Raw genomic sequence first — 72,089 nt, 5'->3', positions numbered from 1 at the left:
TGCCTTGATCCTTGTTAAATCAATGCAACCAAATTCCAAACAACATAATGCATTAATCATACATTCAAAACAGCCCTAATACCATGAAAATTTCGAAATATATATATAGGGCATACTTCTGAAAATTTCAAAAATCATATATGAAATCAAAACACCCCATTCTTTCCATCACAATACATAATGCAACTCCTTAAAACTTATAGCACTTCCAAATTTCGAGAATCCCCCAAGAACCCTACTGAAAAGTGTCAAAATTTCGAACCCTATATGCATACATTAACAAGCATTTCAAAAATATTAAAGGGAATAAGAACAAGAGTATAACTAGCTTGAATGAGAGCCCAAGAAAAAGTCTACATTTGCCTTAGCTAGCTTCACCCACAAAACCGAAATGAAAGAGGGGAGAAGGGACTGGAAAATCTTGGACTAACACCTAGAAGAACCTCTCTAGGTGACCTTCCGGCGAAGGCGGCGGCGGCGGCTGGAGCTTGGATGAGGGGGTAGCCGATGGAAAATGAGCAAATGGAGGGAATGAGAGAATGGAGGGGGCGGCTACAAGGAAATATTAGGGCTAGGGTTTCCAAATAAATGATTTATTGTGTTTAAAAATAATTGAAGTGTGTAGTGTGTAAGTGTATTTTAAAAGTGGGTGTAAGTGTTGCTTTTAAAAGTACAACTTATAGTACAACTTTATAGTACAACTTTTCCTACTACTTACACTAATAAAATTCCTAAGTTTAAAAACCCCTAATCAAAAATATTAAATTGGGTTTTACTAATCCGGGTTTATGAAAATTTTAATTTTCGACAAAGTCAAAGAATAAGCCCAATATTGCAATACTAAAGAAAATGATTTTCTGACACCCGAAAACTTCTAACTTTTGAATTCTCATCTAATTTTCCTCTTACCTCCCTACTAAACTTTCAAAAATAGAAATTCTTGGAATCTACCGCCAAAAATCCACCATCGCCATACGCCGGAACCGAAAGCCACTGTCTCAAAAATTTCAATAATAAAGAACTTAAAATATTTGAGCACTTAAACTTTAAAGGAAAATTAAGCAATTAATTCCAAGCAATTAAAATCATAATTATTAAAAGAATTTTAGGCATGGAATTTAAATTATGAAATTCTAGGTGCTACAATTCCTCCCTCCCTAATATGGAATTTCGTCCTCGAAATTAGAACTTACCAAAGAGTTCAGGATAGCGAGTCCTAATATCTGCCTCTGTATCCTAAATGGCCTCTTCGTCCGAATGATTCAACCACTTAACCTTGACCATCGGGATAGTCTTGTTACGAAGTCTCCTCTCCTGTCTCCCCATAATCCGGTCAGGTTTCTCTTCATAAGTCATGTGAAGAGATAACTCAGGAGGTTCAAAGTTAAGCATATGAGAAGGATTCGAGATATACTTCCTCAGCATGGATACGTGAAAGACGTTGTGTACTCCAGCAAGATTAGGCGGTAAGGCCAACCTATAGGCTAACGTCTCCACTCTGTCAAGAATCTTGAAAGACCCAACGAATCTCGGAGCCAATTTCCCTTCTTCCTGAATCTCAACACGCATTTCAAAGGGGCTACTCGGATAAAAACATGATCACCCACTGAGAACTCCAAGTCTTTCCTCCCATGATCTGCGTAACTCTTCTGCCTACTCTGGAAGTCTTCATCCTAACTCGGATCTCGACTACAACCTCATCTTTTTAACTGGCCAACCTCAGGTCCTAACTCTGATTTCTCACCAACAATCATCCTAGAAAACTGATGATCTGCACTTTCTCCCATAAAGGGCCTCGTAAGGAGCGATGACGACAACAAAATCCACGGTAATATTCTCCCATTTTCACTCGGTAATTGGGGGGTGGCTTAAGCAATCCCGCAGGTCTCTGATGCTCTTCTTTGACTTGCTGGCATGCCAGGCATCCTGACACCAATCGGGCGTATGGAGCAAACTCTCTGCCTCCACTATCAATCTCCTCAACTCTCTGCCTCAACTTACTTAACTTCTCAACAATTGCCCGAGCAAACTCTAATACGGCCAAATAATGTAGCCTGCACTGTCAAAGCTGACAACTTAGGAGCTCTAACCTCGGCATAGAACTCTAGTCCAAAACTCCGAATCTTATCCTGCAATGGTCTAGACACCGTCAAAGAGGCATAAGCAATGACTCTATCTCGTTGCATAAGAACTGCTCCCAGTTCTTAACTTGGAAGCATCAGTGTAAACCACAAAATCACCTTGCTCTGCTGGCATGGCTAAAACTGGTGCCGACGTACGGGCCTCCTTCGACACATCAAAGTTCTCTTGGCACTACGGGCTCCTTGTAACTTGATCAAAGAGATCCTCAATTCTAGGAAGTGGGTACTTGTTCTTCACTGTTACACCATTCAACCCTCGATAGTCTATGCACAATCTTAGACTTCCGTCCTTCTTTTCACAAAGAGGACTGGTGCGCCCCATGGAGAGAAGCTAGGGCGTATGAACCCTTTATCAAGTAGCTCTTAAATCTGCTCCTTAAGTTCTCTTATTTCTGTGGGAGCTAGTCTGTAGGGTGCCTTAGAAATTGGCACGGTACCGGGAACCAGATCTATAGAGACCTCAATATCTCTATCAGGCGGAATGCCCGTAACAAGATCAGGGAGCACATCCCCAAAATTTCTGACAACGTCCCCATCTAAAATGGCTGGACGCGCTGGCGACTCTGTCAAAGGTAAGCTGGCTAGAAATGGCTCGCATCCATTAAGCACGAGTTGCTTAGCTTGCAAAGAGGATAAGATTAAAGTTTCCTCAAACTTCTAGCAGTCTTGAACCAAAAGGGCTACTCTCCTTCAGGTCTGACTAGTACTGTCCTGCACTGAAAATCAATCACTACAACATTCTTTGTCATCCAATCCATCCCAAGATTTAAGTCAAACTCTGGCATAGGCAGAAGTATGAAGCCTGCAACCACTGACTGTCCTTGCAATAGCAGTTCAAGATTCTTCACAAATCTCCGGGTGGATAGCTCTTCCCCCGAAGGGATAGTCACTGAAAACCCAATCATCGATTCTTCATGCTGAATGCCCCTCTTATGGGCAAAAGCCTCCAAAATAAAAGAATGGGTAGCCCTGAGTCTAACAAGGCTCTAGTGGCTACACCGACTACTATAATCCTACTTGCATTAACGGTGATAAAACCACAGAAAAGATTGAAGTTAAATAACACAAGTTCTACTTAGATTCTTCCTAAGTCAACAAATTCCCAAATTAAATACTATACATGCTATCACAGTCAAATTCCTCAAAATAAGCAACGTACTACAAAATCATACTCCCAATCAAGGAAACCTATAATCAACATGCATCAATGAATTGCTTAATTATTGTAAACCAAAGACTTATAATGTTACCTGCAGGAAGGGTAGCATCTGGGTAGGCCTCCTCAGCCTGCATCATGAACACACGACCCTACCCGGGCCTCCTCAACTCTAGACAGTTGCTAGCCATGTGTTCGGGCTTCTTACACTTGAAGCATACTCCTGCGCCTGCTAAACATCTCCCGAAATGAGGCCGATGGCACTCCTTGCAAAGCGGTTTCTCCCCAGTCTTGGGAGGAGCGGGTAACTGGGCCTGATGCCCCTGGTGCCTAAAGGGTTCCTACTAACGCTGCGGTCCAACGTACGACTTCTTTCCATGCTGCTACTGCTGGCCATGCGCTGGGAATGGCCTCTTACCCTGCGCCTCAGCGCTGATGTCTCTCAATGTCTTCTCGGACCTCAAAGCTCGTTTGAGCGCAGAAGCATAGTCAGCTGGCTCCGCCTAAGCACATCCCGACGGATAGAGGGTCGCAATCCAACAATAAAGTACTGGAGCTTCTCAGCCTCGTCGTCTCCAATCAAAGGCACAAAATGGCAACCCCGCTCAAATTTCACCACGAACTGAGCCACTGATAGATCTCCTTGTCGCAGGCTCATGAACTCCGTCTTCAAACGGGCCCTCACATCCGCGGTGAAATACTTTTCAAAGAAAAGTCTCTTGAAATCAGTCCAAGGTAGGGTATTCGGATCCACTGTCTTATCCACTCCCTCCCACCAGAGGGCAGCATCATCCTGGAGAAGGAAGACAGCACAACGCACTCGATCAGGATCTCCCAACTGCATATAGCGAAAGATCACCTCCAGCGAACGAGTCCATCCTTCCGCTACTAGCGGATCAGTAGTGCCAGCAAAGTCTTTCGGATTCATCTTCCTAAACTTCTCGTAAACAGTCCCAAGTACAGCCCTCGGAGCATCCACATGTCGCTCTAAGATACGGGGTAAGCCAGCTAGCACCTGAGTCCCCACATCCGCAGCTGGTGGAGGTGGCGGAGGCAGAGGTGGCGGCGGAGGATGCGCATTGAGATCACGATGACGTGCAATCTACACGCAAGTTCGAATTCTCACATTCAAATTTCATGCCTTAAAATATTTTTCTTTAAACTTAAACATGCTCAAAATATTAAAGGAACTAGCACTATCAAACTTAAACAGATAGAAGTAATGAAAACTTAAATCTTACAGACTTTGAGGCGAGATCCTTTGAGTTTCGGAAACCGGTAGTAGGCTTAGCCCAAACCAAGACCGTGCTCTGATACCAACTGAAACGACCCTAACCTCTAAACTAATTAAATAATAAAGAAAATACGGATTTATAAAAAAAAATTTCCATGACCCGTTTGAAAATACAACAACCAACCTGTCACATGCAGCAGTTCGACCAAAAGAAATAGACACCAGATAAAAGTCCAACATGATAATCATAAACTTCAAAAAGAAAAGGCAACCCCACACGGTTGCAGTAAAGTGTTGACAATATTTAAGGCAAACATTTGAGCACAGGGAAACTCATCCTGGCTACAACATAAAAATACTCCTCATAACAATTCATTATTACATGCATAAACTAAGCGGAAGCAAATAAAGTAGCAACGGTCAAGGGCCTTGCACCACCGGCGACCTCAACCCCGAGGATCCTGCCCCTCGATCCCTAGGTACTCCTCCTCACCTGACAATCAAACAATCATAGTGAGTCTAATGACTCAGCAAGTATAAACAGTGTAATAAAAAGGGTTTGAAAATACCTACAGTAATACTCAAAGTACTGTACATAATATACTTTGCAACTTAAACTGAAAATATGCATGATACAAGAGAATGAAACAACCTGTAAATAATGAACTCACGCCAACTCACGCTATGAGAATTTTGATCTTTCCAAACTTAACATGAAATTGAACTTGAAACTGAAACACGATACTTTCATAAACTTTCCTTAAACTTTACTTTCTTTTCTGAGAACTTAGTTCATTAATTGTGACACTTTCTTTAATATTTTGATCGATCATGACTGCAGTGCACTATGCCGGCAAGGAAGTCAAGATTTCTCTCAACCCCTCATTTCCCATCTATGGTAAGAAAACCAAGATTTCTCCCAGCCCCTCCTTACACGTCTGATTGGTAAGGAAACCAAGATTTCTCCCGACCCCTCCTTACACGTCTGATTGGTAAGGAAACCAAGATTTCTCCCGGCCCCTCCTTACACGTTTGGGTGGTAGGGAAACCAAGATTTCTCCCGACCCCTCCCTACACGTCTAAGTCACAAATCAATTCACTTTCTTTTAATACTTTTCTTTCTTGACTTGGAACTTTAACTTTTCTTGAGATGCAAAAGAAATACTTTACTTGCTTTAACTTTACTCAACTCGAAGACGAGAACTCACGCACACGAATATGCAACTTTAGGGAATGAAACCCAACTCAAAAATATGGATGTTAGGTGGGTGAGTGGTTGCCCTTAGGTGAACTACCCAAACTTTAAGTCATATTCTTACAAACAAGGCATAACCCGAGCAATCAAACCGAAAAGCCCATAACTCAATCTTACCTTACCCGAATTCGACCCCGCTCGAACCGACACTCTCCATACACTACAAAAAACACTTAGAACCATATTGTATCCTCATTTGACATCCTATGCAACCTGAACACAAACCCAATCCGGACAGCCCACTTTTGCTCACAAAATTCTGTACCGACACCTAAACTTCAAAAATCCATAACTTGTTGAAAACTTTACCCGAAACGAGCCCATTTTATACCGACGCGACCACAACATCAAGTACTTGACCTAGGACCAGTCCAAGGCACGACCAGACCAGGGTTACTACCTCCCCAGCCCCGGAACAGTAACCCCCTGCTCAATGAATACAACACCCAACTTACTTCTAACTAAATGTTTCAACCCCATAATCCTTTTTCCTTAACTCTACTCAATAACAATCCACAAAACACCTTTATTAACATCACTTAGGACTTATCCCAAGCACTAGGGCAACACCCAACCACACTCCCATTCCACAATTTCGAAATCATCAAAATCAAGCAACAAACGTGCCTTGATCCTTGTTAAATCAATGCAACCAATTGCCAAACAACATAATGCATTAATCATACATTCAAAACAGCCATAAAACCATGCAAATTTCGAAATATATATATAGGGCATACTTCTGAAAATTTCAAAAATCATATATGAAATCAAAACACCCCATTCTTTCCATCACAATACATAATGCAACTCCTTAAAACTTATAGCACTTCCAAATTTCGAAAATCCCCCAAGAACCCTACTGAAAAGTGTCAAAATTTCGAACCCTATATGCATACATTAACAAGCATTTCGAAAATATTAAAGGGAATAAGAACAAGAGTATAACTAGCTTGAATGAGAACCCAAGAAAAGTCTACACTTGCCTTAGCTAGCTTCACCCACAAAACCGAAATGAAAGAGGGGAGAAGGGGCTGGAAAATCTTGGACTAACACTTAGAAGAACCTCTCTAGGTGACCTTCCGGCGACGGCAAGAGGCGGCGGCGGCGGCTGGAGCTTGGAGGAGGGGGTAGCCGATGGAAAATGAGCAAATGGAGGGAATGAGAGAATGGAGGGGGCGGCTACAAGGAAATATTAGGGCTAGGGTTTCCAAATAAATGATTTATTGTGTTTAAAAATAATTGAAGTGTGTAGTGTGTAAGTGTATTTTAAAAGTAGGTGTAAGTGTTGATTTTAAAAGTACAACTTATAGCACAACTTTATAGTACAACTTTTCCTACTACTTACACTAATAAAATTTCTAAGTTTAAAAACCCCTAATCAAAAATATTAAATTGGGTTTTACTAATTCGGGTTTATGAAAATTCTAATTTTTGAAAAAGTCAAAGAATAAGCCCAATATTGCAATACTAAAGAAAATGATTTTCTGACACCCGGAAACTTCTAACTTTTGAATTCTCATCTAATTTTCCTCTTACCTCCCTACTAAACTTTCAAAAATAGAAATTCTTGGAATCTACCGCCAAAAATCCACCATCGCCATACGCCGGAACCGGAAGCCACTGTCTCAAAAATTTCAATAATAAAGAACTTAAAATATTTGAGCACTTAAACTTTAAAGGAAAATTAAGCAATTAATTCCAAGCAATTAAAATCATAATTATTAAAAGAATTTTAGGCATGGAATTTAAATTATGAAATTCTAGGTGCTACAGCCATATCATCATCTTCATCTTCTTCTTTGGATTGGCTAGATAAAGCAATCCCCTTTGCCTTGATATCTTCTTTCTTTATTTCCTTTCTTGTAGACAATTCCAACTCATGGGTTTTTAGATTCCCATGGAGTTGATCAAGGTCATAGGAAGCGGTGTCGCCTTTGTTGGATTCTATGATGGCCGTCCTCTTTGCATCTCACTCCTTGGGTAAGGCGCGTAAAGCTCTCCTCCACACTTGCTTGGTTGGATATTGTTCTCCAAGTTGGGCTAGCTCATTGATGATTTGAGAGAGCCTTCGGAACATGGTATCAACATCCTCACTAGCCTTCATCTCAAAAATGTCTCGTATTTGAGTTGAAGTAGATCGATCTTTGTCTCCTTGACTTGATTGGTTCCTTCGTGGCATATCTCCAATTTGTCCAAAATCTCTTTTGCAGATAAGCACATCGAGATCCGGTTGTACTCGTTCATATTTAAGGAACAATGAAGAATATTCATAGCTTTAGCATTTTGAGATATATCAATTTCATATCCTCCTTTGAAAAAGTCGTCCATTCCCTTTGGAATTTTGACTCCCTCAACCTCTTTCGTAGGTATGTAGCGACCTTTCACAGTTACCTTCCAAAGGTCATAGTCTACGGATTGGATATATAGGGACATTTGATTTTTCCAATATCCGTAGTTTATGCCGTTGAAAAGAGGAGGACGATTGGTTGATTGCCCTTGAGCATAATCGCTAGCTAGATTTGCCATAGAGCCTTTTTGAAAATATTTTGTAAAAAGGTGGCTTTGATACCACTTGTTAGAACCTAATGGTGGGAATTTAGGTTTTATTGGCAACTTTAGCAATTTAAAGCAATTATGCTAGTACGCAATCGGAAGACTTAAAGCAATTAATAATAAGTGCGGTAAATAAATGTGTAATGTAGATAAAGCAATAAAAGGGATAAGAGATGTTTATGAAAATTCGACGATAAATCGTCTACTTCTCCCCTTCTTGGTTAAGATCGATTAACCAAGGATCCACTAGCATTTCAACGTCTTGGCCTTGATGGCTCCAAAGATAGCCGTACAACTCAACACGATCACCGCGCTGATACAACTCAACACTTGGCCTTAAGGGCTCCAAAGATAGCCACAACACTCGTATAATACACTTGGCTTCACACACAAGTGTTTACAACAACCGAGCAACCAACTCACGAATGAACTTATACAAACAACCCTCGATTTTGAATATAACACACAAATATTTCTTGAACTTTTGAAGGAGAGGATCTTTGTAGTGACCCTGCATGGAATCACCTACTAACTGGCAACTAATAGCATGCATTAAACTTAATACAGCAAAATACTTAACAGAGTAAAAACGTGCGGAAACATAATCCATAATTTACATATCAGCTTAGTAATATAATCCAAGCTTAAATCTGTAGTGATACAACCAAATCAAAATTCTTAAAAGTAAACATTATACAGCTAATAAATCGTGCTGTATAAAAACTTGCAAAGCTCCTGCTCCCTAGTCCTGCCTTGAACTACCAGCTCCGTCCATCCTGCGACCTGCCCCATGGAATAGGGTATCCAAGATAACAACTAGGACGTGAGCGCTATGCCCAGTACATAGACATGAGTAAACATATGTATATAATGCATGCAACATGATGACTGGTACAGGGTCATCTGAAAAGTCATGCTCAGAACCGGCGCCATATGAGTGCTGCCACCGCACGGATCAACCTCTGGGTGCAACCACACTCGTCTAGTACACCAGAGTAGACAGACATAAATGCCCCCGCCGTCGCGGTACTCTCAGTGACAGACTAACGAGTATAGAGCTGAGCGGCTCTATAGTCAGGTATAACAAGAAATAGGCTCAACGTGTATATGCACATGACATATGAGTATAGAAAGCGATAAATCATACATCATGCCATATAATAATTCCAAATAAATGCAACATATAAACATGTATACTCGCTGGAAATCTCAGTCATTGTGTACGTACCTCTAGGCTAGTTCAAGTATAATAGGATCCTAGGTTCCAAGCCTATATTCAAAAATTCATCGTATCACTACATAAATTCTATAAGCCTTAACTAAGCTAATAAGTACTCTCAAAACTTAAATAGATTCCCGAACCATACCTTCGTCCGTAGTTAGCCCTTTGGAGTCGCTAGTCCCGGATGACTATAACCACACCTTGGTTATTCCAGAACCTCTATTATAATCGATAGGGCCCTCAAGTGTATATCTCACACTATATAACTGAAGAAGGAAACGCGGGAATTCGTATTTCAAAACTGAAGCAAATGAGCCCTATTTATAGCCAAAATCTCGGCAACGATCGGAACCACCGATCTCGGGATCGGAGCTTCCGATTCCAGCTCATTCTGTGCATGTCCGACACGTCGGGATCGGAACCACCGTTCCGGGATCGGAACTTCCGATCGAACCCCCGATCAACACTTGTCAAAACTCACAGTTGAGTCATCGAGCATTGCTGGCTGGCTGAGATCGGAACCTCCGTTCCTGATCGGAACGTCCGATCTCCGTGCATCCGATCTGCTTCCGAAGTGGTCAGGATCGGAGCTTCCGAACTGGGATCGGAGCTTCCGATCTGGCCCAAAGTCAAAAGCCCAAATTCCTCTTCCGAAGTCCAATAACACTCCGAAATAGATCAATTACTAACCCTTAATCATGTTTAACATATTATTATCTTAAAATGGGTTCCGGGTTACTACATTCTCCCCACCTTTAGATATTTCGTCCGCGAAATAACATCTAAAGATAAATCAAGATAACAATATGAAACAACAAACCATGTCTTATTACAACAACGGTAATTACATCTTATATGGTAATCAAAAATACAAAGCAAACAACTCAGGATATTCTGCTCGCATACGACTCTCAGTTTCCCAAGTTGCTTCTTCAACGCCTCGGCGCTGCCACTGTACCATCACAAGTGGTATAGTCTTGTTCCGAAGAACTTTCTCCTTCCTGTCTAGGATACAGATTGGTCGTTCAACAAAAGACAGATCTGGCTCTAGCTGAATATCAGTAGACTGAATCACATGAGATTCATCAGCTATGTACTGTCGAAGCAACGACACATGAAAAACATTGTGTATACTGGAAAGAGATGGCGGTAAAGCCAAACGATAAGCAACATCTCCGATCTTCTCCAGTATTTGGAAAGGCCCAATGTAACGAGGAGACAACTTGCCTTTCACACCAAATCTCATCACCTTCCTGAAAGGTGATACTCGCAGAAAAACATATTCACCAGGCTCAAACTGAAGTGGCCTGCGGCGAATATTCGCATAACTGGCTTGTCTATCTTGAGCAACTTTGATCCTATGCTTGATCAAATCTACCTTGTCTACAATCTGCTGCACCAATTCAGGACCCTCGACTTGCCGTTCCCCGACTTTATCCCAGAATAACGGAGTACGACACCGTCGACCATACAATGCCTCGAAAGGTGCCATATCAATACTACGATGATAACTGTTATTGTAGGCAAATTCAATCAAAGGTAACTGATCCTGCCAAGATAAACCAAAATCCATGATAGAAGAACGTAGCATATCCTCCAACGTACGAATAGTGCGCTCTGACTGCCCGTCAGTCTCCGGATGATACGCCGTGCTCAAACTCAGAGTGGTACCCAACGCCTGCTGAAAACTACCCCAAAAATGTGAAGTAAATCGCGGATCTCTATCACTGACGATACTCACTGGAATCCCATGTAATCGCACAATCTCCTGAATATATAAGTGTGCCATGCGATCATAAGAATACTCCCGGTTATAAGGAATGAAATGTGCTGATTTTGTCAAACGGTCAACGACAACCCAGATAGCATCACACTGACGTGAAGTCATAGGCAAGTGAGTAACAAAATCCATAGTCACGTGCTCCCACTTCCATTCGGGAATCTCAAGATTCTGCAGTAATCCACCTGGTCGTCGATGTTCAGCCTTGACCTGTTGACAAACCAAACATCTCGAAACAAATTGATACACACTTCGCTTCATCCCCTTCCACCAGAATCTAGTTCGCATGTCCTTATACATTTTCATACTTCCAGGATGAACTGATAATCGACTCCTGTGAGCTTGAGATAGAATATCATTCCTGAGCTCCGCAACATTAGGTACAACCACTCTATTGGATAGGCACAATAACCCATCTGCCTGAAAATGGAAGCCAGATGTATTAACTCCATTGGCTAGACGTGCCAATCGCTGAGTCTTAACATCAGATATCTGAGCATCTCTGATCCGAGAATACAATGCTGGCTCAGATAGAATAGTATACAAACGAATCCCATTCCTCCCTTTCTTGTGCTTGAGCGTAAAACTCAATGAACAGCACTCTTGAATCATATGAGATATTTCATTAGTCTGAAGTGCAGACAGTCTCACCTGCCGACTTAAGGCATCAGCAGTAAGATTAGCAGAACCTGGATGATATTTGATTTCACAATCATAATCCTTCAGGAGATCCATCCAGCGTCTCTGTCGCATATTCAACTCTGCCTGAGTGAATAAATACTTCAAACTCTTGTGATCCGTAAATATCTCAAATTTCTCGCCATAATGATAATGTCTCCAAATCTTGAGCGCAAATACAATGGCGGCTAACTCGAGATCATGCACTGGATAATTACTCTCATGCGTCTTCAACTGTCGAGAAGCATAGGCAATAACATGTCCATGCTGTGTCAACACACATCCCAACCCCTGACAAGAGGCATCAGTATAAACAACATAACCTCCTGATCCAGAAGGTAGAGCTAGCACAGGTGCAGTAGTAAGACGTCTACGCAGCTCGTGAAATGACTCCTCACAATCCGAGGACCAAATGAAGGCAACATCTTTCCGTGTAAGCTGAGTCAAAGGCCTGGCCAACTGTGAAAAATTCTCGATGAACCGACGGTAATATCCCGCTAGACCCAAGAAACTACGAATCTCAGCAACCGTCGTCGGTCGAGACCAGTTCAGCACTGCCTCTATCTTACTAGGATCAACAGATATCCCTTCATTAGAAATCACATGACCGAGAAATACTACCCGATCAAGCCAGAATTCACACTTGCTCAATTTCGCATATAGCTGCTTATCTCGTAACGTCTGTAGAACAATCCTCAAATGCTGTGCATGCTCATCCTTGTCATGAGAATAAACAAGAATATCATCTATAAAGACGATGACAAATCTATACAGATAATCTTGAAATATCTGATTCATCAGATTCATAAAGACTGCCGGTGCATTCGTCAAACCGAATGGCATTACCAGAAACTCATAATGCCCGTATCTGGTCCTGAAAGCAGTCGTAGATATATCTGAGTCTCGTACCCGCATCTGATGGTATCCAGATCGCAGATCTATCTTCGAATAAACAGAAGTACCCTGTAGTTGATCGAACAGATCATCAATCCGCGGCAAAGGATACTTATTCTTGATGGTGACACGATTCAACTGCCTGTAATCAATACATAATCGCATCGATCCATCCTTCTTCTTGACAAACAAAACAGGTGCTCCCCACGGAGAAACACTCGGACGAATATATCCCTTATCAAGCAGATCCTGTAACTGCTGTTTCAATTCCCTCATCTCTGACGGTGCCAGACGATAAGGTGCTCGGGATATAGGCGTAGTTCCTGGTACTAGATCAATACCAAATTCAACCTCTCGAACCGGAGGAAAACCAGGAATCTCATCAGGGAATACGTCAGGAAACTTGCTGACAACCGGTAGCTGATCAATACCCGTACTACTCATGGACATATCAACTGCATAGATGAGGTAGCCCTCCCCACCTGACTCCAAGACATGACATGCCTTCAGAGCCGAAACAAGTGGCATCGGAGGTCGCGCACCCTCACCATAAAAGTACCAGCTATCACCCTCAACGGGATGAAACTGTACCAGACGCTGATAACAATCCACAGTAGCGTGATACAAAGTCAGCATATCTATTCCCAAGATACAATCAAAATCCGTCATCGCTAATATCATCAAATTAGCCGATAACACATTACCCTCAAACTCCAGAAGGCAACCCATCACTAGACGCTTAGTTACTATCTCTTGCTCCAACGGAGTAGATACAACTAAATTCATATCTAATGATACATAAGGTAATCTATGTCTCTTAACGAAGCGACTAGAAATAAAGGAATGCGATGCTCCCGTATCAATTAATACAAGTGCAGGAATACCACATAACAAGAAGTTACCTGCCAACATGCGATCGCTTCCCTCAGTAGCCTGCTCCTGAGACAGAGCAAACACCTGCCCTTGAGTCTGGGGACGATAACCAGAAGAACTCTGTGGTGCTGGCTGCTGACGTGGAAAAGTAGAAGCCTGAGATCCAACCTGGGATCCCGATCCACCAGCAGAACCCATGCGCTGAGGACAATCTCTCCGCAGATGTCCCTGCTGACCACAAATATAACACGCCCCAGTAGCTCTCCGACATGAAGCTGCAGGATGCTTCCCACCACAGTGGCTACAAAACTCCTCCTTCTTCTTCTTTTTCCCAAAGCGGAAAGTACCTCGTGAACCACGAGAACCAGACGAAGTAGTAGGAGTAGAAGAAGACGTAGGTACAGATGGCACAACAGATTGAGCTCGAGGCTCAAAAGATCCACTAGGCTGTGCTGGCATCATCAACTGTCCACGCCTGTTGCTGGTCTCCACAAGACGGCAACGGTTCACCAAAGTCTCATAAGATACCGGGTCATCACAGACGACAACCTGAGAGTAGATATCTTGGTTCAGTCCTTGCAGAAAGATATCATATTTCGACGCATCACTCTCATTGATATGAGGACTGAAAGGTAGCAGATCAAGAAATCGCTGCTGATACTGATCAATAGTCATTGATCCTTGCCTCAGAGTAAGCAACTCCATAGATCGTGCTTGGCGAACAGCCGGAGGAAAATATAATTTCTGAAACTCCCGACAGAAATCCCCCCAAGTCACCTGTCCTCTCTCAGTACGTGCCTGAGCAACCTTGGCATCCCACCAAAAACGTGCTCTATCCTCTAGAACGAATTCTAGAACTTCCAGTTTCTGCTCCTCAGTACACTCAAAAGCTCGGAACGTGCTCTCAAGTTTAGACATCCAGCTTCTAGCTTGTTCAGGATTCTCGCCTCCCACTAAGGGTTTCGGTCCTACCTGCATAAACTTATTAATAGTATAGCGACGTCGACCCTCATGAGGACGATGTTGATCATCCTGATGATGATGGCGACGATGATGATGACCACCTCCCTGGCCAACACTACCGTGACTCTCGTCAGCCATATCCTGAAAAGAATTGCACATTAAAATCCCAAATGCGCAAGAATTACTCAAGACTAAACTAAATCCCAAGTATTAATCCCAAAATCTATGCATGCTCTGATACCAAAAAATGTAGTGACCCTGCATGGAATCACCTACTAACTGGCAACTAATAGCATGCATTAAACTTAATACAGCAAAATACTTAACAGAGTAAAAACGTGCGGAAACATAATCCATAATTTACATATCAGCTTAGTAATATAATCCAGGCTTAAATCTGTAGTGATACAACCAAATCAAAATTCTTAAAAGTAAACATTATACAGCTAATAAATCGTGCTGTATAAAAACTTGCAAAGCTCCTGCTCCCTAGTCCTGCCTTGAACTACCAGCTCCGTCCATCCTGCGACCTGCCCCATGGAATAGGGTGTCCAAGATAACAACTAGGACGTGAGCGCTATGCCCAGTACATAGACATGAGTAAACATATGTATATAATGCATGCAACATGATGACTGGTACAGGGTCATCTGAAAAGTCATGCTCAGAACCGGCGCCATATGAGTGCTGCCACCGCACGGATCAACCTCTGGGTGCAACCACACTCGTCTAGTACACCAGAGTAGACAGACATAAATGCCCCCGCCGTCGCGGTACTCTCAGTGACAGACTAACGAGTATAGAGCTGAGCGGCTCTATAGTCAGGTATAACAAGAAATAGGCTCAACGTGTATATGCACATGACATATGAGTATAGAAAGCGATAAATCATACATCATGCCATATAATAATGCCAAATAAATGCAACATATAAACATGTATACTCGCTGGCAATCTCAGTCATTGTGTACGTACCTCTAGGCTAGTTCAAGTATAATAGGATCCTAGGTTCCAAGCCTATATTCAAAAATTCATCGTATCACTACATAAATTCTATAAGCCTTAACTAAGCTAATAAGTACTCTCAAAACTTAAATAGATTCCCGAACCATACCTTCGTCCGTAGTTAGCCCTTTGGAGTCGCTAGTCCCGGATGACTATAACCACACCTTGGTTATTCCAGAACCTCTATTATAATCGATAGGGCCCTCAAGTGTATATCTCACACTATATAACTGAAGAAGGAAACGCGGGAATTCGTATTTCAAAACTGAAGCAAATGAGCCCTATTTATAGCCAAAATCTCGGCAACGATCGGAACCACCGATCTCGGGATCGGAGCTTCCGATTCCAGCTCATTCTGTGCATGTCCGACACGTCGGGATCGGAACCACCGTTCCGGGATCGGAACTTCCGATCGAACCCCCGATCAACACTTGTCAAAACTCACAGTTGAGTCATCGAGCATTGCTGGCTGGCTGAGATCGGAACCTCCGTTCCTGATCGGAACGTCCGATCTCCGTGCATCCGATCTGCTTCCGAAGTGGTCAGGATCGGAGCTTCCGAACTGGGATCGGAGCTTCCGATCTGGCCCAAAGTCAAAAGCCCAAATTCCTCTTCCGAAGTCCAATAACACTCCGAAATAGATCAATTACTAACCCTTAATCATGTTTAACATATTATTATCTTAAAATGGGTTCTGGGTTACTACAATATTGCTTGCAAAGAGAGATGAGATTGAATTGGTGAGTTCAAATGACTTCAAATGGCATGTATTTATAGCTGAAAATTCGGCCAGGTTCGTTGCGTCCGTTCGGGCCATCGTTGCATCTGTTCGGCGCACATTAAATTCTTCCGGCGTTGGTGACTAACGTTGCATCCGTTCGTAGGTTCGTTGCGTCCGTTCGGAGCATTGCGGCTTTTGTCGGATGACTTTTTTCCTTAAAAATTGGATCGTGTTCTTGCCAAGGAACGTTGCATCCGTTCCTAGGTTCGTTGCGTCCGTTCGACATAATTCAGACTGCGCGACAAACTTCAAAAATTCATATCTCATAATCCGTCCGTCGGATCGACTTGAAATTTGAACAGTAGCTTTAAAACATCCTGAATTTCATTGTGAATGTAGAGATCAGATTTGGAATTCTAAAACGATTTCAGTATTTTTCTGAAGTTACTTTGTCGTATTTTTGCTTCTAATTCTGTGTGGCACTTTTAAAAAATTCATAACTCCAAATCCATCTGTTGGATCGACTTGAATTTTGGACCGTAGTATGACCGGTGGAGATCGAAATTGCATGGCTCAAACATGCTCAGTAATTTTCGCAATTTTCTTCTCCATAATAATGTTTATAATAATCTAATCTGAAAAGTCTCACTTTAAACAATTAGAAATAATAACCTAGTTTTGTAATTATCAAAACAAGATAAGTTATCTCATTAAAAACATTAATCTCATTTAAGAGATTTGTATGCGTTTAAGGCGTAACACATACGTAACACCAAATATAACAATATAAACATGTTCATGAACAAAAAAAAGTATTGAATTTTTAGTTACATATTAAAAATATGTAGAAAAAAAAATTAAATTTGATACTTACGTTGTCCTCCAAAGATGGTATATTTGTACGTCCTTGTGCATGAGATCCTTTTTTCTTATTTGCATATTCTCGATTGATTTTTGAAATATCTTGAAAAAAAATATTTTACATAAAATTGGATAGGATAAAATAGGCACATTGAGAAAAATAAGAAATATGACATATAAATATGAATACCTCGATAGATTTTTAGTAGTTACACAATCTCTCCCAATTATTTGTTGTTAGACCATGGGGAGTTGGACAAATGTTGAGAAGCTCCTCCATCAGAGTATTTGAATCAAAAGACTTGGCCTTGATTTCATTCTGTAATGTTGGCTTTCTTATCTAGCTATTATGACCAATGGGAATGAAGGATCAAGGAAGTGCACAATACCATGCAAGAATAAGATGCAGGAGATCAGTACCCTCTCAACTTCTCCAACTAACTCTAACCGATTGATTCAATGAGACTTGCATAAGAAGAAAAAAAGACAGAAGCAGTTAATATACAGATATTACGAAAGCTGCAGAATTATTCTTGTTCTGATCTGGATTAATTCTCTTTGAAGGGGTTGGAAGTCTTCGATTGCATAGTGGGTGATTGTATCAATCTTTGTGATTGTATTTCTTGATTTTCTCTTCATGTTCTTGGTCGGATAAGCATTGAAGATTAAAGCCGATGCATTGTAATCTTTGATACACTTTGTGATTGATTAAAGTGAAAGAGCTTTGGGCCAAAGTGGATGTAGGATAATTCATATCCGAACCACTATAAATCATCGTGTCAATTTTCTTTGATTGCATGTTATTCGATTGCCGATTTTGTTTTTGAATCGTGTTCATGATATATCCAAGGAGCTGGAATCTTGTTAGTTTCACTATATATTATCAAGATTACTTCAACAAATTGGTATCAAGAGCTTAGGTTCAATGACGACTACACGTTTTGATATCGAGAAATTCACGGGCAAAAATGATTTTGGGTTGTGGTGATTGAATATGAGAGCTTTGTTGGTTTAGAATGGCCTCGAGGATGCTTTTCTTGGAGAAGAAAATGTCTCAGTTAAGGTCAGGGGTATGGACAAGAAAGACATCCTTGCGAAGGCACATAGTGCCATAATTTTGAGCCTTGGAGACAGAGTCTTGCGAGAAGTATCCAAGGAGGGATCGGCTGTTGCGGTTTGGTTAAAGCTTGAGAACTTTTATATGACAAAGTCTCTAGCTAACAGACTTTTTCTCAAGCAAAAATTGTATACCTTCAAGATTTCTACTGGAAAATCGATTGAAGATCATGTTGATGATTTCAATAAGATCATCTTGGATCTTGAGAACATAGAGATTAAAGTAGAAGATGAAGATCAAGCACTGCTATTATTGAGATCCCTTCCGGATACTTATGAGAATCTAAAAGATACCATGATCTATGGTAAAGACTCTTTGTCACTTGAAGAAGTACATGCTGCTCTAATGTCTAAGGAGTTAAATAATAAATCAAGAAATGGAAATGATGATCACAGTGAAGGACTCTATGCAAGAGGAAGATCAGAAAAGAGAGAAACAAAATATAGAGGCAAATCCAGATCAAAATCCAGACAAAAGTTTGTGAGGAAGTGTTACTCATGTCATAAGGAAGGACACTTCATTAAGGATTGCCCAGAAAGAAAAAGAAAACAAGCAGAAAAGGAATCTAGTTCAGGAGATGCAGCTATAGCACAAGATGGCTATGAAAGTGTAGATGTTTTTATGGTCACAGTTGATAAATGTGAACTGGATTGGATCTTAGACTCAGGCTGCTCTTTTCATATGACTCCTTGCAGGCATTGGTTCAGTGATTTCGATAAGGTTGATGAAGGAAATGTCCTTACGGGAAACTATGTAGCTTGCAAGATTGAAGGCATTGGATCCATCAAGCTCAAAATGAATAATGGAACAACAAGAACTCTGTCAGAAGTTAGATTTGTTCCCGGATTGAAAAGGAACTTGATATCACTTGGAATGCTAGATCAATCGGGCTATGAGTTTAAATCTAAGGATGGTGTCCTTAATGTTACTAAAGGAGTAATGGTTGTGATGAAAGGAATAAGACGCAATGGTTTATATGTCTTGCAAGGAGGATCACACAATGACCCTACTGTTTTGAATGCCCATATTAGCTTGGATAAAACCAAGTTATGGCATGCCAGGATGGGACATATAAGTGAAAGGGGACTCATTGAACTTCACAAACAAGGTGCTTTTGGTAAGGATCAAATCAGCAAAATGAATTTCTGTGAGCATTGTGTTCTGGGAAAGCAAACAAGAGTCAAATTTAATAGAGCTGAACATACAACCAAGAATACTCTGGACTACATACATTCTGATGTATGGGGGCCAGCAATGAATCAAACACATGGAGGATCTAGATATTTTATCACCTTCATTGATGACTACTCAAGGAGAGTATGGTTGTATACAATGAAGCATAAAAATGAAGCCCTAAAGAAATTCATTGATTGGAAATCACTGATCGAAAACCAGACAGGAAGAAAGATCAAAATATTGAGAATAGACAATGGATTGGAGTATTTGAATAATGAGTTTGATGAACTGTGTAAGAATAATGGCATAGCAAGACACTTGACAATAAGACATATTCCTCAGCATAATGGACTTGCTGAGAGAATGAATCGAACCTTTCTGGAAAGAGTTAGATGCATGCTCTCAAATGCTAAACTACCAGTTAGTTTCTGGGGTGAAGCAGCAGCCACAGCATGCTACCTTATTAACAAATGTCCATCTGTGGCTCTAAACTTCAAAACATCAATCGAAGTTTGGTCTGGAAAGCTAGGTAATTATGAAACACTAAGAGTATTTGGATGTACTGCTTATATACACACTACTGATGGAAAGCTGCAACCAAGAGCTAAGAAGTCCATTTTCCTTGGATATCCAGAGGGAGTTAAAGGTTATAGAGTTTGGCTCTATGAAAATGGAATTGGAAAAGCTGTGATAAGCAGGGACATTACCTTTGAAGAGGATAGTGTACTCAGGCAAACATCATCTCAGAATGAGCATAACAAAGATAAGGAATTCTACAAGGATGATCACATTGTGGTGGAGTCACAAAAGGATACACATCCAGAAATACAAGAAATCACTCCTTCAGTACAAGGTGATGACTTGACAGATTATCATCTAGCAAGAGACAGGGTCAGAAGGGAAATTAAACCTCCTGCTAAATATGGATATGCTGATCTAATAGCATATGCTTTGAGTGTTTCTGAAACCTTAAGCAGTGAAGAACCAAGTTCATATAAAGAAGCTATAAACAGCAAGCATAAATTGAAATGGAAAGAAGCTATGCTTGAAGAAATACATTCCCTTGAAAAGAATAATACATGGGAATTGGTGGAGCTTCCAAAGGGCAGAAAACTAATCGGAAGCAAATGGATTTACAAAATAAAGGAAGGGATTCCAGGAGTTAAACCACAGAGGTTCAAGGAAAGATTGGTGGCAAAAGGCTTCACTCAAAGGGAGGGAATTGATTTTAATGAAGTATTCTCTCCAGTGGTAAAACATACATCAATTAGGATTTTATTGGCTTTGACAGCAGACCAAGATTTGGAACTGGAACAGATGGATGTAAGAACAGCTTTCTTACATGGTAGCCTGGATGAAACGATTTATATGAGACAACCAGAGGGTTATGAAGTTCCAGGGCATGAATCAAAGGTTTGTCTGCTCAAAAAATCCTTATATGTTTTGAAGCAGTCATCAAGACAATGGTATAGACGGTTTGATAGTTTTATGAGCTGTCATTTGTTCAAGAAAAGTGATTATGACAGCCATGTTTATCACAAAAGGACTTCAGAGGGGTATACCATATATTTGCTTCTCTATGTTGATGATATGCTGATGGCATGCAAAAGCATGGATGCAATTCTGGAATTGAAAGAAAAACTCAAAGGGGAGTTTGAAATGAAAGATCTCGGTCCAGCTCAAAAGATTCTTGGGATGCAGATTACGAGAGATAGAGCTAAAGGTATCTTATTCATAAACCAGCAAGATTATCTTAAGAAGGTTGTATCCAAGTTTGGAATGATGAATTCCAAGATTATTACAACACCTTTGGCTGCTCATTTCAAGTTATCTATAGAACAGTGCCCTGCTACACCATATGAAGAGTCTGTCATGAAGAATGTGCCTTATGCCAATGCCACTGGTAGCCTAATGTATGTCATGGTATGTACAAGAACTGATTTGGCATATGCTAAAAGCCTGATGAGTAGATTCATGAATAGACCAGGTAAAGAGCACTGGGAGGCAGTAAAGTGGGCCTTGAGATATCTTAATTCCACTTTGAAGACAGGTGTGATCTATGGCAAACAATATGGCAAGCGAGAAGGACTCACAGGATATATGGATGCAGATTATGCTGGTGATCTTTATAAACGAAGATCAACAACTGGATATGTTTTCACATATAATGGAAATACCATCAGTTGGAAAGCAAACTTGCAACCTATAGTGGCGCTGTTAACCACAGAAGCAGAATATGTTGCAATCACAGAAGCTGCAAAGGAAGTAATTTGGTTTAAGGGTATTTTGGCTGAGCTAACTGGACACAAGGTGGATGTCAAACTCTTCTCTGATAGTCAAAGTGCTCTGCACTTAACAAAGAACCCGATGCACCATGAGAGAACAAAGCACATTGATATAAGGTTACATTTTGTTAGAGATTTGGTGGAGCATGGAAAAGTTCGAATGGAGAAGATAGCCACTGAAGAGAATCCAGCTGATATGCTGACCAAAGTCATTCCTAATGTGAAATTCAAACATTGTCTCAGGTCAATCAATGTTGGAGAAATATATCCTGGTCCTTAGCTGTTGTGATGATGGTCCAAAGCTTATAAGAAATCCAAGGTGGAGTTTTGTAATGTTGGCTTTCTTATCTAGCTATTATGACCAATGGGAATGAAGGATCAAGGAAGTGCACAATACCATGCAAGAATAAGATGCAGGAGATCAGTACCCTCTCAACTTCTCCAACTAACTCTAACCGATTGATTCAATGAGACTTGCATAAGAAGAAAAGAAGACTGAAGCAGTTAATATACAGATATTACGAAAGCTGCAGAATTCTTCTTGTTCTGATCTGGATTAATTCTCTTTGAAGGGGTTGGAAGTCTTCGATTGCATAGTGGGTGATTGTATCAATCTTTGTGATTGTATTTTTTGATTTTCTCTTCATGTTCTTGGTCGGATAAGATTGAAGATTAAAGCCGATGAATTGTAATCTTTGATACACTTTGTGATTGATTAAAGTCATGAAAGAGCTTTGGGCCAAAGTGGATGTAGGATAATTCATATCCGAACCACTATAAATCATCGTGTCAATTTTCTTTGATTGCATGTTATTCGATTGCCGATTTTGCTTTCGAATCGTGTTCATGATATATCCAAGGAGCTGGAATCTTGTTAGTTTCGCTATATATTATCAAGATTACTTCAACACATTCCTCCATCGTCTCAATGCAGCTCCCATGTTTTGCATTACAAGTAATTTTTTTTTAAAAAAAAATCAACATTAATCAATATTCTGGTGAAGCAAAAGACTATCAGCACATAGCATTCAGTTCAACGGATGTATTCCATTAATAATCCAGTTTTTTGGAAAAACGTTGCAAAAGTTAGTTTGCTTTCAATCTGGCATTTCGAATAATTGTTTTTAAAAAAACATCTAATAAATGTTATTATCTTCTCTTCTGGATTACCATAATATTTCAATTTCAATTTTTAGTTCCTTTCACTTTCGGTCATAGATGTACACTACATTCTTAAGAGATGATATCATGAAATCGAGAATTGGCTATATTATGATCATGATACTTAAGAAAATTAATCTAAATTTAAAAAAGTCACCGAATAAATTTATTGCATGTCCAAGTTCGAAATCTTTAAAATATTTTTAAAATTTCGAAACAAAAGTCACCGAAAATCTTGTACATGTTCAAAAAAAAAAAAGTCATCGAAGAAATCTGAAAATTATTTTTCCAAAAAAATCACAGAAATCATGATCATTCATACATAATACCCACCTAAATCGAAAATCATAAGAAAATTGTATGTCCAGGTTCGAAAACATCTAACATGTATTAATCTAACAAGTTCTTTTCAAAAACAGAAGAAGAATCAGATTGTTCGGAATAGATATTTTCGTGCTATGATAACTAACTGAAAATTTACCTTGCAAAATCTGTGGTGCCTTGCAGCAAACTACCGCCTACAGATGGAATTTGGGAGGAAATGATGGGGATGAAGGGAGTATTTACGTGTGTGAATTGGAAAGGACGCAAGCGGGAATCAAAATTTCGTGTGGCGGGTTTTATTATATAATTAACTAAGCACATCTGTTTTGTTTTTTTCGAAAATATCAAATTTAAAATGAGAAGATTATCGTCAAAAAAATTGAAAAGATTACCAAATCCCAATTTTGTTTGTGGAAATCAAACAAAACAAATGCGCAAAAGAGTTATTTTCGAAAAGAAACTTTGGCCGAGGTTATTAACCCAAATCTACTTATAAATAAATTAATAATATTAGTAAGGATAATAAATTTGAAAACAAAACTAATAATAAATAATATGGTCTATGGATTCATGATATTATAAAACTCACATGATGAATTAAAGATTCATGAGTTTAAAAGTGATAATTATCTAATCAAAAACCTTTTTTTTTTTTAAAAAAACCCAATTATTTTGCAAACTTAATTTTTAAGAAAGAACTAAGACATCAAATAAATTTTATTTTGAAATCATATAAATTGTTTGGAAAATTGTTTAGCAAACAAATATTAATCAATGTTTTTGAAACCGGACCGGACTGGCTGATTTGACCGGAAACCGGTCACTAGGGGTGTCAATTCGGGTGGGTCAAATGAGTTCGTGTCGGGTCGACGAAAATAAATTTTAAACATTTTTCAACCCGAACCCGACTAATCTGATCAACCCGAACTAACCCGATTTTTTTATTTTTTTAAAAAACTTTTTAACAAAATAATTAAATAAAAATTCAAACACACAATAATAATAGTAATATTTAATTTAATCACATAATAATAAAATCTAAACTTATATATAATTTAATTTAAATTTGAAAGTTTAGTACTCAAAAAAAATTTAGAAGTGTAGTTGTAGAATATTTAAAGTATATACTTACAACAAAAAATAAAAATTGTACAAAATAACATTAAATGACTAAAATCTATTATATTAATACACAATAAAAAAATTTCAAACATACAATGTATAAAAATATAGCAAATCTTTCTTACTTTCATATAAAAACAATAATATTAAAAATATTCGGGTCATCTCAGTTGATCTGACCCAACCCTGACCCGATTAATATTTTTGGGTTAGCTTTCAGGTCAACTCGATTCGACCCTAACCCAAAAACCCCCAATCATAACCCTATATTTTTCGGGTCGACTCGTATCAGGTTGCCGGGTATGGTTGTGTTTTGACACCCTGCTACTGGGATCCAGAACACCCCCAAAAATCGTTTTAACGGTAGAACCTCTCTAAAACTTTTTTTGTTATAGTATCCAATTTCGAATCGGTTTTTCACCGCTTCTACCGATATGTCTGTTGCTTCGGTTCTCAACCACCGCTTCTACAGATATGTATATTGCATCGGTTATCCGCCATCGCTTCTATTCAGCTTTCATTAGATGCGCTTACCAACCGATTCTAAACAATAAAGAGAAAAACTGTGGGGTGCAGTATTTATGCTTGGCTTTAGAAGTGTTTCAAAAATTACCCAGAGCAAATAAGTAGCTTTCGGAGCAGTCTTTGAGCGATTCTGAAAGTCCATTACAAGATTGTGTGGACATACACATTTCAACTTCTTTTTTGAATCGCTTATACTTAACCGCTCCTATACACAAGCATTAGATGCGGTAATCATAAACCGTTGCGATAGCATATAGACAATAGAAGCGGGGTTACAACCGACTCGAAATTACCAATTCTAAAATACCTGTTTTTTTGTAGTGAAAGTAATATGAATTATACATTAAAAGAAAGATTGTATTAGCTTGATTCATTTTAATTGTGTAATTTTTATTCGCATCATATTTAAATCACTTTTGGTATAACTATATTTTTATAATAACTTAAAAAATAAAAAATTGTATTTAATTTATGTATAAGTAATTTATAAAAAATTGTCCAAACCTGTGTGAAACTCCTTTTTTTGTTGAATATATATCTCGTTTGGTGTCACATTTATTGCGATCGCGAACATTTTCTCAGTGCCCATGTATTGTTTTGATGCTTTCGTCTTTTGTCAGCATCCAACCTCTGATAACACGAATAAAGCTCAAAACAATTTTTGTTATCTCTTTTGCAAAATTAATTCGATGTGATTCTTGATATAAAAAAAGTGAATAACATTACTACATGGAGAAACTAGTTTATTCTTAAAAGCAAATCACGTTATATGGCATCAATCGCGTTCAATAAATTTATGAAATGCAGTGTAACTTGATAAATATATTCAAAATATCGGAAAATGAATCATTTAGCACAACTTTATAATTTCGATGTCATCACCTGGAGGGTTGAAAAAAGGCGTTGTAGTTTGAGTAGACATCAAGTCCTTGAATGATAGTCTAAAACTTAGTTTTTAGTATACGAATAAATATTCAAGAAATGATTGATATATGATAAGACTAACCATGATATGTTTGCATCATGAGATTGATAAAAACAATAATCAAATGGTTTCTCCAATTTCATAAATTTCATCATTTGGCCCTCGTTCACAGCAGATCATTCCATATTTTAATTCTAATCAAATTAAGTCTACAAAAAAACTTATATGATTGTTTAATTATTAATTTGTATAATTTATATAATAAAATTTAAATATGATACTTGCTCGTATCCAATAATACGATATCTTTTTTGTACCCAAGTGATCTAACTTTCTTGTCAAAATCATGCAAAGATTAAATGTTTTTTGGTGCTTCATTAACATGTGTAGCAAAAAAATATTATAATTAAATATAAAAAATATTCTCTTTATTTATTGAAAAAGATAATCAGTGATAATTTTTATACGTTGATCTCATTTTCTCTTAGATCTGATGTCACCTGGTTGAATTTTGTGAAAGTGAAATGTAGCTGAAGTAGTGTTAGTTTGTATTGTAGTTCTTTGACAACCGTACACCGTTGGAAGAATATTTCAAATTTTGAGTTAACATTTGGATAATGGTTGTTTATGCATTTGACAAGCAGATTATAGTTTGCACTCTTGCAATTAATAAGAATCAAACTCATAACATTGCTTCTGATACCAATTGTGCGATCGAGCGCTTGCCATTTTACTAAAAGCTATAGCTGGTTGTAATGGTGCAAATCAAATATTTAAACTGCACAGCAGCTCAAGCGCCATGATTCGATCGCTCTACCCAACAGAAAAAATTATTGCACCTCAACATAGATCATGTAATCTTTATTTTTCTTCAGTAGTGCTCGAAAATTGTGGATTCCATTTGAAAAAATTAGTCCATGAATAAGTGTCATCTGCAATACAAACACAAAGCAAGCGAATAATAAAATAGTAATGGTTACAGATACATGCATTGCGATGATTTGTCAAGTATAATTAAAAGGCAAATGACATATTTTTCAGTGCATAAACTAAACCAAACTTGAATTCATGTAACTGAAAAAGCATGTATATTGGAAACATTTGTTTTGTTATATCAAAATAATTAATCACCCGGCATTCATTGATGGATGTCATTTTTAGGATAGTTTTCCCTCCTTTGAGTGTAATTTCGTAATTTTGCCGAAGAACAAATATCTTGATAACAACCTTTTTGTTGTTGTTTTTTTTTATTTCTCTAAATGGTGTGCGTTTACATTATCCATTGCAGCTATTTTATAATTAAACCGCTAAAAGCTGATTTTGTATGGATATTCGTATTCACGTTAATTGGTAAGCTAGACGTTAAATCTCACGAAATACATGACATTTGTAAGTTATACGGAACATTTATATCATCATGTTATGAATTATTATTATTATTATTATTAAATATGGATTAAGATTAGTATTTATTATTTCACTCTGTGCATAAGTACATTGCATCAATTAAATATCTTTTTCAATTCACTGAATGTATAGTACTATAAATCGTAAATGAATGTATATATGGATTCTGATTAATATAAGTGTTGTAAGTAAATGATGATGAAGAAGAATTTTATGAAACATTCATGTGTATTTCATAGATGGATTCATTGAAATTATCTTGACATATATATATTAATGTTTTTATATGTGCTAGACTTCTTATAAAATAAAAGTACTCATGAATCAAGAAGTTTTCTAACATGACTAAAGAGAGTTTAATGTGGAACTATTTGTTGAAATTCAGATTATTGTTGTTTTATTTAGAAATATTATTTTACTATTTTTTAGTATAAATAAATATAAATTTATTGTACCGTATTAATACATTAATATTAATAAAAATTACTATAATATCTTTTGCAATAAATACGTAGACATTAAATAAAATCATAATAAATGAAAATGATTATAATATAAAGGAAGAGGTAAACGAGGAGAGTGAGTAATTAGATAGTACAATTAATAATTAATTGTTAAGAAAGAGGTCAATTAGGAAAATTAACAAATGAAACCCATATATTATTATATTATTATATTATATTATTATTATTAAATTACTTATATTATAGAATAGATAGATTATAGATTATAGAATCTTGACATGTATATATATTAATGTTCCTATATGTGTTAGACGTCTTATAAAATAAAATTATTTATTATGAAACAAGAAGTTTTTTAACATGACTAAAGTAAGTTTAATGTGGAACTATTTAGTAAAATTCAGTTTATTGTTGTTTTGTTGGGAAATAATATTTTAATATTTTTTTAGTATAAATATAAATTTATTGTACCGTATTAATACATTAATATTAATAAGTAATACTATAATATATTTTGCAATAAATACGTAGACATTAAATAAAACATGATAAATGAAAATGATGATAATATCAAGGTAGAGGTAAACGAGGAGAGTTGGATAATTAGATAGTATAATTAATAATTAATTGTTAAGAAAGAGGTTAATTAGGGAAATTCACAAATGAAACCCATATATTTATAGGGGTAATTAATTAATATTTTTTTAGTATAAATATAAATTTATTGTACCGTATTAATACATTAATATTAATAAGTAATACTATAATATATTTTGCAATAAATACGTAGACATTAAATAAAACATGATAAATGAAAATGATGATAATATCAAGGTAGAGGTAAACGAGGAGAGTTGGATAATTAGATAGTATAATTAATAATTAATTGTTAAGAAAGAGGTTAATTAGAGAAATTCACAAATGAAACCCATATATTTATAGGGGTAATTAATTGTTAAGAAAGAGGTTGATTAGGAAAATTCACAAATGAAACTCATATATTTATAGGGGTTATAGATTATAGATTATAGATAAGTATATTAAACATTATATTTGTCTGCGGGCACCATTTTCGAATTCCTATTATAATATTTCAAATGCTATGAACTGTGAAGAAAATGGTAGTACAAATTAAAAAATTCATTTCGAAGTTCATATCATATTAATTTAAAATTACTGGAATTTTGAATAATAACAAAGTAATTAGTCACGGCATATCATATTTTTCCCCTCATTTCCCTACTGCTTCAAAATTCAACCTTTTCTCAACGTTGAAGAAATAATATATTGATTATTAATTATTGAACTTGAATATGATTAAAGAATTTTCACGATTGGTTCCCACTAATACAAATATGGTTTCAACTAGCTAGCTAGGTAGCATAAAATAACCTGAACGCTTTAGCTTTTGCTCCTAAAGCCAAATACCTGTTAGCAAAATGGTTATTTGAAATAAAATATTAATTAATAGTAAAGCCATTGATCCGAATTTCAACCAAAAAAAAAAAAAAACTAGATGAAAAACCCAACAAAATGAGATAAATAGAAATGGCCGCCAGTTGGTCATTTGAAACAAGCTGTTATTTTTAATCTAATAATTCCGACGACGACGTTGCATGATAACATGCAAGTTTAATTTGTGTTAGTCAGCACCTATTATTGGTTACAATTAACTTCCATGTCACTTTCTGGATCAGCCAAATGAGGATGAGTGCTACTGATCCTCTTGAACTTGAGAAAATGAATCAGCCCTTGAAGAGCAGATTGAGCATCGTCACCCCTCATCAGTTCTTCTGCAACCTCTGCAGGCGTGCCTCCGATTTATGCATGTTTCAGAAACGTAATGCCATTCATTTTCTCAGTACATTAATGCAAACGGGGAACTTGTGCAAGAGTCGAGACATATGTATGTGTTTGCACACAAACATTGGCTCGAGCGGGTTGATTACGGGCGTGCCAGGCACGTGAGTGCCAAATGAAAATAGCAAATGAAAGTAAAAATCTAACTTCTAAAACCAAGTGAAAATGAGTCCCAATTTTGTCGTCGGTCTCAAGTCCACCGGTAAAACGCTAAAGAACTAAAATAAAGTAAAAGATGAATTATTAATAGCAACCGAATATTGATTTTGTGCTACTGAAAATTCAAAATGACAAGTGTTTGCCATACTAATCACAAAAGTAAATGTTGTAATAGTTCGAGGAACCCAGCAAAAATAAGCTAAATATGTACGCTAAAATTTCTAGAAAATGACAAGATGACGGTACGAAATTTTTGCAGAAAAATTGCTGAAAATACAAAGCTCTTTGAAAGCTAAGTGTTGATGAGATGATGTCTGTCTTCTCTTCTCTTCAGACGGCTCTTTTGTTCCCAATTCCGTAACTTTCCTCCCAATATCTCTCAACATGGGCCACGTTCTTTTCAACTGACTTTTGACTTCTCCTTCGTTTCTTACGGATGGACATCCGTCTTGTGGGCTTCACCGGGTGGGCCGAACCACTTGGGCTGCATGGTTTTTAGAAACTGGGCCAAGGAACTCTAATTCATATAATATTTTATTTTATGGGTTAACAATTGCCCCCTGCAGGTTGATGACCCATTGGGCCATCAAAACTGGATAATGAATTTCTCACTACCTATCGAGTCAATGGATATGCTTTATGACTTGATTTTTTTTATAAAAAAAAAACAAACTCAATGATCATGTTCTTCAAATTTTGAATTACTTGATCACGTTACCTCAGCATTATCATTATTGTTCCTCCGATATTCGTGCATCTCTTTCTCTCTCCTTAGGGCTTTTCATCTTCACCGAATAATTATTTTGAGCTAGTTTAGAGCTTCATCCCTTTGCATTGTGTAAAACCTCGATAGTCTAGGTTTTGGTCTGACATCCCGCTGCTTCTCCAACCAGTAAGTTTATATCCCTTTGGTGATTCATCTGCCGAAACCTGCACACACATCAAAAAATATCCTTCAATGGCTTAATTCACCTTTTATTTGTTCAGTATTTTACTCCTTCTTTTCCATGGCGTCTACTCCTGCCATTTCGTCAATCGCTCCTGAAGAAATGGAGGTCATCAGGTAAGTTTGATCTCCTTGAGCTCACGGCTAATATTATCGTCGCTTTGATTACTTGGCACTCCTTTTGTCTTTGTTTGACTTATGTTCCTCACAGGCCTACAAATCCCCTTGTTAAACCTAACTGCGTTGAAATTCTGGCAACCATAACCCACGCTCCATATGTAGAAGTTCCCTTGCCCTCAGCAGTCTTTTCTAACCTGTTTCCCCTTGATTCTTTATCGGCATCTTCACTACTTTTTACCAGTTCCGTACAACCTCCTGCTAAAGCGGCTAAATTCAAGTCTTGGCCCTGTTTTGCTCCTGAATGGGTGAATTGGATCGATAAGCTGGAACCCCATTTTGGTGATATTTGGAAATATCAAGGGCTGTATTACTTCATTCAGCTTACGAAAGGTCCGTTCCCGTTGCAAACCAACTTACTAGAATCTGCCCTCTGTTTTTGGTCTCCCTCTTGCAATTCCTTCATATTCCCTTGTGTAACAATGACCATTACTCTTCATGATATCCTCCGTTTACTGAGGATTCCCATCATTGGTCTAGAATTGATAGGGGTCATCTCGATGACGGATGTTCCAAATATCCCAGATGAATATTTGAACTACACCTCCTATGCTTCTATCATAGGAACTTGGCATACCGCCTCTGAGACCCCAAGTGCTGATGAACATATCTTGTTTATGTGGGTGCTAGTTTGTAAATTTTTGTTTTGTCCTGCTTCTGGTCGACCATCCGCAGAGTACTTCTCCATTGCACGTCTTTTGAGTATTGGGAACCTTGTCAATTTAGGGGTCATGTTCTTAGGAGCTGTCTACAGAGGATTGAGTAAAAGTGTACTCGATACTCCCCTCCGCAAACTTCAAGGTGTTTGCTGGTTCTTGCAGTTGTGGATCATTTCCTATTTCCCAGACATTAGGAACCTTCCGTTTACTAGCATTAATCCTTCTGACAGTAATGCTCTGTCCTACTGCATCACCACAGTTTCTAAGGATTTCTTAATGACTTTTTTCAATACTCTTGGAGAGGGGCGTGTTTACTATTTGCCAGTGTTTCTCAACACAACAAATTATCCTTGGATCTTGCGTTTCATGTCTCACCAAAGCAGGTTTTTTCCACAAGTTGTTGATGACCTACGAATTGGTTGTCTTCATTTAAAATTTTTTATCAGCAGTGGTACCTTTGCCAATGATAATGTCATTCTCCCTTTTTAAATATACAATCCTTTGATCGTGGCCCGGCAATTTGGCTTTCCTCCTACTGTACCCGAAAACCACTTTTTCTTCCCTCAACAGTTGCCTGAGAACATTTGGGATGAGCTAGTTGATCGTCATTTTTCTTTACCAACGGCGAAATTAAACCTAGTATGGGGATCCTTCTTTCAAGCTCCAATTCAGGAAGTGACTCGGGAAAGCATTGTTCCTTTTATGTCATGGTGGACTCCCAAATACCAAGCTCTTACCGCTGCTTTGACAGTTCCTCCTGGTAATTGTACAATCTCTAAACGACGTTTAAAATTAACTGTCTTACTTATTATTACTTTCCTTCCTTTAGCAGTTCAAACCTCTATCAAAAAATTGAAAACCATGGGTAGTGGAGTGCCAAAAGAACATTCCCCTGTCAAAATAAGAAAAAGTACCCGTGTATCACGAAGATTGGCCATGCAACCTTCACGTAGTTCCAAGGTTCCTGTTGATTCAGAAGAAGATGACGCCATATCTGTTTCCTCGATTCCCTTCAACGTTGATGCCCCTGGATCAACTATTGAGGTAACTCAATGAGTTCCATGCCATTGAAAGATGCAGTGCCTCTCTTCAAGCACCCAACACCTGCTGATGTTACTGAGAACATCATTGCGGCGCAAATCATCACTGGCATATCTTCAAAAGCTCCTCTTCCCAAACAAAGTATTCTCATTCATGCTCCCCATGTTGCACAAGTTTCCAACATAGCCACCGCCTCAACTGTTGTCGAGGTAACACTTTGTTTACAACTATGTTCTTGTACCTATTCTTATTATTCCAATACCTCTTGGTAATTTTTGCAGGATTATTCTTCTCGACGGATTCAAATGTGCACTCTTCCTTCAGTCACGATGGACTTAGATTTCAGTTTTTTGCAAGACGTCAAAAGTGAACCCATTCCAGACGTTCTACCCCATCCCAGCACAGAGTCCGTTAATCAAGCTATGACCACCATCAAGTCTTTAATCACTCAGGATTTACTCACATTAACAGAGCAGCAATATCAAGAACTTCTAACAATTTTTCACTTGCTTCAGAGTTCCCAAGGGTTTACTGAATCCCCACTAGGTATGGCTTCTCATTCTCTACCTTCTATCCTTTAACGGGCCCGGGATGCGGTGAACAAACATACCGAGTTCTCGGTCAAAATAGAGACTTTCAAGGCCTCTAAAGAAACTTGGGATAATCTCAAGAGAGTGAGAGAAAGTAATGTCAACAAACTGATTGAAGTGGGTCAAACTTTTGACAATGTGGAAGAAAAAATATCGAATTTGAAGAGAGAATTGGATACTTGTGAAGCCAATAGAGTGCAACTACTTGAGGAAGGCGAATCTCTCAAAGCACAAATACTGTCGGCTGACCAAGAGATTGGCAACACTGGGATTCAATTGGTGAATCAAAAATCTGAGTATCAAGGATGGAACACCATTCTGAATGAATCCATGTCCATACAGCTAGAATGTAAGCAGAAATGGGAAGAATTGGCAGCCGCACTAGGTTAATTTCACTGTTTCATGGAGAAAACAATATTTTTTTTTGTTGCTAAAATATTTTCAAACGCCTGCTTTTAATGCATGTTATACTTAATATAATACTTTTGTCTGTACATACGCGTTACGTGCTTGTACAGTCTTTTTTAAATTGTTTTTATATTTATGTTAAAAATAGCGATAATTTTATAATTATCAAAAGTATTGCAATTAAAATTAGATGCGTCAAATAATAAATATATAAGCAAATGAGGGTGATTGTGCAATTAAGATGAAATCTATATCAACCTACTATTTTATCTTTATTCATCCATCTTTAATATAATAGTATAGATTATGTTTCGTCTTTAAGGTTATATATATTTTTTATTCGACTCAAATATATATAATTTAGTATCTATATTTAATATTTTATTTTATGTTTTCTAACAATCTTTATTATTCATTAAACGAATGAGTTACTTTCAACGACCTTTTATATAATATTCAAAAACTTAATAAATACAAATAAAATTGAGAATTTTTGTGAAATTTATTTTTTTGATATTTTTTTTAATGTGAAAACACATGTAAGCATAATAAATGAGTTACTTTAATAATAAACAAATATTATTTGTTTTCCACTTATATATCAACTACGAATTACAAAATTTTATAGTTTAATTTTGCATTTCCTATAAAAGATAATCAACTGATATGTCTCTTGTGAAATTGTCTAACAAATATTTATTAGTGAGATGAGTTGATCCATATACATACTGAAAATAATATTTTTGACATAATAAATAATAATTTTCATGGACAGAGTCGAATAAGATATTTTTCTCACAAAATTAACCACTGAGACAGTCTCATGTTAGTTTTTGTGAGAATCTAACAAAATGCGATGGAATACTAATTAAGGTTAGAAAATCCTCGTTCAATTTAATTTATTTATTTTTAACGTTTTCAATGTCGAGTTACATAAATTTAAGGGAGAAAAACCTAACACAAAAACTTATGTGACATGGTCGCACGAATCAATTTTGTGATACAGATGACCTATTTAGTTTATCCATGAAAAAATATTACTTTTTATGTCAAAAATATTATTTTTTATTGTAAATATGAGTAACATTCACACGTCTCACAGATAATGATCTGTGAGACCATCTCACAACAAAAAACCTACTCAAAACCTAATCATACAAAAAATGAAAAGGAAAAACACCTAATTAAATAAATTCAGTAAAAATAAAATACATGATTTTTTTAAAAAATATAAAATCCAAGTTTATTATTTTTGTGTATCGAAATTCCAAATGTACTACGATAAAAAAAATAAATTCCAAATGTACTAAAAATGTGGCAGTCAACTATACGATATGCAAAATATATATTATAAAAAAAAATTATTCGGTGTATTGTACAAGCTACTAAATAATCATTTTTTTAAAGAAAAGTTACTTAATAAATTTTAAAGTTATTATTTTTTTATAAAAATGAATTATCTGATATACAATTATCACAATTCGAATAAATTTTATAGGTACACGTGTAAACTGTATAGATACTATCATACTAGTTGTTGTGCACACGTAATGCATGCGTGTAGAATTCAAAGAAAACAAAGTTTTTGCAGTGCAATATTTGCAAAATCATGAGAGAAACAATTATAATATTTGTGAAATCAGTACAAATGAAAAAAAGAGTAAAAAAAATGAAAGAGAATGGAAGTTGGGAGAATTTTGTGGGAGAGAAAGGTGCATTATGGTTACAAGAGTGAAAGAAGTGTGGAAAGGTCTTTATGACATTTTGTTCCTAAAAGAGTGAATATCATGATAGTATATTTGAGACATTTATATAAAATTATATTGATGTAATTAGGTCGCAGACCAAATAAGTTAGTAAGAGGTCCTCTTGCTTTACAATAGTATTGATATAGATGTATAATTTTTTTTAAAAAAAAAAAAATAAGTTGATTAAAAAAAAGAGCTTCCATCAAAGTAATTTGATTAAAACTTTTGAAATGTGTATCATTATTAGTAATCAAATTTATTGATCAACCGCATATTTTTGAAAAGTAAATTTTTTGTAAAATTTATTATTATATTAATTACAATTATAAATATAAATTTATATTTACTAATTACTATACTATAAAAAGAATATTATATATCATTATACGAAAAAATATTCAACGTAAAATTTATAGATTATAAATGAAAGACACACATATATAATTTTAAATTTGATTAATATAAAGAATAATATTATAGCATAGATAAACAGAAAAATATATATCTTTTATTATATATTTTTAATATATATTATTTTTTAATATATAATTTATCAATTGTTATATATATGTGTGTATGTGCATGTTTGTATTAATTAATATTTACAATATTTCGTACAATGAGTACGATCTCTTTTTGTAATATAAAATTTAAATAAATATAAATTTATGTTTATAATTGTATTAATAATAAAAATTTAAAAATAAATTGTGTATCTATTTTAATTTAACAAAAATATTAGAGTTTAAAATAATGTAGGTGGAGGGTAAAATTGACTTTATAAGTTGATTATGTACCAATTAAACCATTTTCAATAGTTCATGTACCAATTTGACATTTTACTAATAGTTCGTGTATCAAAATGAATTTTACTCTAAAAATTATATGTAGTGAACATCACAAGTTTTTATGCATGTTATACTTAATATAATACTTGTGCTTGGAAGTATGAGTTACGTACGTGTACAGTTTTTTTAAAATTGTTTTTTGTTAAAATAGCGATAATTTCATAATTATCAAAAGTATTGCAATTAAAATTATGCGTAGAATGATAAATATCTAAGCAAATGAGGGTGATCGTGCAATTAAGATGAAATCTATATCAACGGATCAACCTACTATTTTATCTTTATTCATTCATATTTAATATAAGTATAGATAGTATAGATTATGTCTCGTCTTAAGGTTATATATATTTTTTATTCGACTCAAATATATATAATTTAGTATCTATATTTAATATTTTATTTTATGTTTTCTAACAATCTTTATTCATTAAATGAATGAGTTACTTTCAACGACCTTTTATAGAATATTCAAAAACTTATTAAATAAAAATAAAAATGAGAATTTTCGTGAAATTTAATTTTTTTCAGTATTTTTTTAATGTGAAAACACACACGTAATGTGTGTAGAATTCAAAGAAAACAAAATTTTTGCAGTGTAATATTTGCAAAATCACGAGAGAGACTAGACAATTATAATATTTGTGAAATCAGTACAAATGAAAAAGAGTAAAAAAAACAATTTTTTTTTTTAAAAAAACAATTAATTTTATTGCTTTAGATGTGTTTGAATAGGTTTATTTTATATTGGTTTTAAAAGCATTTATTAGTTAAAACAAGTGTTTTTCTAAAAGTTATATTTATACCTTTTCAATTATTATTCTAATAACTAAAAAAAAAAACATTTTTTAATCTGTTTATCCAAATACAAAATTATTTTCTTAAAAAAATGTCAGTTTAATTTAAAAGCCAACTTTTGAAGATAAAATGATTTTATATCTAAACTTGCTCTGGTTAACAAGGAAACGATATATCAAAACCATCAAGATATTTAAAATACACATACAAATAAATATCTTTTACACGATGGATTCTAGATATGGTTTCCAAAAATATAATCGGAGTATATAATAATAATAAAAATATTTGAATTAATTGACATACAAGTCACAAGTTCATTATATATCCTCGAACGCGAAACCAAACCAAAAAAAAAAATTGTGATGGCAAACAAACATCCTTGTCATTTGGATCGTCGATCCAAGAAGGGCTGCGGCGGAGGCGTTTCTCGGAGGCAGAAATTTGCTAGAAGAAGCAAGGGAGGACAGATTGGGATCGTGATCAAGAAAAGGGTAGAAATTGTTAATCTGAGTTCTGGAGAATCGAAAACACCCCCAAGCGTTTTGTCGAAGAACACATTAGGCTTAGATTCAGTCGGATACGGAAGCGTGGATGAATACCAACTCTTGTCCGAAATCAGCCACGGCTCGTACGGAGTGGTTTACAAAGCCATGGAGAAGAAGACCGGCCAAGTGGTGGCCATCAAGGAAGAATTTGACGGCTTCTGCGAATCCACTTCCAGAGAAATAGACATACTCAAATCAGTCACCCGCCACCCATCGTTCGTGGGATTCAAGCGAGTCGTCGTGGACCAGTACGACGGCGTTTACGTGGTCATGGAGTATATGGAGAACGACCTCGGAAGGGCAATGAAAAATACAACTCCTCCTTTCGACGGGACTACTCGAGCACAAGCTCTCATCAAACAGTTGTTGGAGGGTGTCCGCTTCCTCCACGAAAACAGGATAATGCACAGGGACTTGAAGCCTTCCAACATCCTTCTCAACCACAAGGGAGAAGCCAAGATCTGCGATTTCGGGTTGTCGCGGCGATACGAAAGAGAAAGAGCATTCGGCTCCTACTCTCCTCATGTGGTGACTTTATGGTACAGGGCACCCGAGCTGCTTCTCGGGGCGAAGACATATTCGTGCGCCGTGGATATGTGGGCAGTGGGTTGCATCATGGCTGAAGTGCTGTTGCTTGGAGAAGTGATTTTCAGAGGGAATTCGGAGATGGATCAGATTAAGAAGGTGTACGAGATACTTGGGACCCCGGATGATATCAGGTTGCCGGGATTTTCGAGCCTTCCCGGGAGCATGTTCAAGTTTGAAGAACAAGTACAGCCATTGAATCTACTGAGCAGGAAGTTCGGGCCGATTCTTTCGCAAGTGGGGATTGATCTGTTGAGCAAGCTCTTGCTTTACAATCCGGAAGAGAGGATTACAGCCAAGGATGCTCTCAATCACGATTGGTTTCGGGAAATCATCATCGATTAATTATGTATAATTTTTAGTTTAGTTTGATTTGGAGGTTCATGGATCGATCCACGTCTGTAAACATAACATTTGATGATCCATCTTTTAGCTATGATGAAAACATTAATTGTTAATATATATATATATAATTCATTCATTGTGTATATATATATATATAGTAAAATTGTAAAAGTACTTTATGTTCTAATTCATCTTAATTAAGTTTTCTAAATCAGGTGTTATATATATATATATTGACGAATACTCCAAACCATTGATATTGATTGGAATATATATAATTAAAGACCTTTTTATGTGTATTTTTTAAGCTTAATAAGTATATTAAATATTATATTTCATGTCTTAAGCTTGCGCTATTTTTTAATTCCTATAATATTTCAGATGCTATCATGAACTGTGCGAAGAAATTAAATGGTAGTACAAATTTAAAAAATTTACTTCAAAGTTCGTATCATATGAATTTAAAATTACTGGCCGGGATTTTGAATAATAACAAACTAATTAGACACGGACTCCTATTAATTATGTTTCAGAAACGTAATGCCATTCATTTTCTCACTACATTAATGCAAAGGGGGACCTTGCATTGTGCGGTTCCTAATTCATACTGATATATATATATATGTTACGTACTTTCAAATTAAGCTGTTGATGGCAGTTTTAATTTGTGTTCAAAACGGGGAAGGTTAAAAAAAAAACAGACCTTTTTGTTTGCTTGGATCTTTGTCATAAAATTGTTGATTCTTGGATTGATAATTTAATGTAACAGATTCACAAAAGTTGTTCATTTATGGTCATGTGTGCTACAATGAAGATGATCCTAATTCTGAAATTCTCTGGTTGTCTGAAAGCTTTATGGGGATCAGTTTTTGGCGCCATTATATTCAAAGATCATAATTCATACACGTCTATGTAGTCGAAATCATGATTATCGAGAATGACGGCCGATAAATATGGACTGAAACAATCTATCCAATAATTACCTCTTTATTCAGCCATGCATGCATCGATCTGTTTTTTAGGGAGATTAATTCCATATATAGACGGAAAACCAGAATCTTGAGTCAAAGGATCGGATGCATGCTAAATTCTACTGACAAAAGACCAACGAAACAAGATATCTTGTATGTCCCTTAGGTTGCGTTTGGATTGAAGTATTTTAAATCCATAGATTTTGGTTATAATTTTAGTGTTAACTATAAAATATAGAGAAATCTCAAATTTATAGTTTAATTATTTATACATTATTTAGATGAATTAAAAAAAATTTTAAATCATCACTTTATTGGATGAACTTAAAATTCATCCTAACTACCATAAAATTAAAATAATTTTGAAAAACTAGCCGGGGTAAAATGTGTATATATCAATATTTAAGATTAATCGCATACACTCTCTCTAATTTTGAGAGGATTAAAACACACACATATATATATATATATATATATATATATATATCTCGAATGATCTTATAACTTTATGTATTTTCAAATTTTAAGCATATACATCTTTGTGTTTTTAAATTTTAAACACATACTCATTGTTTGTATAAGTGTACATGATCAAAATTCGAAAACACGCTCTTAGTAATTTTTCCGCAATCTCTTGTTTCCTAACATACTATTTGGAATCATGAAATTTAATAGGATTCTGTTTTAGTGTTTGACAAAATGAGATTTCAAAATGAGATTGATATTTGATGAGATTTCATTTAATTAATTGAAATTCTAACAAAACTGATCGGATTTTAAAACAATAAAATTATTTTTAATAATAAAATTATATACTTTAATTATAAATTTCAAGTTTTCTTCATAATTTTCTTACAAAATATCATTTATTCAAATTTTATACCATCAAATTCCAAAATATATTTTAACATTTTGCCAAACACTAAAATAAAATTTCAATTGCAATTTCAAATCAAAATACGATTCCAAGTTCTTTTGGACATCCAAACACATTGCAATGCAATTGCAAATCGACACTACTAATTTTTGGAGGAAAAAAATGAATGGATAAAGAAGAAAGTGACGTGGGAAGTTTGCTTATTTACGATTGGGTGGACACAAGAAAGGGAGGGAGTGGTGTGTACAAATGAATATTGCGCTAACTGTCTCATCCGCCGCTACTCCCGCCGCTGCTATTGCCGGAAATAATAATGACGGTGGATTGGCACCACCGTCATCTTCCTCCTACGTAAGGCACGATTGCTACAGCCGCCGCCGCCGCCAATCGCTATGTCTGATCAGTAGCTCTGCTTTGCTTGCATACCAACCCCGAGGCTCTTTATATAGATTTTATTGCTCAGCGTCGTCCACCGCCATTCCTCGACGCCTTTGCCGCTGCGTTTCCCCCAGCAGAGCTCAGTATGAGGAGGAATTGGAGGAAGAGAAGAAGCTGGAGTTGCTTGGTGACGATCAATCATCCATGGCTGCAGAAGCTTCTTCTAATCTGGAAGCTGTGAAAGTCCCTGAACCTGATCAGAATGGCGATGGCAGTGGTAGAAGTGATAATAATTATGATAAACTGCGAGGATTACAGTTCGGTGGCGATTCCTCTATTTTATCTGCTTGCTTTGTAGGTCTTTTCACTGGCATCAGTGTTGTCCTCTTCAACTACGCGGTACAAACCAAAATTCATCTACCAATTAGTAGTATCTATAGATTTCAGTTTCATGGCATTTAAGTCCCGTACTTTTAATTTTTTGTGCCTAGAAATTGTTTCTGGCAGTCTCACCTATCCATTATATGCTATTGTTACGCACTGGCAGGTTAATCTGCACCTTTCCCCTTTCTTCAGACCTTGTATTGTACAACACTAGATTTCGGAACTATATCCTCGGGCATCTGGAAGATCGTAGTTAAATTAATCGGATGTATGCTTGTTGGCCCTGCTAACTGAAAATTATGACCTATCAGGTGCATGAAATACGTGACTTCTGCTGGGATGGAATCCCAAATCAAGGTGCCTCGTGGTTGAGAGAGGAACCCCTTGAAGCAAAATGGGCACGCGTAATCTTTATTCCAACTTTTGGAGGACTGGCAGTTAGTGTGTTGAAATTGATTCAAGCTGCTATAGATAATTCGACTCGTGGATCTGTCGTTTCAAACTTAAAATCCACATTAAAGCCAGTCCTGAATACTGTGGCTGCTTGTGTCACCTTAGGAACAGGGAACTCATTGGGACCAGAAGGACCAAGTGTTGAGATAGGAGTCTCTGTTGCCAAAGGAGTGGGTACACTTGTTGATAATGGTGGTCAAAGAAAGCTGTCACTCAGGGCTGCAGGGTCAGCTGCCGGACTTTCTTCTGGTTTGTCATAATCATATTATACTAGTTTATTATGTCATCAATATATTCCTTCTGTTGTCTTACTCGACAACTGCGTCTTTGATTTAGTATATGCCTGAATCAAATTTCTGAATACATTTCTGTAAAAGGATGATGGCCTAGAAATGAATTGTCTGAGATGGTAATGAGCAGTAATGTAGAAGAACTATGTGAGAAGGGCTATTCTTTTAATTGTCTGGAATTTGTCTGTTCTTATTAATCATTTAAATTTTGTAAATTTTATAACCGTGCCAAAAAAAACCTGTTTTTTCATTTAATTTGTATGGTCATGCAGTTGATAATTAAAGCCTCATTATATGAAGGTTGGAACTTATGAGAAACAAAACTAAAAATTTGAAATTAGAAAATTTGAGGGTAATCAATATCTCCATGTAAAAATTGACCAAGGGAATCAGCAAAAAATAAGAGTAGGCGTGTTGAGGATTCAATATCTGGGCATAGAGCAATCTTATTTGCCGGACTATATTGGTTACATCTGCTAAACATGGTTGATAATCTGAAAAATAAGGTACTGTTGCTCGGCTGCGAATGGAAAAGCTTTTTGGCCTTATATGAATTGTAATGAGTTCAATGTTCCATATTTTCCACATACGAAATCTCTCTTTTACTTATCTCAAGAGCTCACATATCACTCTGGTCTATAAAGGTTGATGATAACCTAAAAAAAAATTTGGTAAAGTTGAATTGAAAACTTTCCCTTTTTCGCTACATCGAGGTTTCAACGCTGCTGTTGCCGGTTGCTTTTTTGCTGTGGAGTCAGTTTTGTGGCCATCACCTACGGAATCATCCTTATCCTTAACGAATACAACTTCAATGGTGATTCTGAGTGCTGTAATAGCTTCTGTCATATCAGAAGTTGGACTGGGCTCTGAGCCAGCTTTTTCTGTTCCAGTTTATGACTTTCGTTCTCCAAGTGGTAACTGTTTAAATTCTTTTCTTCTTCTGTTTGTTATCTCATGGTGTTGATCCTTCACTAGTCACGAATAATGTAGAAGCTTAATGTGTAGTACATGAACTCTCACATATTAAATCAGTGATGCTTTATTTGGTAAAATTTTAGCACTAATTTAATACTGCTGTGTGCACGTGTTGCACTTGGAAATATGATTCATGAAACAATTTTAGCTTCATGATATCTGATATCATTTCACTTTCATATGTATCGTTATCTGCATTCTTATTACAATTATATGTCAAATTATTGTACAATGCATTATTCTTGAAATTTTATTCGAGGAATTCAAGGTTTAAACTTTAATCTGTGCTCTTGTCAGTTCAGAACTGCCACTTTATTTGTTGCTGGGGGTGCTATGTGGCTTAGTTTCAATTGCCTTGTCAAAGTCCACATCATTTATGCTGGTTTTGTGTGATGAAATTCAAAGAGCTGTCGGGATACCAAAAGCAGCATTTCCCATACTTGGTGGCTTGGCTGTCGGGCTTATAGCATTGGCATATCCTGAGATTCTATACTGGGGATTTCAGAATGTTGACCTTCTATTGGAAACTCGCCCATTTGTGGAGGGCCTCTCTGCTTATCTGTTGCTTCAGGTGGTGTTAGTCAAAATATTAGCAACTTCTTTTTGTAGAGCTTGTGGATTAGTGGGAGGTTACTATGCCCCATCTTTATTTATTGGTGCTGCTGCAGGAATGGCCTATGGGAAAGTTGTTGGTTATCTGTTTTCAGTATCAAATCCAATCTTTCATCTATCAATCTTGGAAGTTGCTTCCCCCCAAGCATATGGCCTGGTATATATAAATTTCTTGGATTGCATAATTGCTATCTTTTTACTCTTTATAGTCTTTTGAGTTCTATACTCATTTTTAATTTTTAAGTTTCTTATTGTGCCTGCACAGTTACCTTTTGGTTTATTCCTTCTTCCTGATTCACAGAGCAATATATGGTCCAGGGTATGCAGTGCCTTCCCTGGGTTAGAAAATTCATTTTTTGGCGTCGATAAATTTTTTCCACAATTTTAAGTTTATATCGAATTGTTGCAAGATCCTCAAAGATTATAAAATTTCATCTTCATTTTTCTGCTTGTTTGTTGGCCTTATTCATCTTTGTTTTGGAAGGAAAATGATGGTTTAATTATGGTCAATTTTTCTCTTGACACTCAACTTCCAAAGCCTGCGATGAAAATGAAGTCGATCACTTGAACAATTGGCAATTTTCAGAAATGAAAATCCTTAATTTTTTCCTGTATCAACAAAACTCTTTTTGCATGAGGAATCTCTGCACTGCGTGATAAACTGATGTCACATGCTGTAAATTTTTTGTCTTCAGGAGTAGTATTTAAAATTTGAGTGGATTTTTTAACACAGGTTGGCATGGCCGCTACTCTAGCTGGGGTATGTGAGGTACCTCTTACCGCAGTTTTACTTCTCTTTGAACTAACACAGGATTATAGAATAGTTCTTCCACTTTTGGGAGCTGTGGGTCTGTCTTCATGGGTAAAAGCCCTGCCAACAAGGAGAAGCACCGCTGATAATACAGGAGAATCGAAAGATACAAAGGTTGGAGCAGCTGCACCAGAAGAATATTCTGATGCCACAAGTGTTCAGAACTCTATTTCTTCCTCTTATATGGATAAATCAGATGGGAGTAGCATTTGTGATCTTGAGAATTCACTTTGCCTTAATGATGATTATGACGACGACTTGGCAAATGAAATTCTGGTTTCAGAGGCAATGAGAAAACAGTATGTCACAGTACTGATGAGCTCTTCACTTACAGAAGTGGTGTGTCTCATGCTGGAAAAGAAGCAATCTTGTGCAGTAATAGTGGATGGCAAAAATCAGCTTATTGGTCAGATCACTCTCAGTGATATACAGCAGTTCATCGAATCATCAAAGACAAAAAACGGAAAACCTCAGGTAACACTTATGATGATGCAGACAATAATATGATGCATAACTTTGTTTTCCGATCTTTCAATTAACACGTGTGACATGTCGAATCTTGTGCCACATATACACTAATTTCCTCATTCTGTAGCAGAGTACTTCCCCTCTTGGCTAGCAAATCCAGCTGCCTTCTTTGTATATATAGAGATATGACTATTTTGTGTACAAACACAAATATTCGCTCTCAATTATAATGAGGATAGTGACAGAAAAATATGATTTGTTTTGTTTCAAACAAATAAACTTGTGCGTGTTTTTTCTATGATCAGTTCCATTTGAGTCTTACATATCTCAGTGTTAAACGTCCTGCTCTGTAGCTATCCAAATTACATTGGCTGTTTGGAAATTTTGAATACAGGTACTTAAAGTATCGAAACTATGTTCCTCCTCTGCTGAAAGGTGTCGTGTGACATGGACAGTGACCCCGAATACAAGCCTCCTCACTGCTCTAACTATTATGAATAAACATAAATTAAGCCAAATACCGGTGATCACGGAGCATGTGGATTCTGGAGGTTGTCCTGTTGGTCTTTTAGACAGAGAGTCCATTGATCTTGCTAAGAGGTATGACATTTTCACCCGCAAGCCCAACATAAATTTGGAAATATAGTTTCTATGAAGATTTACATGATACATCGGTTTCAACTTTGACTTGAGCTATAAGGGTGAACGAATCATTATCAGAAAATGGTTGGAAATTTTTTAGTAACATGGAATTGATTAAAATTCTTATGGATGGATCTAACTGAATAGCTGATGCTTCTATGATAATTTATTTTGGTCCCCAAGTTGGACATGCTTGGTATGTATATCATGAAGAAATCTTTGCAGTTTTTCACGTGTGTTGCCTTTTCTGGACACAGAGCTTTTACAATTCAGGAGGCTCTCAGCTGGGAAAAAATAAAAAATTGAGGATTGGAGTTTTGATTCAGTTTTGCGAAGACTATTTACAGATTTTATGGTAAGTAAAACATCTATTGGTTGCAATATTTTCTTAAAATTTATGGATGATTTACATATTTGTGAAAAGTCAAAATTGTAGCAGAAGTATGTATTATTGGTTCTTTCTTGATTTGTTCTGGAAATTTTTTTATGATATCCAAGTGACATTAGGACTGGACTACAAGCCTCTGTATAGGTTGCGATACCTAAAGCTGTTAGAAGGAACCATGTCAAGTTTAAAAGCTGATGTAAGTAGAGTTCTTGTTATTTGCAAATGAATCAAATTGATAGCTTATGTTTGAAATTCGGTCAAATAACACGTAAATAATGATAATCCAATATATATGTATAATTATCCTAGTACTTCTTCATATTCTCCTGAGCTTCAAACTTGAAAAGAGATTAAATATATACCTGATGATGATGTCTTCAGCATGAACTTAGACCGGAATGGCTGAATTTCCATTTGTTTATTAGCATTTTGTTATCATTTTCCCACATGTAACGTTTTTTACTACATCCAAGTTTAAGTGCCTGCCACAGATGATGTTCTTTAGAGCATAGTGTATGGAAAAACAAATTCCAAATAAGCTTGAGTAGGAGCTTTGTTAGCAAAATGGTTCGATTGCCTTGTGTCATCTGTCATTGTGCTCGAAACTGAACAAATGCCTATCATTTAAATTCGAACAATAACAATAGAAAGCATACTGCTTGGTGTAATTTCAGTCGCAGATGTTCTAATGTTGGGGATTTTCCCTAAGATCAATTAATTCTGTGCCCCAAAGAATTGGTCTGGTGTGAATTTAATTTACTCGTTAGATTTAAATATTTGTCTGTAAATAGAATTTGTCCAGCGTGACTCAATTGGTAACCAATGGATACAAAATTACAACTCTTAACTAGTTAATGTGGTGAAGCATGTCTTGTATCTTGCTGGAGACATGGCTCATCCGAGGCCTCCTTTCTGGCACCATATCGGTGCACTCCAGAGCTATATTCGTGAGCTTTAACATTTCATCATATCCTTCCTTCTCCCCTAGTATTTCCACATCCAAAATATCTGTTGACCAGTCGTTGTTTACAGCTGCCCTAACCCAACTCGATAGATCAGCATCACCTTGACCCTGATCACTACTAGCCCTACTGCTGCTGCTACCTGATCCTGTTAAAGGGCATGGAACTTTTCCTGTTACGATTTCTAATAGAAGAATACCAAAGCAATATACATCTGCCTTGTTAGTCGGCTTTTTCCCGGACAAAAATTCCGGGGTTTTTCCCACTGCCAGCTTCTGGGGCGTGACCAGAGGTAAGAATCCATAATCTGTTAGCTTTATTCGAAAATTGCCATCATCTAACCGTTGGATTAGAACATTAGAAGACTTGAGGTTTCCATGTGGAACCCTCTGTGAATCCAAGCATTGATGGAGGAACTCTAGAGCCTTCGCTATATCTTTGATTATGGATAATCTTGCAGTCCAATCCAAGGGAATTCTTCCAGCTCCTCTATACTCTGCATTTATTTAAACAAAATATTTCCTGTCAGAATAAGTTGCAAGGTAGGCGTTAAAATTAAGTAAATAATGATGGTGGACTTGTTGATTCATCTATGTGCATGGACCAAGCACGATGGTTAAGGAACTGTGGCGATGGCGGTATGGAGAATGTAGAATAGTTGCTTCAGTCACATGCCATTGGTGTGCATGTACTTATTATGGGGCAAAATTTTAACATTAGTCTACCATCACTTCAGTTCTGTGACATTGCAACGTAACTGAGATGATGCTCTGACGCTATCATCACCTGACCTAAGTGAAGTGACGTATACCTCTCTCAGGTGCATGAAGAGAAGACGTGTTTGAACCCGCCCCCAGCCCCACCCAATGTTTGTAATCGAAAACAATAATGGTCTGACCGGCCACCAACACCATTCATGCAAATCTTGTACATCTACATGTTGCATGGCAGTGAAACATCATGACTAGTACTAACCGTGTAGAAGGCTGAACAAGTTGCCATCAGGAACGAACTCACAGACAATCAATTTCTCCTCTTTCGAGTAGTGAAACGCAATAATCTCGACCAGGTTTTCGTGCCTCACATTCCCCAGCAAATGCATCTGTTGCGCGAAATCTTTCTTGCTCAATGTGCCCATTTCTTTGACTCTCTTCACAGCCACGGCCAAGCCACACTCGAGAATAACCTTGTAAGTGGTGCCTAGCTTTCCTTGTCGTCCGATGACTTGAGCCGCGCCGCGCAGCAAATCATCCAAGTCAAACAGTAGGGGTTTATGGAAGAAATTTAATTCCATGCGTGTGCTTTCTGGTTCATCTGCGAACTCCGGCCACAACCTTCTTCCTCTGTTAGAGCTCTCTCCAATATCTACAGGTTGTATGAATATACAAATTAATATTAATCCGAAGAATGAATTAGGTAATGCTATTTTTTGAACTACATTGTTTATATTTCTTTCTCTTTAATGAAAATCTATCGCGTCCACTCCTTTTTGCAGTGGTTTCTATGTAAGTATGTATTTTTTTCAAACGTTTTCTTTAATGCTTTGCATCGTACTGCTTAATTAAATCATTATCATGTTTTGACTTTCATATTTTTTTTATTATCATAACATAATACTATTATCCCTACCAATTAATCACGCTTAATTTAAAAAACTATTATTCAGACACCAAATCCGAATCTAAAAGAAAATTCTCGAAAACACCAAGCATTCAATAATTTTCTAAATAATTCTTGGAGGACTACGTACATCTTTCTTTCTCCTTTTTTTTTAAAAAAAAAAATAAAAATAAAAACACACGCACACACGCATACGCACATATATCATATATGTAACGTAAATGTAAATTTCATCAGTGAAAATTAAATTAAATTAAAACGATTCCGTGTATGAAAAATTATTAAATACTACATCCCACAATAAGAGACAGACAGAAAGAGACCTTGACGAGGCTGCTGTTGCTTGTGTTTTGTTCGCCTTCCTTGAGCAGTCCTACGGCAATAACATAGGAAAACCAGAGCCATGCATAAAGGAATAAATGCTGCCGCCACTGCTATCACCACAATGCTCCATAATTTAAGGACGCGGCTGCCATTTTTGCCTTCCGGTGGAGGCCATGGAGCCTCAGGAACCGGCGCCGGAGCGAAAGGAATAGGATTCGGACAAGGTTTTAATCCAATGATTATTCCTCCATCCCCACACAACCCAGAATTATTATCGAATGAACTCGTGCTAAATCTCTGCAGAACAGGAGTTTCAGGAACCTTTCCTTGTAGATGATTGTGGGAGACATTGAAAGCCACTAAAGATTGCTGATCAAAAGGAGGAATCGAACCCGAAAGGTCATTCTCTTGAAGCTCCAATCCGATCAAATCCGGGAGGTCGATATAACCGGAGGGTATAGATCCCGAAAACCGATTTCTCGATAGGAGAACTTGCTCCAAATGCATTAGATTTGTGAGATTTGGAAGAGGGCCATTCAGGTTATTGTTTATGAAGCTAAGTTTGGTCAAGAACGTCAAATTCTGTAACAACGTAGTGGGGTGAAGGGAGCCTGTCAAGTTTATGCCTTCAAGAACCAAACGTGTGACATGCCAATCGGAGCATCCGACTCCGGCCCATCTGCTGCTGTTGTTCTTATTACATGGAGGTCCCGTCCAATTCCGATGCAGATTGAAGATACTAGAATACACATTCTCTCTCAGTTGAATCAATGCATCCCGCTCTTCGGGGAAGAAGTCGTGGAGAGCGCCTGATGATAATGCTAATATGGAAAGAAGTAGGAAATATACGCCAACTCGAGCTGCAGCTGGTAATGTGTTGTGAATACGAGCAGGTAACATATTGGATCTTCTCGTCTTGATCAAGAAATAATGGACTTTGCATCATATCTTCCGATCCCTCCGTATTCTTTATTGTATTATTATTACTACTAAACCAAGTTTGACGAAACAGGCTATGTGAAATAGTTGGCAATGATTCCAATTTCTACCCTGGAAAGCGGACACACCAAAGTCTTATATTTTTCTCTCATTTATAATTGGTGTGCACGTTTGTGTCTCATGTAATATATATAACTTATACACACACATACACGTGTGTGGGTGTATCTACATGTATATGCATGTATATATGTATGAATGCAATGTAAGACCTAGTATTGCAAGCAAGTGATCGAATGCTTTAATTAAAATTTTTGGGTTGTTTTTTTTTGTTTAATTAAAAAAAAAGATTAGTATATTTGGGGGGAACTGAATGCTTTTTTAAAGATTTACACCTACAAGTAAGCTGTTTAGAAGTATACGTATATTGCCCATTATACACAATGTTTCATTGTTTACACATAAAAGAGGGAATCATGCATTAATAAACAATGCGGTTCTGTGGACAGCTTAATAACAAAATGGGGAAATTCTTATGGTTGTTAGGGTGTTGGTTGGAGAATATATGTTATATACATTGTTTTACTTTTCGTAGGGAAGTTGAAAGCAGTTGTGAGTTTATATAAGTCTTTTGGACAACTTGGTTATGTAGATAACTTGTAACAGCTACGTATACTTTGTGCTGATTATGAAATTAATTGGACAAAAAAATGGAACTATTAGATAAAATGGTTGCTTCGATCCCAGCATAAGAACATTGTCGTTATGCAGGATCCAAAGCCTCCGATTCATTTAGAGCAATGAAGTTTACTCATTCAGATATGGACCTCACGACCTCAAATACATTAGGACCGTTGAATTTAGCATATAAGCAATACTTGAGGCATTGTTTGGTTTGATATATTATTAATCTATGTATAATTTATCCTAATTAGTTACGCCTTATTTTTGTCATATTATTTATCTATTTATTAATTAATAATTTTACATCAATTAAATCAAATAAATTATAATCTATCCATCAAATCAAATAATGTATTAACTATTTTTTATTTTTTATTTTTAATTTACATTTTATTACTTATCCATGGATTACTTATCATATCACTCAAACCAAACGGTGTCTCATTGTTCTGTTCACGATATTACTAATATATATATAATTCATCTCATCACACGTTCTTCTCATCATATTATTTATCTATATATTAACTATTTATTTTACATCAATCAAATCATTAATTATTTATCTCACATCAATCAAATCATTGAATTCAAATTACTATATTACATCTTATAAATAATATAGTTTTATTTATTGTTAAAAGGACAAAATAGTCATTTAACATTTTTATATAAAATTTAATCAATCAAATCAAATAAACCATAATCTATCAATCAAATTCAATACAATTTTAACTATTATTTCTTATTTATTTTTATTACATTATATTACTTATCTATATATTACTTATATCATATCTCAAACCAAACGGTGCCTCATACGTACTAATTATAAGCTGAAGTATTTCTATTTACGATGACTTGATTCCCTAACTATCTGAACCAAGTTAAACATCTTTGATGAGTTTGGAGCTTTCTGTACAAGAGGGTTTTATTTGAAGCATAGGTTTTGGATTTTACTTTAAGAACAAATACTGCTCGCAAAATTTATTGATTCTGATAGATCAGATAGTATGTTTACAGCTTGAAAAGAAGTAATTTATGGAGTGAGATTTTGAAAAAGTGCTTTTTGAATTATATATATATATAAAGTGACATTCACATATTTGAATGAGTTGGAGAAATTAATTGAGCTACGAGTAACAACTGCCCTATGTTTATATATAGCTTAATTTCTGCAATTCTTGAGTCTTGACTTCTTATTTTCCCCAAAAATAGAAACCAACAAGTACTAAACAAAAAAGGTTTGTTAAATTTGAGCATTTGTAAAACAAGTTTTTCCTCTTTGAAATTATACCATCAATAAATTCAAATACTTAAAAAATATATTCGATCTTTGGTGCTTTGAAGCATATGCGACGATTGATAAAACTTGTTGCTCGTCTTCTGGCTCGTAGAATTTTTATGTCATGATCGAATTTGGAGCCTATAAATTATACTATACCATCTTGGTTTCGTGCCAATAGCTCCATTCATCTTCATGGCAGATCAGAGCTTGTATTTTGCATAAAATATTGAATTATATCGATTGAGTATTTGTAAATATTCTTTTGTTTTTTGGGGTATATAATGGAAGAATTTCCTTGATTTTATGGTGAAACTAAAATATTTAGAGGGATTATATTACTTTTTTTTAATGTAATTGTGTATACTAGAGCCTAAGTTTGTCCACTTAGTTGCTGATGTGGAATAAAAAAATTTGTCCAGCATATTTTATCAAATATCTTGCAGATAATTACGCTTATGATTGTATGTTCAATTAAAAGATAATTTCATATGATTGAATTGATTGGTCGGAATTCGGACTTGATTATTTAATTAGTACTCTTTTTAAATAATATTATTTTTGAAATCATATTTAAAATAACATAACAAAAAGTTTAAATGCATCGAATTAATAATCCTACGATTGATTTCATGGAAACTTCTTGCTTATTCGAATTTTTTAGGCCTATTTTTTCTCGAAAACAACTTTTCACTCTATTTGCATCTTAGTCAATTTGATGTATTAGTTTCTTTGTCATTTTAGTCAATGCCGTTCAATTTCACTAGTAATAGAGTGAAAAGTTCAAAAGTAGAGGTGTTAAAATGAGTTAGGTTCGTCGGGTTGGCTCGCTCCACCATATAAAATTGATGGGTTGGGTTGTCAATTTTTCAACCCGCCTAAAAAATGGGTCGGCCCGCACCGTCCCGCCTAATGGTGGGTTGCGGGTTGGCCCACAAAAATCCATCAATATACACGTGAGTCCGTCGGGTTGGCCCGCCCCACCACCTAAAATAGGTGGGTTGGATTGGTGGTTTCCTAATCCGCTTAAAATGTGGGCCGACCCGCCCCACCTAATGATGGGTTACGACGGGTTATGGCCGTCCCGTTCCGCTGGCACATTTTGACGTCTCTATTAAAAAGTTAAGCAGGGCAATTTTGTAAGACAATAGATGTTGGGGGTCGAAAGTGCAAAAACAGGAAATGTAATAATCCTAATTTTAAAGAGTACGTAGGAGAGTGGAGCCCACATCCCATGTGCCCCTCTTCTTGTCTCCACCAGCTACTGTCCCTCAATCATTATTCATCTCTCCCCTCTCCTCCGACATTAATTCAATCTCTCTGCTCCTAAAAATTCAATCTTTCACTATTATTTTTGCATTTCATTCGGAGCCGCCATTGAAGCCGCTGCGGAATTCTACCAGCTGTGTGGTACTACTATGTCTGCATCCGCAGCTGAGGCTAACGCCGGTGGTGGAGCACTTGCCATTCTTGATCCTTCTCACCGTCACCACCACCCCACTGGCAGCAGCGCCGCCACCGTCAAGAAGAAGCCGCCCGCCAAGGACCGCCACAGCAAGGTGGACGGCCGGGGCCGCCGCATCCGCATGCCCATCATCTGCGCCGCCAGGGTGTTTCAGCTCACTCGGGAGCTCGGCCACAAGTCCGACGGGCAGACCATTGAGTGGCTACTCCGGCAGGCGGAGCCTTCCATTATCGCCGCCACGGGAACCGGGACCACCCCGGCCACGTTCTCCACTCTCTCTCCTTCTTCCTCCTCCGCCCTAGAACTCAAACACGGCCATTCCCAGCAGGTCCTCACGCCGACCCCCTTCATACTCGGAAAGCGCCTCCGCCCCGACGTTGATGACGAACACCAACACAACCATTTCACGAAGGAAGAATCCGCCTCCGCCTCCGCCGCCGTCGGCCCTAGCGTGCCCGCCGGAGGATTCTGGGCTCTACCCGCCAGGCCCGACTTCGGTCAAGTTTGGAGCTTTGCTGCCGCTCCTTCAGCTGAATTGTTGGCCGCCGCCAGCAATTCCCACCACCACCACCATCAGCAACTACATTCCACGGCTTCTTTTAGGTTCTTACAGCAGCAACAACCTCTGGGGCTCGGAGAAGCATCCGCCGCAAGAGTGGGCAATTACTTACCAATAGCTCAAGTTCAGGGACACCATCTCAACTTGCTAGCTTCTTTATCCGGCCCGGCCTCACAATCCTCCGAACAAACAAGGGAAGACGATAATGTCAACTGAAATCACAGTGTTCTAACCTGCAAAATAAACGTGAATCCGCCATTAAAGACTTCATGAATAAGCTTGTTCGCTTGCTTGTGTTGTTTTGGTCTCAATATATGTACCACAATCTATATCTCTTAAGACATTATCTTCTGTGCCTTTCTGGTTGCTAGCCTCCCAACTCCATGTGTGTTGTGTTTCTTGAAAGAGACAAGAAACAGAGAATCCCAATTCTCGTCTGCAGAGTTTTTAGGTGTTGGGAATTCGATGATTGCATTGTGAATTTTTTTTTCTTTCTGGGTTTTTGGGTTTATGTATGTTGGTGATGATGGGATGTCGAAAAATTCGATATCCAGTGTGTTTAATTATTTAGATTCGAGAGCGATCGAGTGGTATTTGTAGTTTATTCTATGTATATGTATATTTGCTTTTTGGTTGATTTCAAAACACTGCGATTCGTGTAAGATTGTAAGACCAATAAACGTTTAAATAAACACTCCTATGCATAGTTTCTCATGTATATGATTTCCATGATGTCTAATCTGGACTAGTGTGTGTCATGCTTAGTATGTTAGCCAAGATAGTGTCGGATTTGCATCAAATCCACCCGAATTTTCGATCAAATCGAAAAATAAAAAAGGAAGAAAGAAAGATAGAAAGAAAGAAAAGTTGCATAATGGCTGGCCACAACATGTACAATACCTTAACATCTGCGAAATTCTAGTGTTGATAGTGTGATATTAGTGCATGTGGGAGTTTTTATGTGACATTAATACTGTGTGTAAACTAGCTAGTGTTGAAACGGGTAAATATAAAGTGCATGTGGTTTGGCATTTATGATGTGTGACTCTTAAAAGGCCTATAAATATAATTGAATTTGTGTTGAATTCCACAAAGAAAGAACGTACTTGCCAAAGTATTGAGTAGGGGGTGGTAGCTATCCCTTTATGTTCTATTTTCCATTTTGTTTCCCTCAAAGGGAAAGTACAGATGGTTGTTTCGTTTTGGTGCAAGCGAACTAGCCAAAATGGGTCATTCAGATTTCTTGGGAATTGTTAGGCTATGTTTGGTTTTTATTTTCTCATCATCTTTAAAAAATATATATATATATTATTCCCTTTTCAAATATATATTCTTCTTCTAGGAAACAGAGAAAATTATCTTTATATATATATATATATATATTATTTTAGAGGGATGTTAAAATGGATACGGGTCTAAGTATTTTTTTTATAAAAAAATTGGTTATAAAATATTTGATATTTTCTATCAAAAGAAGACTGAAACCATTTAATGAAGAGTGTTCACAGGTCCAAAATGGCTACTTTTAATGATGTTACCAATATATATATATATATTTTAGATTTGTTTCAGAGTCCCCACACATTTTAATTCATGGCAAAAAATAATTTACAGAGAAACACATGGAAACAATAAATAATAATAATAATAATATTTATACACAGCCATACGTCACCCTTCAAGTGGGGTTTAATTCCAGCCAGCTGAAATCTGAGTAAGTCGAATTTGGAAGCCATTCACCATTCGAGCCGATGGGAAAAAGGACATCCTGTCTTCTCTCAACTGTTTCCACCTGAATATGAATATGAATATTCAATTTCACTTGATTTTTTTTCTCATTTTATATTACATAAAAATAAATCAAAACATTTTGTGTACCTAAAATTGGTGACAAAGTAATGGAGAAAGAGGGCTATTTGAAGGCGGGCTAACTCTGCCCCTGGACAGAACCGAGCCCCTCCACCAAAGGGAGCAAAATATGTACCATTCCTCCAGTTTCTCTTCTCCTTCATTTCATACAACACAATCCAAATTGCACACGATCAATTCATAATGTATCTTGGCCGAAAATCGATATCGATCTTTCGTTTTCTCCATGATTAATATTTATATGCAAACCTGGTTTTCCGGAGCCATCCATCTCCAAGGGTTGAACGTGAGACAATCGTCGTACACGCTTTCGTTCAAGTGCACGGCCGAAAGGAATGGAACCACAAAGCAACCTTTAGGAATAATGTACTCTGCAAGTAGAGTAGTATATGAAATTAATGCATATATGGTCAATGAACTAACTAGCTAGCTTAGCACTGATTTGTCCAAAGATATATATCACATACCTTGGTATTCAACATCCACTTTGGCTTCTCTCATCAACCAAATCGCGATGCCGCCCAAACGAAGAGTTTCATCGATCACCTGAGGAATATTGTATAATGAGTTCCATGCATGCTTTAGCCCACAAGCCACAAGGTGGATAATGAGCAAACAAATGGATTAGTTAAATAATAAGACTCACACATTGAGTGAATGGCATAGATTTGTAATCTTGCCAAGTGAGCATCTCTCCAGCCCTTTGAAATCTCAGGTTCTGCTGCTCATCCTATCCTTACAAAGATTATGACATATCAGAAACAAAAAACTCTTGCTCCAAGATTTAAAGTGTAGCCAGCGACTTCGCGCACGCACGTACCAACAGTTGCTTCATGGCATTGGGGCATTGAGTGAGGAAACAAACAGCGAAGAGCATGGTTTTCGCGGTCGTTTCATTACCCGCGAAGAGGAGGTTGATGATGAAGTCCGCAACAGCATCATCAGCCAAGCTTTCTTCCTCTAGTAACCTCCCCAGCACCCCGTTTCCAATCGCGGAACTAGAAGAAGAATGCCCTCGATGAATCTCTATGGTCCTATTGATTTTGTCTATTATACTTCCCCTTGCCTATCAAATACAATACATCAAAAACCACTTTAACAACATTGAAAAGGTCATCATAACTAAAAATTTTGATTTATTTTTTTTTTTTTTTTTGTGAAAATGAAGTATGATATTGATGTAAGGACCTTCATAGCTTTGTGGTACGCAAAGCCTAGGACATTGATTGGTACCGAAAGGCAGCCATCGGCGAAATCAGAGAAAAACTGCGCGATCTCATTCACTTCCGATTCGGAGGTCACGCCAAGAAGCTGGTTAACCATCAAATTTATGGCTATCTGAAAGATGAACAGACATATATTCAACAATATTAATTATGACTAACATATATAAGAGCAGATTTCTTTTACATGTGTTTACACAACCCGATCCACTAACCAAGTCCCCAATTCGAGTTATTCGGGTTTGAAAAAGCGTGACAATCAAAATATACAGATGATTGCAACAAGTAATCTTGAATTGATAAGTAACAATATTCACCTTCCTGCAGAAATCTTGGAGGATTACAACTTGATTGTGATGGAGGTCTCCAAGGCATTGCTTCATTACCATCTGTATATCATGCAAGAAATGGAACTTGAGCTTGTCTAAGCGCATCATATTGGAGGCTATGCTGTGAAGTTTCCTCTGCTGCTCTCCCTTGGCATTGATCACCCCATCCTTTCCCACCAAATCCCTGAAAGATTTCGGGTAGCTCGACTCGAATAGTCTTCCTTCGTTCTGCATCACGAATCGGTTGAATGCCGGATCAGCAGATACCACTGCCCTTTTACCAAAAAGGTTGCATGAAAACATCTTCCCATACCTGTTACATAGGATATATAAATGGCATGAAAAATATCATAATATTAATATATATATATACCCGCGAGTCGCGATGACTTCTGGACAAATGAGAGGATCGTCTAAGTTTATATATGCAACTCTGAAATACGTGGTATACTAGTCGACGTGGGACATCTAACACAACACGTACCTTTGAACCTGTTGCTCGACGAAGCGAGGAGGATGAGAGCTCGCGACGGCATTGTACCAGCCGAGGCTGTCCCCTACAATCGGCCAACCTTTGCTTCCAGGAGGGAATCTGCAGCGCAAATCCCCTCTTGTTCCACCATTTTTCTTGTTAAGTACTTTGGCAAGAAAAATTATAATTACAAAAACTGAACTAATTATTAGGATAATAAATACGCAAAAATTATCTTTTATTGCCATGTTCTTCACAAGTTCTGTGAGATGAAGATGAATATGGTGATGATATATAATAGGCTAACACCATGATACACATTTGGGGAATTGTGAGTATAATTGGGCAGCGAGCAAATTAAGCAAGAAATATGCAAGTGGATTCGTTGACTCCTTTTATGTGTATATATGTATTTCATCACGTCTACAAGGTGTGGTAGCACAAGTTATTGTAGTTTTTAAATGGATCGAATTAAAGAGTATGATAAATAAATTGATACACCAATAGAATTTAAAGGGCTGATGGGTCATTAACTTTCTAATTAATTCATTTTTGAGTCTTTGACTTAGTTTAAATTCTCTAAATTAATAAATATTTGTCACATGTCTTATAAAATAGTATATGTGTATTTGGCATAAACTTTAGATATGGTGCTATTAATTTTAGGATAAATACGAAAATTTCGAAATTATTATGTAAAATTTTAAGATATATATTTCGACCTCTTTTACTTTTTAATGAAAAATTTTAAATCTAATTGTATCTACTTAATCATAAAACATGCCATGGGGCGAGCACTATCTTGTTGTTGAAGCATCCATAATTTTATTTTTTTTCTAATATGTATGTATGAATTAATTTACTCAACCACAAGTTTGACCAAATTGTTGCAAAATATATTTTAAAATCTATCGGCTATGCCCACTTCTCAAGATCCACACTGGCATTCACTTTTGAGTTTGACCGCCAAAAATTTATAGAATTTTTAAGAGCTCGAGGATTATTATAAAATTTAGACCAATTAATTATATATGCATCTTTGATTGTTTATTTAAATTTGTACATGCCAAGTTGCAACCTTGCTGCGTTTCACGTTACAAGTTGATCGGTTCGTTTTTCTTTTTCTTTTTTTAATTATTACTATTAATTTTAATCTGAATTACGTTGCTCTTTTTTTAAAAAAAAAATTGAATTATGTTACTCTTGATTGCACAATTCAAATTTTTTTTAGAATAACCTGGAGTGAGATGAATAAGAAACTATGAATTTGCCATTTTGGGCTTTTTACTCCCCATTCTCTCTTTTAATTTCTTCTGTATCTGATCCCAAATCTTTATATCTATAAGTGAACCTTAGATAAGTGTTGCGTACATATATAATATAATATTTAAATTTTAATATAACACATGAATCTCTATAGTTTTTTATAACTATTAATAATGAGAAATTCAGGATACGTAAGTAATGCATGTGTAACATGATAAATACAAATTGATATATATATATATAGTCGAAATAAGTAAACGATTTATTACAAGACAATGAATTTTATCAGATAATAGAGATGATATAATTTTGATTTTGACATCTTTGTCTTTTTCATTAACATATATAAATGAGTATGCTATAAGCCTATAACCTAACATATAATTTGATGTGGATGTAACATGGACGGATCAAATCGTTTACTATATATACCTCGAGCTTTACGTATAGTATAGATACATACAATTACATACAATAGTATGGATAGGAGGAACTTTTAAGTGTAGATATCTATCTTTTGACATTGTTGTGTGCTATAGTCAAGTTACCCAAGGCCTTTTATAGTTGGATTGAGGAAGCTATCTTTTATTCTTACTAATTTCTGAACAAAAAAATTGATAGATGATATTTTTACATTTTTTATATACATATTTAAAAATAGTTAGACAAATAATTTTTTAAAAAAAATCCTGAGGTAGTGATTCTTTCAGTTTCAAATAGAATTCCCAGTGTCTATATCTTCGCAATGTTTTATTTCGTGCGTTATTTTAAAAATAAATTCTTACTTTTTTGGGGTTAGATAGATAGACGAGGATAAATTCTTACATTTAAGCAATTTTTTTTAAAAAAACTTTTATATGTGTGTGTATATTAAATATTATGTTTGTTTTTCAATATATATATATATATATATATATATATATATATATAGAGAGAGAGAGAGAGAGTTTTGTTATTGAAACGCCTACTACTAATAAAATAAAAATGCGGAAAAACTTTTTCTTTTTTTTTCATAATACTATACATATACGCCCATACATATATGTATATAAAAATAACATATATTTCTTAAATAACCTGAAAAATATTAAATAAATAAATCCTTAAAAATGTTTCATGCATCAATTTAAAATGATAAACAATGCTGCTGAAAAATCTCATATGCGGAATAATAATAAAATAAAACATGTTTCAAAATTTCATCATAATAGACTAAATAACTGCGATGGTCACGGGGTCCACTGCTCCGTGAGCTCATACGTCCTCACCACCGGTAGGAGCTACATAAATGTCATCATGCTCACCTGCACCATATAAGCGTAGTGAGCCTAGGGGCTCAACATGTCTAATCCTTTATAACAAGGTTAAAAATAATGCATCACGTAGATACTAATACATATACATGTACATGAGCATGCATGGAAACATTTTTCATAACATAAATGCTGAATCATAAATCATAAACATAACATAACTTTCTTCATCATACATAACATAATTGAGCATGTCATAAACATAAAACTGAGTATGGTCATATCCATGAATGTGACTAATAACCGTGCCGACTGATCAGTCTAGAAACCATCGTACGTGGCGGTGGATAAATCCACCTCTATGCTGGTAGTAAACTACCTCTGTACCAGTGGTAAAACCACTTCTATGCCGGTAGTAAAACTACCTCTGTGCCGGTGGTAAACCACCTCTGTGCTGTCACACCACTTCAATTTCCATAAAAATATTTTTCATGCTCAATTCTTAATCATAAACACATCATAAATTATTTCATGTATGCATGCACTTAAAATATGTCCGTAATATATATTTAATTAATTTTAATAATAAATATACTTTTACTTAAAATATACTTCATGCATAAAAATAATTAAATATATATTCCGGACTTAGTTTATTTTCATGGGTTGGTCCAGACTGCTGACCACTCACTCTAAGCCCATTAAACTTAAATAAAATCCAATAATCATATTTTAGCCCAAATAACTTAATTAAACTTAACTTGACCTAAATAAAATATTTAAGCCCAATTACTTAACTTAAGCCCAATAAAACTCTAGACTGGCCCAAAATCCACTGACTGGCCCAAAAATCCTCATGGACTCCCAAGCCCATAAAAATCATTGTGCTAACTTAAATAAATTATTTAAGGCCCAAATAAAATTATTTGGAGGTCCAAATAATTTTATTTCTAATTAATTGGCCTAAAAACCAATTAAAACATTAAACATTTAAAAATTAAAATACTCAAGCCCGGCCCACCTAACCCGGACCCGGACCGACCTAACCCGACCCATGACTACCTGACCCGACCCATCACTCAACCCTGACCCATAACCCGACCCAGCAACCCCCCAAACCCCAAACCCGATCACCCCTCTCCTTCTCTTCTCGGCTGGGCGAGCAGCAGTTACTTCCGGCGATTGGCCGGCCAACTCCGGCCACCACTGGCCGAAGTATTACCACACACATCTAACCTACTCCTAGGCGGTTCTAACAAGACAAGAATCAGCCCAAACGGTGGTCCGAGGAAGGAGAACGAAGCCTTGCAACAGGCTGTCCCCCAGCTCGCGCCCAGCCCTGAGCGGCTGCCGTAAATTCGATCGTTCTCCCTACTCCGGCCATATTTTTCCGTGAAACCACTTCTCAATCCTAGCCAACATCTAGGGGGTTCAAACCCTTTAGACCTCACCCCAAACCATGTACTGAGGAGGGAGAACGAAGCCTTCTCCCTCAAAACACAAATCTGCGCGATCTGGTGCACTAGAGGAGAAGTGCTTCGTTTCAGACCATCCATGGACAAAACCAACAGGACCACTCAACCACAAGGACCCTAATACATTCCCTCAGATGTGGATTATCCGCCTGGACCTTTACCATGCATAAAAAACGTGATCATACTCATGAAAGATCAAGCAAAACGTGAGAAAAAGGAAAGAAAAATACCATATGCATATAAGTCTGAACAACAAACATATATACAACAAACTTTCTGCTGTAAAAACCAAAATAATAGCTTATATGGTGTTGAGAAAAGAATTAAACATGCCTTTCGTAATTTTCCTTGAATAACACGCGATTGCGGGAGCACCGGGACGAAGAACGAGCGACCAAACTTCTAAATTTCTTGAAGGAACGTCTATGGGATCTTGGGGGTTTTTGGATCGTGAGAATGGGGGAGGGAGACGGCTGATGGGGTTTGGAATAGATTAGGGAGTGTTTTAGGTTTAAATTTTGGGTAGATAATATATTAATAGTAGATATTACTCAAAATAAAGATATTATACCTTAAGCAAAATCTTTAAAACTCTTAAAAATAATAATAATCTGCTACTAAAAACCATTATCCCGAAATTAAGACTTGAGGGATTTTTAAATATTAATAAAAGTCAATAAAATGACTTATTTTGGCCAAAAATCAATTATTAAATAAATATATATCTAAATACTAAAATTTTCTTGACAAAATACCTTAAAATAAGATTTTAAGGCTCATAAACTCATAAAATATTTTTGGCTAATAATTTTGGTATCTCGTCCGTCCACGGTCCCGTCTACGCGATCAAATAACTTATTTACTCAAAAATCTAAAAATACAATAATTATGGGTTAAATGCTAAAGTAAATTTCAAATCATGCATATAATTCACATATTAACACATAAATGTCATTTAAACCAAATATAAATTTTTAAATAATTATTTTCCCTAATTATGCATGCGAATTTACGTATTAAAATTTCCGGGTCTTACAGTTATGGTGCCCACCTTCGTGCCCACCTATGAGGTGGCACTCATCCATTGGACGAATATATATATATATATATATATATATATATATATATATATATATATTAAAAAATTAAAGTTACGGGCCATATTTTGTAGCAGTATACTAATATGAGTATATGACGAGTGCACGACATAATAAATTTAAAGCCCAATTAAACCGGGCTGGACACTGGGCTATATATACTTAAGAAGTATTTAAGAAATATTAATTAAAAACAAATGTGCTTAGTAAACGTAAAATACCAAAGAAAAAAATACCAAATAAATTTTTTTTTATAATTTTTGTAGATTAATATTTAAAATATATATATATTGATATATAAATTACATGCGTTTAAACCATTTGTTGTTGTATAATACTATTTCAGTTTATGAGTTTAGTTTATTATTTCATTTGACAAACATTTGGAATTCGAAAGTTATTTTTTATACACCGTATCTCATATTTCAAGTTTTTATTATTTTTCAAAAACTATTTTTAATTATTTTTTTTAAATATAACATAAATTATTTATCATTTTAATCGTAAGTAATAATTTAAAGATTTATTTGATTATAAAAATTGGAAGTTTGTTTTTGAACTCGTCTTCTTTTTTGCATGTGACAAAAGAGGCAAAGATAGTATTAATACGAAAGAAACAAAATTTAAAAAATCTAAGCAAATCAACGGTTGAGTTCAACCTAGCATATGGGTATTACCCCAATGATAGATCTAATGTCCCATAATTTGCCACGTCAATAATATATAATTAATTACGCATATGTGTAATAATACGAGTCATTAGATACATGATTTGGGTATTACCCATGTGCTAGGATCTCATTAACCCCAAATAATGCCGTGTTCGTGAATGGTCAGTTTACTTGAAAATATCTAATACTGGTAACTCAATCATTCGGTAGATGAGATTCTAGCATATGGGTAATACCCAAATCATGCATCCAACGGTTCGTATTTTTATACATATGCGTAATTAATCATATATTGTTGACGTGGCAAATCATGAGACATTAGATCTATCATTGAGATATTACTCATATGTTAGGTTGAAATATACCCAATCATCCGATAATTTGCATACACGAATTTTTAATATAACTAATTATTTTAAAAATATAAATTATTGATGATTTTTCAGAACATTAAAGTAATTGATTATGATTTTTAGAATTTAGTAAATTAAGTTCTTAAAATAATTGTAAACAAATTAAAAGAAAAAATATTTTTGTTCATCACTTCATCTATTAAAAGGACAAAATATTATTATATATTATTATTATTATTATTATTATTATTATTATGATTATATTATATTATATCATATCTTTGGGCCTTCATCAAAAATCCTTCCTGAAGACTTCAAAAATTACTTTGAAGATTGGATCAGATTCTCTCCAAAGATTATACAGAACATGACTACAAATTGGGTCAACAATAATTTATCCTGCAATTTCTTTATTGAATTCGGCATCCCATGGATCTGTAAATGGCAACCAGAATTCGGATATAATGATCATGGAATCCCTTGCTTATGGAGGAAAAGTTTATCAAAATTCTGGAAAAAATTGCTCATAAATGATCCTGAAACTGAAAAACCACATGACATAGAGATATTACAAAAAATGGAAGAAAATATCTCTCAATACAAAAATGACTTTGCGCAACAAGAGAAGGGAAATCAATCTGATGTGATAAGTCCCTTCAAAATTATCACTCAGAAATATCAAGAAATATACTCAAAAGAACATATGATCGACTTATATGTTGAAGAAATGAAAAAAGATTTGTTTAAAAATATTTGTAGTACTGATTCAAAATCTGATCAGTCCATGACTTCAAATGACAGCCATAATCAATTTATCAAATTAATGCATATGTAAGATGGACAAGATCCCGAAGATGATGATCTTGAAGAAAATCAAATTGATGAAACTTTTGAAAAACTAAAAGCATCGCTCAAGTCCAAGATTGGATAAGAAAGAAATCTTTTAGGTAATATATCTCTTTCATCTTTTATAAAGATTGTCGGAAGTCATATTACTTTTAAAAGATGTAATAATGCATCTTTACTTTTTATTATTTTAATAAAAGTTGTAAATAATGCATCTTTACTTTTTATTATTTTAATAAAAGTTGTAGCGTGGAATCCGGGATATGATGTCCGGCTCTTCCTATTTATAGGTGTGTTTTGTAAGTTTAGAGGCACGCTTGAGTTTGCTCGCCTCTCTCTCTTCTCTATCTCTCTCTTGTAATAAAAGTCTTTCTGGTAATAAAAGTTTAAAGTTTTTGGTCGCAATCTTTGTAAGTAATCCTCTTTTATTTTGTTTATTTTGTATATTTTGTTTATTTTTATTTTTGATTTAGCCTAATGACAGGCTAAGTCCTCTATGCTAGATCATAACTATCCTACGACATGACCATGGTATTGTAATGGTCGATGATATTATGGTAATCTGAAGGTTGGCTAAAATTTTTTATAAGGTTCGAGGTTAATATTAAGTAGCTCAGATTCATGTACTACCCTTCAGCTCGTTTGTGCCGAGTAATGGCTTTTAGAGCATTGTGGGTATTTGTTTTGAATCTTGATCTACTTAATTAGTCTCGGTAAACACCTTATATTTTTTTTGTAAAAATTGATTTAACTAATAAATTTCTCAGTTAGATCGAACCTTCCTATGATTCCCATGATATTAAGATCTAGAATGGTATCAGAGCCATGGAGTAGTGATATTTATGATTTAGCATGTTTTATTCAGATGAATATTTTTCGTTTGAAAAATACTGTTCAAAACAGTATTACTCAAGAATATGATATTCCTAATAATCTTGATTTATTAAATAAATGGACTATTTCTAAGATAGAACCTAAAATGATCTATCAATTAGGAACCTTTGAAAAAATTGGTCTTAAACAAATTGTTAAGACTACTGAGTCTTCAATTCCTCTTAATAATGAAGAGATGGTTATTTATTTGTTAAATGAAAAGGATATATTAATCTTTTCGAAAGAATATAAATTTCTTCATATAGGTCTAGTTCAAATTGCTTTTAGACCACTTACTTTAGAAGGTTTACCTGAAAACTTTATTGCAGCTTTAAGAGATGGTAGAAATTTAAATTGGAAATAATCTTTAATTGGAATAATTGAATCCAGTCTGGCTCATGGTCCAGTTTACTTTAATGTTTATCCCAATCTTTCTTTATCATTAACTGACATAAATATTTTAGATTCTTTGACATTAAATGTTAAGACTCATGGTTATAATTATTCTGTTGGAACAGAAGTCATATGTATATGTTATCGTATATATTATAAACCTCTTTATACATTAAATCCAATGTGTAAAAGAATTGACAAAAAGAAAATTGAAACTGTTCTTATTGAGACTAATTTCAATAAATCTAAAATAACTACCCGTAGATCTATTAAATGGGAAGAAATATATTTTCCATCAAATTGGACTTTTGAAAATTCTATTCCTAGAAATCTTATTTTAAATATGGATTTAAAGCATGTAATACAGACTAATGAAGGATCTGTTAATATACAATTTTAAAATAAAAATTATTTGTCTATTACTAGATCTCAATATGTTAGATCTTATATTTCTCCTTTAGATTATATAATTGATATTCCTCAATCTTCTAGAGCTTCTACTTCTCAAATTCGAGAAGAACTTAGATCTAATTCCTCTAAAGATAATAATATTGAAGAGGTTATTATAAACAGAAATAATATTGTTCATGAAAATGTTCAGAACATTACAGAATCAGATACTATCTCATAAATGAATTTTGTTTAGATGGATAGTACAACCAAAATAGATTTCAGTAAAGGATCTAGAGCAAGAGCTCAGATTAATAAAGAATTCTGTTATCATAAATGAGAATCTTTTAGAAAATGGTATTTTAAGAGTTTTTCCAAAAAAGAATTTGATTATAGCATTACTACTTTTTATAAAGAATGTACATAAAAGAATAAAATAATTTATTTTGTTCCTTGGTTTATAAAAACCTTTCTTGTTGATTATATTTTTGTTATAGAAAGAAATTATAAACTTTCTTCTGGAAATATTCAGAGATCTGTATATCCTCCACAGAATTCTTTTCAAATAGAAAAGAATGAAAAGGTTTTAAATTTTAATGCTTTCTCAAAAATTTTTGAGGATAATATGTTACCTGTTACTATTAATCATATTAATCAACTTTTTGAAAAGCAAAATTATACTAATCTTTATCTTATTCTTTTAGGAGAAGAATTGGCTTCTTTAAAAAAGAATATCGATAGTATTTTATTGGTTATACAACAGATCAAGTCTAATATACACATTGAAGATAAGAAAGATAGAAATATAGTTTCTATTGCTTCTTCTTCTATTCAATCTCCTCCAGAGATTCAAGATTTTAAATTTAAATCTTCTATTTCTGAATTTGAAAAAAATTTATCAGAAAAATTTAAAAGTATGAATATTTCTGTTATTAATGACAATGCATCATTTAGTAATAATAATACTGATGATGATGATACAGATAAAATTCAAAAGATGAAATGGGCTGATAGGCCAACTCAAAATCGTTATTACTATTCTCGTCATACTCCTTTAGATGTTCTTAATGAAGAACAAGAGTACATTATATCAAATAGTTATAATAGGAAAAGTATTTATGAATGGAATGCTGATGGTTTAACTGATAAGTAGATTTATAATCTTGCTCATAGAATGCTTATGTATAGTACTGTGTGTAAAAGTACTGGTAATACTGATAAAAATATAGCAAAAATGCTTATTTTCGGTTTTACAGGACAACTTAAAGGTTGGTGGGATAATTATTTATCTCAACAACAAAAGAATGATATTTATAATTCTATTAAAATAAAGAATAATAACCAGACTGAAAATGTTGTTTATAGTCTTGTAATGACTATTATTGAACATTTTACTGGTCTTTTTACTGATAATAGTGAAAATATTAGAGCTCTTTTGAGTAATATGAAATGTAAGACTCTTACTGATTTCAGATGGTATAAAGATACTTTTCTTTCTAGAATTTATGAATTACCGAATTGTAATAACAAGCAATGAAAAGCCAAATTTATTGATGGTCTTCCTCATCTCTTTGCTAAAAGAGTTAGAAAAGTTCTTCGTAAAGATAATATCTCTATTCAATATGATAATTATACTTACGGTAACTTAATAAGTACTTGTATTCAGGAAGGTTTATCTTTATGTAATGATTTAAAATTAAATAATCAGTTAAAAAGACAAAATATTTTGAAAGAAAACAGCTTGGTCATTTTTGTGATCAATTTGGGATTGATATACCCAAGAAGAAGATTCAAAAATCTTTAGATAAACCTCATAGGAAGAAACATTTGTCTGAGAGACAAATATTGAAAAAACAAAAGAGAAAAGAATTCCGTAATACTCAGAAATATGCGAAGAAGAAACAATTTTGGAAAAAAGATAAGGATAAAAAGCCTTTAATTACCTGTCATAAATGTGGTAGACCTGGACATTATGCTAATCAATGTTGGGCTAAAGAGAAAATTAAATCTCTTGATATCTCTGATGATATTAAAAATACTTTATACGAAATTGTCATGAAAAATTACTCTGAAGATTCTTATACTTCTGATTCCAGTCAAGATACAGATGATATTATTAATCTTGATAATGATTCTTTAAACTCTTCAGAAGATTGTGATAGTTGCATCCAAGGTCAGTCTTCTAATTGTTGCAATTATATTAGTGATAATGATGAATTTTATAAGTTAAAATCTCAATTTGATGAAGGCCCAAAGAATTGCCACCAGTTTATTAACCAGTTAGGAATATTATCATGTGAATTATTTTCACATATTTTCAAGAACCAAGAATGTTTTCTTTTTGAATTTTCATAAAATAGATTTGTATAAAAACTCTGTATATAATCCCAATAATTATATTTAAAGGCAATTTGCTTTTGAGTAGAATAGAATTCTTTTTCTGCTAATGAAGAAATTCCCTATTCTTCAATAGAAATAATTTTCTTAATAATAAATTTGGAAAAGTTATAACTATCCGTTTGCTGAGTATTACTCTGAAAATGAGTAATTTCCACCATTTTGGTAGAGATTAAAAGGTTTTCATAATATCCTTTTGGCTTGTAAGCACCATGAACATATGATGTATGTGATAGATATCTATCCATGATAATCCAAGGAGTATTTTTTTATTGCTCATCTTTTTCTTCTATGAGAAGAATGATTTCTCTATTTTTATTCTCAGTATATAATACTGAATCATTTTCATTTTCTTTTGCAATGTTTGCATAAGATTCTTCAGAATCAGGAATTACCTTATTCTTGCCTTTTTGTTTCAAGAATTCTTGAAACTCATCATATAAAAGATCATTTTTTTGGATAGTATTACTATCAGAAGAATTAAAAATATGTTGGCCTATGAGGCGTTGATTTCCAAATTGGGCTATCAGCCTTGGAACACTGCCAATATAATTTGGGGGTTTTCCTCTTCCTCCTCTTCCTCTATAAGAGGAAAATTCACCTCGACCCCTATTCATTCCTGGCATTATTAGATAAATATTCACGGGTTAAGAAATCAGGAAGATAATTTTCTTCTCATTTTTTATAAATAATTTCAAAATCAAAAGGAGCTAAATTAGCTTGCCATCTGACAAACATTTGTTTAGAAACATCATGTTTAAAATCTTTATTAAACATATATTTTGCAGATTTGCAATCTGTTTTAATAGTAAATTTCTAATTGTAAAGATCATCCTGAAATTTAAGAATACATTTAACAAGAGAAAGAATTTCTTTTGCAACTGTAGAATAATTATCCTGGGCAGAATTTCACTTTCCTGAATGGAATCTAACAAGATATTCTTCTTTACTTTGGGGTTTTAATTGTTTTAAAATACCTCCAAAACCTATATCCGAAGCATCTGTTTCAACATTTTTTTCCCAACTAGGATTAAAAATCATTAAGCAAGGAATATGTTTAATTTTTTCTTTAATTCTCTTGACAGAATTGGTATGTTGATTAGTCCAAGGGGAAGGATTCTTCTTAAGTCTATAATATAAAATAGCAGTATCTGATAAGTGTATTTTATACACTTAATTTATATATGATCTTAATTGTTAAATGTTTGTTTCGAGCAGATTTATGCGGTGTTTTGTTGTTTTTGTGCTTACAGAGAATTATTGAATTTATTTGGAAAGAAGAAGAAAAATAAGAATTTAGAAGAGAAAAGAAGAGAAAATTAAAGGGAAGAAAATGAAAAGAAAAGAAGAAGAAAAGAAACGATCAGACAAAGAAGAGAAGGAACAGAGATGGGCTTTTCTTATTTGGGCCAAAAGTTTAGCGCTATCTTTGGCGCTAAAGAAGAGATTGAGAAAGCACTATCGCGCTAAGTTAGTGAATGCTAGAAAGTAAATCTCAGAACCCTATACGCGCCCGCCTGAATTATGGAGCGCCCGCGCGTGGCTAGATTTAATTGTGGGAATTTTTTATCGGGAAGGAAAGTCTCTATTTTCTTGGGCTTTATTCTTGGGCTTTTGAGAGAGATATAAGAAGGGATTTTTAGTCTGAGATTTGGGAGAGCCGCCACACACACATATCGTACAGATCAGAGAAGAGATTTTGGAGCTTTATCGTGATATTTTCTGAAGGAGAATTTTGGAGCTTTAATTGAAGAACGAAGACGGAGATCGATCGATCGGACACGACATCGATGACGGATTTATTTCTTATCTTTTATTTTAATTCTGAATTTATGTTTGTATTTTTGAACATGTTTTATTTTATTCAGAATTTTATTATGAACTAATTTTTTAGAGTCTAGAGGTCGGATGGAACCTGGTGTAGACGCTTTCATGAATTTTTGATTTTATTGAATTGAGTTTCTTCTAGATTAATTATTTTTTTTAGAATTGATTGTCTTTTCAATTATCTGATCAATAATTAATTTGTAATATTTATTTGAAATCTGGCACTCGGGAGAGGAGATTTTGAATAGGACCATTAGAGAATACACTGTTAATTATTTATATCGCTCGGGAGAGTGTATAATTTTAACAGAGCTTTTAAAAAGAACATTGTTTTGAATTGATCACTGCAAGTAGATTCTTAATAAGGATATTGGAATTGAATTGTAGTTGATATATTTTATTCGGCACTCGGGAGAGGGAATAATACACTTAAGTGTTCTTGGTTATTAATCGATTGAAATTCATGAAGATTAATTAATTAGGATTGACTGTTGTTGAAACCAGGTGAAATCTATACCTCTAGACCAATTTTCTCTGATTGAATTTTATCTGAAAGTTGTGTGCGTGCTAATCAAAACTTCATTGCTATTTTATTTTTCTGCAAAATTTCTGAAAGTTTGATTTTCTAGATAAAGTTTAGACTATTTTAATTACAAGCACTGAATATTTTCATTTTACTCCCTGTGAGATCGATATCTGATTTTATCACTATATTAAAACTTGACACTCGTACGCTTGTGAGCAATTTTCACAACAAGTTTTTGGCGCCGTTGCCGGGGAGTAAATTTTGATTATTTTTTTAGTCTTGTTATCAATTAGTCTAGATTTTAATTTAGAGTTTTTATTTTATTTTATTTTAAGTTACTAATTAATTTTTTCTAATTTTAATTGCAGTTTATGCGACGATCTCAAAACGCCAATTTTGATTGATGATTGGCGAGTAAAAGAGAAAGGAAAGATCTAACACCAGTCAAATTCGGGCTGATGACTTTAAACCAAGCGCTACTTGGGAGGCAACCCAAGCATTTTATTTTATTTTATTTTATTTGCTTTTATTTTCAGTTTAAATTATTTTTTTTATTTAGACGTTTTTAAGTATTTTTTATTTTCAATTTTTGAGCTTAATTTTTCTTAATTTTCAAAATTTTTCAGGCTCCAGAAAATCTCAATGCCGAGCGAAAGGCGCGCTCGCGCCACTCCTGCCGAGCACCCGCGCTTCCTCTGCGCCACACTAATGCAAGAACACGCAAGAACTAGCGCTAACGCGCTGCTCATTAGCGCTATCGCGCTACACACCCTCCATCTGTGCCCTACTTAGCGCTAACGCGCACTCCGAAAGCCACTATCCGCGCCAGCTCTTGCGCAATCGCGCTTATCCCAGCCCACCATAAGCGCTTCTAATCAGCGCTGCCTCTAGCGCTAACGCGCTCAAAGAAAGCTCTCCATCTGCGCTTCATATGGCGCTAACGCGCAGCACATCAGCTCCAAGCACAAACATTCCTAATCTACGCTCCTTCATCAGTAATCGCGCACCATTTCCAGCAGCTCTTCCATGCGATCGAGATTGCATCCTAAGCTTTACCTTTACATGCGCCAACAACAGCACCACCTTGAGCTTACAAGCAATCCAGCTGCTATCCCTCCATGAGCGAACAATCTCATGCAGCAACAATTCCATGCGCCTGCCAGCTCTTCTCTGCACATCTCTTATGCG

General features: G+C 35.6%; 6 protein-coding genes across 12 annotated transcripts; 3 read left to right on the top strand and 3 right to left on the bottom strand.

The window, feature by feature from the left end:
• Positions 1-3,757: 3,757 nt before the first annotated feature.
• Positions 3,758-6,110, bottom strand: LOC140867662 (uncharacterized). The gene is made up of 2 exons (XM_073272717.1): positions 6,096-6,110; positions 3,758-4,399 (listed from the first exon to the last, which is right to left on the bottom strand). Exons 1-2 carry the CDS (start codon positions 6,108-6,110, stop codon positions 3,758-3,760), a joined length of 657 nt encoding a protein of 218 aa, XP_073128818.1.
• Positions 6,111-37,441: 31,331 nt separating this feature from the next.
• On the top strand, positions 37,442-38,554 carry LOC140867644 (cyclin-dependent kinase G-1-like). Its single transcript, XM_073272700.1, has one exon. It carries the CDS (start codon positions 37,442-37,444, stop codon positions 38,552-38,554), a length of 1,113 nt encoding a protein of 370 aa, XP_073128801.1.
• Positions 38,555-40,587: 2,033 nt separating this feature from the next.
• On the top strand, positions 40,588-49,144 carry LOC140877498 (chloride channel protein CLC-e). 7 transcript variants are annotated; one of them, XR_012149278.1, is made up of 9 exons: positions 40,590-41,179; positions 41,476-41,866; positions 42,621-42,821; positions 43,185-43,651; positions 44,228-44,779; positions 45,168-45,373; positions 45,673-45,770; positions 48,757-48,933; positions 49,013-49,144. XR_012149278.1 is itself a non-coding variant. In XM_073281053.1 (8 exons), exons 1-7 carry the CDS (start codon positions 40,652-40,654, stop codon positions 45,719-45,721), a joined length of 2,394 nt encoding a protein of 797 aa, XP_073137154.1. In that variant the 5' UTR covers positions 40,590-40,651; the 3' UTR covers positions 45,722-45,770; positions 49,018-49,036. The 7 variants fall into 7 exon arrangements, 5 of the variants coding, with proteins under 5 accessions (XP_073137158.1, XP_073137154.1, XP_073137150.1 ...); XR_012149282.1 differs by having other exon boundaries at positions 49,018-49,119; XM_073281053.1 differs by lacking the exon at positions 48,757-48,933 and having other exon boundaries at positions 49,018-49,036.
• LOC140877522 (probable leucine-rich repeat receptor-like protein kinase At1g68400) lies at positions 46,295-49,919 on the bottom strand. Its single transcript, XM_073281063.1, has 3 exons — positions 48,699-49,919; positions 47,741-48,117; positions 46,295-47,261 (listed from the first exon to the last, which is right to left on the bottom strand). The coding sequence occupies exons 1-3, from the start codon at positions 49,607-49,609 to the stop codon at positions 46,651-46,653; spliced, it is 1,899 nt and encodes a 632-aa protein (XP_073137164.1). The 5' UTR covers positions 49,610-49,919; the 3' UTR covers positions 46,295-46,650.
• Positions 49,920-52,894: 2,975 nt separating this feature from the next.
• LOC140875194 (transcription factor TCP21-like) lies at positions 52,895-54,324 on the top strand. Its single transcript, XM_073278793.1, has one exon. It carries the CDS (start codon positions 53,036-53,038, stop codon positions 53,855-53,857), a length of 822 nt encoding a protein of 273 aa, XP_073134894.1. The 5' UTR covers positions 52,895-53,035; the 3' UTR covers positions 53,858-54,324.
• A 1,006-nt stretch (positions 54,325-55,330) lies between these two features.
• LOC140867634 (abietadienol/abietadienal oxidase) lies at positions 55,331-57,782 on the bottom strand. The gene is made up of 9 exons (XM_073272691.1): positions 57,547-57,782; positions 57,051-57,375; positions 56,699-56,848; positions 56,331-56,576; positions 56,157-56,240; positions 55,978-56,056; positions 55,760-55,881; positions 55,520-55,647; positions 55,331-55,433 (listed from the first exon to the last, which is right to left on the bottom strand). The coding sequence occupies exons 1-9, from the start codon at positions 57,780-57,782 to the stop codon at positions 55,331-55,333; spliced, it is 1,473 nt and encodes a 490-aa protein (XP_073128792.1).
• Positions 57,783-72,089: the final 14,307 nt, after the last annotated feature.

This window comes from Henckelia pumila, chromosome 1 (assembly GCF_033568475.1).
Source record: "Henckelia pumila isolate YLH828 chromosome 1, ASM3356847v2, whole genome shotgun sequence".
Classification (NCBI taxonomy): Eukaryota; Viridiplantae; Streptophyta; class Magnoliopsida; order Lamiales; family Gesneriaceae; genus Henckelia; species Henckelia pumila.
This window is presented reverse-complemented; position numbering and strand designations above follow the sequence as displayed.

Bases quoted from the DNA above. Each gene is read 5' to 3' on its own strand.
- LOC140875194 (XM_073278793.1), top strand. From the start codon at position 53,036: ATGTCTGCATCCGCAGCTGAGGCTAACGCCGGTGGTGGAGCACTTGCC.
- LOC140877522 (XM_073281063.1), bottom strand. From the start codon at position 49,609: ATGTTACCTGCTCGTATTCACAACACATTACCAGCTGCAGCTCGAGTT. The intron at 48,118-48,698 runs GTCTGTCTCTTA...TATTGGAGAGAG, and splicing joins CCTCGTCAAGGTCTCTTTCT to CTCTAACAGAGGAAGAAGGT. The intron at 47,262-47,740 runs GTTAGTACTAGT...AAATAAATGCAG, and splicing joins CTTGTTCAGCCTTCTACACG to AGTATAGAGGAGCTGGAAGA.
- LOC140877498 (XM_073281053.1), top strand. From the start codon at position 40,652: ATGAATATTGCGCTAACTGTCTCATCCGCCGCTACTCCCGCCGCTGCT. The intron at 41,867-42,620 runs GTTTGTCATAAT...CGCTACATCGAG, and splicing joins AGCTGCCGGACTTTCTTCTG to GTTTCAACGCTGCTGTTGCC. The intron at 43,652-44,227 runs GTATATATAAAT...TTTTTAACACAG, and splicing joins CCCCCCAAGCATATGGCCTG to GTTGGCATGGCCGCTACTCT.
- LOC140867634 (XM_073272691.1), bottom strand. From the start codon at position 57,782: ATGGCAATAAAAGATAATTTTTGCGTATTTATTATCCTAATAATTAGT. The intron at 56,849-57,050 runs GTGAATATTGTT...TTCATCTTTCAG, and splicing joins TCCAAGATTTCTGCAGGAAG to ATAGCCATAAATTTGATGGT. The intron at 56,057-56,156 runs GTGAGTCTTATT...AATATTCCTCAG, and splicing joins CTATGCCATTCACTCAATGT to GTGATCGATGAAACTCTTCG.
- LOC140867644 (XM_073272700.1), top strand. From the start codon at position 37,442: ATGGCAAACAAACATCCTTGTCATTTGGATCGTCGATCCAAGAAGGGC.